This window comes from Pinus tabuliformis, chromosome 4_2, assembly GCF_031772625.1.
Source record: "Pinus tabuliformis cultivar Carrire ecotype Pingquan chromosome 4_2, CPIR1, whole genome shotgun sequence".
NCBI classification, from domain to species: domain Eukaryota; kingdom Viridiplantae; phylum Streptophyta; class Pinopsida; order Pinales; family Pinaceae; genus Pinus; species Pinus tabuliformis.
In genome coordinates this window covers 1,121,957,282-1,122,029,370 of record NC_142304.1, presented here as the reverse complement: position 1 = coordinate 1,122,029,370, position 72,089 = coordinate 1,121,957,282, and positions in this window count along the sequence as shown.

Sequence of the window (72,089 nt, the reverse complement as noted above, 5' to 3'; positions counted from 1 at the left end):
AAGCAGAACACACCTGAAGACAAAAGACAAAGAAAATGAAGAAAGTCAGTGAAGCAAAAGAAGAAGAAAGAAGACATAGGGTCGAGCTGACCAAAGGCAACGTCGAGCACCAGAGAGCTTGAGAGATTCAAGCCATCCCTGAGAGGATCTCTTAGGACTGAACACCACACTGGGTTCCTTCCATTAAAGACTAGAGAGGTCAAATAGCTGGTGAGGAAAAGAGTCTGTGCACTCTGTTACACAGTAATTTCTCACTGCCTTCCTGTCAGTCACCCTGCTGTGCCCAGAATTCACAATCGCTAAGTTCTTGCTCCCTGAACTGGTTAAAAACCCATTTTTCCAAAGTTTTGTTCATCAGCGCGTCTGTTCCTAAAATAACCGCGATGACAGGCGCCTTGTAGTGTATGCTGTGCGCTGCCAGCGCGGAAGAACATCACTTTTCCGCGATGGCCTACAGCGCGCCTTTCCCGTGTGCTTCCGCGCTGACATGACTGTCCCAGTTGTTGAGATGCGCCGACAGCGCGGCAGTATCCTCATAATCCGCGCTGATCCAGTTTGGGCGAATTTGTTCAAACAACCAGCCTTCCAGATCACTCCAGGCTTGGTTGTTAGCTTTGTGAATATCGACTTCCTCCTATGGCATGTTTGTTCGACCCTTTCCAACAACTCCCCTTGAAGATAAGCTCATCCTTCCACCTTTTTAGGAGACTCCTTCTCCTATATAAACTCTCACCATTTCCATGAGCAGCTAGTTAGACTTAGCTTGGAATAGCTTGGATTGTACAGAGCTTGTAGTGCTCAGATTGCTGCTATAGGTTTGGTGTGCTAGGTGTGGAAGTGATTGATTGCTTAGGGAAGGTTGTTTTGTGACATTTGTGTGAGTGAGAGAGTTGTTTGTCTTGGGAGAATCATCCTCAAAGGTGAATGCTTGAGATACATGCTGACTGGCCCCTCCTGAGAAGGTTACCGACATCAGAACATTTGGTTGTACTCTTCTCTATTCTGATTAATAATAGATGACTGCTATTATTGTTCCATTCTCATTTGTCTATGCAATGGTTAAATGTGAATTACATCTTTTCTGACTGATGTATGGTTGCTTTTACTAGATTTCACGCTTGCGTTTTCTTTCTATTCGTGTGTGCAGGTATCTATCCGTGGAGATCGCGGAGGATTGTGACCAGCTGAAGCGAAGGAACGAAGGCAACATCTCTTCGTCAAACGACAGCGCAGGAATCCAAGTAGGTGCTCTTTACCTCTTGTTTAATGGTAATTAGGAACATGCGTAGCAGAATTGTGTGATTGTTGCTAGACCCCTGCTGGGCTAGTAGGGATCGCCTCTATCCGTAGAGGGGATTTACCTCTCCAACAATTTGGCGACTCCACTTGGGATCAGCCTTTTTGTCTCTTGAGTCCACTTTTGTGTTTGGCTTTGATTGACCTCTTTTCGAGTTTTTGGGATTGTCTCTGTTGCTTATGAACTTTCTGGGTGTTTCTGGGAAGCATCTTTATTGTTAAAAAGCTCCTGCCTTTGGTTTTGGAAGTTTTTATTTTGGCTTTCCTTGTTTTTTGCTCTCAGCGCGTTTTAATTCCGAACAGTCGCGCTGACATCGCGACCCTGTTCTTTGGTTTTCTCTTCATCGCGCCTGTACGTCTAACAGTCGCGCTGACCTCGTTTTCAAGGGCAGCGCGCTTTATTCGTGTCCTTCCGCGCTGGCATCGCGCTCTCGCTTCTTTGTGGTTTTCGTCATCGCGTCTGTGTGTTTTATTTCCGCGCTGACCTCGTTTTTCTGAGACAGCGCGCTTTATCCCTGTTCTTCCGCGCTGACGTCGCAAAGTTGCTACAGGCCTCCCCCTGTCAGCGCAGAGTTGCTGAAGGCTACCCGCGCTGAGCCTGTAAAATTCATTTTTGACCAAATTGGCCTCCTGAACCTCTTGCTGAGACTTTCCCTTCTTCTCTCCACCTGTCTGGTGACTTGTTTTTCACTGTCTGAACTCTGAATTGCTTGATTGCGGAGCTTGGTTTCATAGGGTTTCGTTTTTGCTCGGTTCTTAAGTTTGCAAATACCTTCCCTTTTTGCTTTCGCTGCTTGGTTCGCGTTTCCATCATTACTTTTGCAATTGCTGGATTGTGTTGAGTCTCTAATTGACTGGTCGTGACTCTCGTCCGTCGGGTGTTCGCTTTTCTCTTTTGATTTCGCACTCTAGCCCTAGGACATCTAGAGGCCGTGTGTGTGTCAAGCCTACCGTAGGATTCTTGTTTGCTCGTTTGACCGATCGATTTCAGACTTGTCTTCGCATTTGTTCAGTGATTGTTGGAGTGTTTTGGATTGTGTTTCCGAGTGGTTTCTTTTCGCTCCCTCCTTGCTTGCAATCCTTGCTCGTCTTGCAGAGCTTAGATCACATAGCTCGTGCAGCACTTTGTTTTCCTTTGATTTGGAAACTTTGGTTGAGTGTTTCGGGAACTCTGTGTGCTTTCATTAAGTAGTTTGCTTGGTGTTCCGGTTCCTCCAAATTCCTTTAGGTGCTTTATGTCATTGAAAAGAAATCAAACTAGTAGCTTTGCTTTAAAAAATTGAAAAGGAAAAGAACATTTCGTTGATTTGCATTTTCAAAAGAAAAGTTTCCTTTCCTCGCTTTAGTTGCATTAAGCTGCTTGTTTGCTTGCACTTGTCTTGTTTGATCAAAAAATTTCTTGCCCTCTCGTAGCTAGAATTCATCGAACAAAACGAAATTCTTTGGCATATAGATTGCATCTAAGTAATTGTGAGCGAACATACGATAGAGCTTGAAATCGAAACTTAATCTCAAGATCAACTGTAAAATGAACCAAATGAATCTAAAAACGCATTGGAACTAAACGCAAATATCTAGAGGTCTAGGTTAGAGACGTGTTCCGGCGTCTTTAAACATAGTCACTGTTGTTTCACATTAGGTTGGGTGATTCCTCCTTCTGTGACTCGATAGTGGTCTAACACGGACTGCGCTCCCACGTACCGTCGCGTATATAGGGAGACCCCATTAGGCTTTTATCCTTTATCCATAGGAAGCCGAGTCGGCCGCCCTACGATTCGCAATGCAGTGAACACAGCATTCACGAAGATTGACCACCCGTACCCTAAAAAGTATTCTGTGGTTTTGCGAAAAGTTTGGCACACCCTCTACCTAGAGTTCCAGAGCAGTCACTTTTGATCCTTTTCGGACTCCCTAAACGAAAAGGTGCCTGTGAGCGTCTTGTCACTTCGTGCTCATTAAAAATTCGAAGGAGACTGGAGTCATCTTTTTGTCCTTTTCTCGACTCCTGAAACATGAAAAGGTCAAGTTTGGTTCTTATGTTTTAAAATTAATTTGGCCACGATAACATCACCCATTTTAGATCTTGTGTGCGATAGTTTTGAGTAGGGTTTTATCGTTAGTTTCCTTTAGGTTTTCTAAGGGGTCTGGTTATCCTGGCTGACCCATCAACTCCCGGTCTAAGTGATCAAGGTTCTCCATCCTCTGTTGCCCCAGAGGTACCAGTTGTAAGCGGTACTCTTCCCATTGTTCCGAGTATCCAGCCTATCAATGTACGTGCCCCAGGCGACGAAGATTACATAGAGGATTGGAATCCCATTTGGGAGCCCGATTATACCCCCCGTACCCCTCGTACCCCTCTCGGTATGTCGTCTCCAATGTCTTCTTCCCACATGGATGAGACAGCCTCCAGCACCGGTGAGATACCCGTGGTCACAGACATCGAGACCCCGATCCCGGCTTCCTCTCCCCTCCCTCCACGATATCAATCAGTGAGGGATAGGTATGCTGCTAGAACGACTTCTACAACTATATGGGATCCTAATCTTGTTGCCTCCACCGGGCCTTTTGTTTCGCAGCCCCTTAGTACACCCCTTACGATAGGGCTTAACACGCCCGTCACCTCAGTTCCCACTCAACCTACTGTCTGTGTAGCACGTTCGACTCCGGCCGTCAGTGCCGTACCGGTTTCCTCGTCTGAAAACCCTCAAGCTGGTTCCTTTGTTGGTGGCATTCCAGGATCAGGACCGTATGATGCTTTTGGGGAACCCATAACGGACCCGGATTACGAAGGTCCCTTCTTTTTCTATGATGAAAACGGTGAGTTCCTTGAGAGCATCTCAGGCCTCCCTCATCGCCCTTTCGAAGAAAACGAGGAACCCTTGAATGTCGCGTACGATCACGCTACTCATACGTTCATAGGGAGCCGGGATCCTCCCAGGCAGCCCATAGGACCACCCAATTCGGGCCAGCCATTCTACGTGCAAACCCCTCAGGGGCAACCACTATATGGCCCGCCTGACCCAGGACAATCTGGGGGCCCACAAGGTCAACCTTACCAGGAACAACCCATGGGCATTGGAGGTCCGCCATATCCATATCAAAATCAACCTACTGGACAACCAGAGCAACCGTCTTTTCAACAAGGCCAGCTCGGTTTCCAGCAAGGGTACCCCTCCGGACAAACTGGCTCAGTTTACAATCCTCCAAATCAACCAATGGTCCAGCAAGGGTATCCTCTTGGGCAGGGTGGACAACCCTATGTTCAACAGGGCCAACCTACCGCCCAGTCTGGTCAATTCCCTGGGCAGGGTGGACAACCCTATGTTCAACAGGGCCAACCTACCCCTCAAATCACTCATCCTTCTGGGCAAGGGGGGCAACCTGCTATACAGCAAGGCCAACCCTCTGCTCAGCCCATACACCAAGGAGGGCAGCCTGCCGTACAGCAAGCCCAGCCCTCTTCTCAATCTGGTCATGCTGGGGGGCAAACGGGCCAACCGTCTATACAGCCAAACCAACCCGTTGTCCACCCTCATCGTCAACCTGGTCAAGCTGGCCAACCTCGTCGTCAACCAGCTATCCAGCCAATTCGACCATCCGTTCCGCAAAGACAACCCTTGGTGGCACATGGACAACCTGGTGCCCAGCAGGGCTACCCTGCTGGCCAACCAGGTCCATCTCGAATCCGACCAAGTCAACCTTCGGGACATATGGCTCAACCCCAGCCGGTTCAAGGACATTACTCTGGGCCTCAAACTCAAACAGGTTATCAACCCTCCTACCAAACGCAGCCTGCCTATCAGGCTCCGTATGGGACCCAGCAGTCATCTGGCTACCAGCAGCCCCAGGGGCAAAATCAGTATGCTCCTTATCAAAACTATCAGCAACCACAGGTTACTCCCTATCAAAATTATCAATATGGTCAACCTGTTGGGCAAGCTGCTAATACATGGGGAACTGGGGGGCAGACACAGGGACAGCCGTCCGCATATGGCCAAAATCCATACGGACAAAACTCCTACGGACAAACTCCCTATGGACCAGGTCCATCGGGACAAAATTCCTACGCGCCAGGTCCTTTCGGGCCGGGCCCGTCCGGACAAAGTTCGTGGGGGCAACCCCAATCTGGGTGGAACCCTAATGTCGCCTCGAATCCGCAGCCACAGATGTCCTTCAACCCGCAGCTACCATTTTTGGCAACGTTGGAACTACCTGATGTGTCCAAGTTAACAAACGACCCTATTTTGCATAACCCATATTGGCCACCGGTTCCAACCAAAATACCAGGTGACTGTCCAAAGTTCGACGGCAAAGCCGGAGAGGATCCTCAGGCTCATGTAATGACTTATCACCTTTGGTGCTCATCTAATTCATGGCTTGATGATTCTATCCGACTTCGCCTCTTCCAGAGGACTCTCACCGGTTCTGCTGCTAAATGGTACATCGAACTCAATCGCGGCATGTTTTCAGATTTTAACTCGTTGGCTATGGCCTTTTTAACTCATTTTCAGTTACCCATTCGGTACGAGACTGGGACCCATCTGCTCACGTCTCTAAAACAGGATACAGCAACGCACATCTCCGATCATATACATGAATGGAGAAGGCGCCGTCGCTTGATTAAATTTTGGATTCCTGATCAACTCCTGACCGACTGGTTTACCACGTCCTTTGTCCCTAAAATTGCCAAGGATATCGCAATGGGGGCGTGTGTAACTGAGGAGCAAGCAATCGCGCGAGCTCAATACCTGGACTTAGTGTACTCTCAGTCAGGTACTTTGTATGAGTATTTGCCAGATGCCCCGAGGCCCGGACAACCCAAACCTCCACCAAAGCCTTCTCTTGATGGAGTCATCAGTTCCGTAAACTCATCATCTAAGAAATCGACCGCGAACTCTGGGAAGCAGAAACAAAGCACCTCTAATGAGAATGCTTCTCAGAGCCAATCTATTCCTGGGAATACCTCCGAGGTAAATGTCGTTCAGTCCACCACGGCAAACAAATCCTCGAAAGGCAAAAAGAAAGGAAAGGCCAAAGAAAAATCCGGACAGCCCAAGCAGAACCCTCCTAAACCTCCCTCCGTGGAAGGAGCCAAACGGAAGCCTAAGTATCCTTGTCTCATTTGCGAGGAGGATCACTATACCAAGGATTGCCCCAGGCGGTCTGAGGTTAGTCGGCTTTTGAAAGGTGCTCCAGGGTCCCCTGCCGTGCTTAAAGAACCTTTCCCATCCCAGCAGACGCATCAGGTGGCAGATCCCTCTCAATCCTCTTCCTCGTTCGGTTCTCAAGTGTTCATGGCTGGAACCATCCCCATCCATGTCACGACTCGAGCGAAAGATTATCCATCTTCAGCCGGGAAAGAGCCGGAGGTTCCCTCCAGCGCTCCTTCGTCCAGTTCTGGTCCCCTTCACATTGAACGGCCCAGCACCGAGACGATCCCCCGACCCCCTCCCAAAGGTGTACTCAGGAAGTCATCTTATAACCCCAATGCTCGTGCTGCCCAGCATTATAGCATTGTCGAGGACTTAGCTCAGGCTCCGTCTGCTATGTCCACATTAGAAGTCCTCCAGAGCTGCCCCTCCCAGAGGAAGTCCCTGCTATCAGCGATTGGTGGCATAGACCCGGCGGATTCGGATTTAATCTCTTTTGATCTCGAGGGTTTCACGCAGAGATTGCCTCACCAGGTGGCCTTCCTTATACAGGTTCTCATCAATGGCAAAACGATCCATCGTACAGTCATTGATGAAGGAGCCTCAACCTGCATCATGTCGGTTGCTTGCTGGAAGGCTATTGGCTCACCTGCTCTGAGCCAGTCTCCTACCACCCTAGAGGCTTTCGATGGAAGAGAATCTCGTCCATATGGTATTCTCCCACGTTTACCTATCTCTTTAGAAGGGAAAACGGTAGAAGTCGAGGTTGAAGTCGTTGACGCTAATCTCACTTACAACCTTCTCCTTGGACGAAGCTGGACATATGCCATGCAAGCCGTGGCTTCCTCCTTATTCCGTGTCGTTCGCTTTCCCCATCAAGGGAAAATCGTCACAGTGGACCAGCTGTCCTTTTTTGCTTCCTCTTCTGAAGGGAATGTACCATTCGTAGAGCATACCTCAAAATCGCTAGTGAGTGTGGGTGCTGGATTGTTTAAAGATCCCTCCCTGATGGGAGTCTTTCCCCTCCCACCTCCAAATCTCGCCTCCGTTAACATGATCACAGTACGTTCTGATCCATGGGTTCTCCCTCCCTTGAATCAGGAAGACTCTTGGGGCGAGATGATGCCGTTGAGCCCTGCCGAGCTCAACTACATCGAGATAGTCGCTGCATCGGCTTCACCTCCTGAACCTGCTTTTCCAAGCAGCGTTCCCGATTCATATGACCACTTCCCTTGGTTGGGAGAAGAGGCCACTTCGGATCCTCTGAAGGAATCATTTCCCTCCGACGAGGCTATCATTGAGACTATGTCTCCCGAGGAGCTCCCTTGGTCAGATCACCACCATCGCTCTTCGTTTCTCCCTCCTCATTCGGAAATGGCCACATGTCTCGAGCGGTTTGCTTCATGTGTCCCATCTATCCCTCTCCAAACGCCTGTTCAGCTATATCAAGTGTCTTCGGAAGGAAACATGGGTAACATTACGCAGACTTTGGCTATCGACATCTCTGTCAAAACAGGGGTCGTCGAGAATATTTACATTGGAGTCACATGCACTCCTGAGGAAATTCAACTTTATACCGATTTATTTCGTGAATTCCGTGATGTTTTCGCATGGTCTTATGAGGAAATGCCCGGCATTGACCCCAGTATCGTGGAGCACGAAATCCCTACCTATCCCGGCGCTAAGCCTGTTCGTCAGCGTTTACGCCCAGTGCACCCCCGAAAGGCTGCAGCCATCAAGGCCGAAGTTGAAAAACTCCTTCGAGCTGGTTTCATTTATGCCATTCCTCTCACGGAGTGGGTATCCAATATAGTCCCTGTAAATAAAAAACAGGGTACTATTCGGGTTTGTGTTGACTATCGCGATATCAATCGCGCCTGTCCAAAAGATAACTTTCCTACGCCTTTTATTGATCAGCTTATCGACGATTGCGCAGGAAGCGAAATTTATTCATTCATGGATGGCTTCTTTGGTTACGACCAGATCAACATAGCCCCCGCAGACTAGCACAAGACTACTTTCATTTGTCCTTGGGGCACCTTCGCTTACAAGAAGCTACCTTTCGGTCTTAAAAATGCCGGTGCCACTTTCCAGCGTGCGATGTCGTATGCTTTTCATGATATCCGACACATCGTACAGCCTTACCTGGATGACCTACCAGCTCATTCAGCTAAACGTAAAGACCATCCATCTCATTTACGCGAAATCTTTCTCCGTTGTCGACACTACCGTATTCGACTCAATCCGCATAAGTGTGTCTTCTGCGTAGAATCTGGCCGACTGCTCGGGTTTATCGTCTCCCGGGAGGGCATCCGTCTGGATCCCCTTAAGGTCGAGGCCATTTTGAATCTTCCTCCCCCTGCCTCTCTACAGCAGTTACAGAGCTTGCAGGGGAAAGCCAATTTTCTCAGACGATTCATCCCAAATTATGCCGAGGTGGCTAAGGGATTCACGCGATTATTGAAGCGAGACACGCCCTTTCGCTGGGACGCTATCGCTCAGCAATCTTTTGAGCGTCTTAAAGACCTCCTGGTCTCAGCTCCGCTCTTAAGACCTCCAAATTACCACCGTGACTTCACCCTTTATTTGGCCGCCGCCGATACCACCATCGGCATGGTTTTAGTGCAAGACGACGATGATGGCACCGAGCATGTTGTATACTATCTTAGCCGCAACCTTCTGGATACGGAAACTCGCTACGCATATGTCGAGAAGTTGGCATTGGCAGCTGTCTGTGCCGTCCAACGTTTCCGTCATTACATCCTGTTGCGCACAATGACCGTGATCTCTGATTGCAACCCCATGACCTATATTCTGTCACGTCAGTTGCTGGGGGGCAAATACTCGAAGTGGATCGTAATCCTCCAAGAGTTCGACTTGGAATTCACTGCAGCCAAGTCTAAGAAATCACTGGTCTTCGCTGAACTGCTCTGCTCCTTACCATCTCAGTCCGCACCATCTCGTTCAGAGGAGCATATTCCGGATGAAACGCTATTTCTCATCAGCACTCTCGACCCATGGTACGGGGACATTATCGTATATTTACAAACGTCTTCGTTTCGTCCCAACACATCGAAAGATGCTCGACGACGAATTCGCCACCAAGCTCAACCATATCGCATTTTGGGCGATACCCTGTACCGCCTCGGCGTCGATTCTATTCTTCGCCGATGCTTAACTCTCGAGGAGGCTGAGCGAGTCTTGAATGACTGCCACTCCGGCGCTTGTGGCGGTCACATGTCCGGATACGCTACCGCTCAGAAGATCCTCCGCGCTGGTTATTTCTGGCCTTCTATCTTCAAGGATTGCATCCTTGCTGTACGCGCATGTCACGAGTGCCAGGTTTACCACCGGAAGATGCGTGCACCTGTTGCACCACTGCACCCTGTCGTAACCGTAGGTCCATTTGCAAAATGGGGCATCGATTATACGTCCTGTAACCCTCGTTCGGCCGGGGGGCATGGGTACATTATCGTTGCTGTGGATTATTTCACCAAGTGGGCCGAAGCGATGCCTACATTAAACGAAGACGGTCATACAGCGGCGCAGTTTGTATTCAACCATATTATCACTCGTTTCGGAGTCCCTCAGGCTATTGTTACAGATCACGGAAAGCATTTCCGAAATCATATGATGACGGAATTAACGACCCAGCTAGGCTTGCGCCAAGATAGTTCGTCACCATACTATCCTCAATCGAACGGTCAAGTCGAAGCCGTGAACAAAGTTTTGATCACCATGCTTCAACGCACCGTCAATACACACAAGTCAAACTGGCATCTTATGCTTTTCCCAGCCTTGTGGGCCTACCGGACTTCTGTGAAGGATGCCACCGGTTTCACCCCGTTTCAACTGGTCTATGGACTGGAGGCTACCCTTCCCGTCGAATGCGAGATTCCTTCATTGAAATTAGCTGTCGAGTTGCTTCCCAACACCACTCCGGTGGAGGAACGGCTTCTTTACCTAGAACGGTTAGACGAGACTCGTCGTTTGGCTTCTCTGGCTATCGAAGCACAGAAGAAAAGAGTCAAGGCTCATTTCGACCAGAACATTCATCCTCGTTCCTTTGTTGAGGGAGACTTAGTACTGCTCTACGATCAAGCTAAGGATAAGCTGGGGGCAGGAAAACTCGAATCCATGTGGTTAGGCCCCTACATCGTAAAAAGAGTTTTACAAAAGGGCGCATATGAGTTGATTGACTATGAAGGAAATCCTCTTGACAAGCCCCGCAACGGGCTGTATCTGAAGAAATACTATGCATAGCTTCGCACATTCACTTTGTATATACGTGTGTTTTGTGTTTTTCATGCATGAGTTTCGTTTTGCTTTGGTATAAAGGCGTGTCTTACTCCTTATTATGCTTTCTCTTTCCTGCGCAGATGTCCAGTGCACCTTATGTTGGTTTCGCTGATGGTGCCTGCCGTAGCACTTGTCATTTGTCTTCGGCAGCGTGGGTGATCTACGATCCTCACGGAGAGTTGCTAGACCTTCAGGGTGTCTGCCTAGGTCGTACCACTAACAACGTTGCCGAGTACAGTGCTGTAATCGAATTACTTGCCGAAGCAGTTGATCTCGGCATCCGAGAACTAGTGGTGAACCTGGACTCCCAGCTGGTTGTCCATCAACTCAACGGGCGATATTCCATCAGAGACCAGCGCATATTAAGGTTGTACCTACGTGTAAGATTGTTGGAACGGAATTTTGATTACATTACTTATCAACACATTCCGAGACGATTAAATACGTTGACTGATGCATTGGCAAATCATGTATTAGATAGGCATTTGCGTAACAGATAAACATCATACAGGAAAGCATAGATAGCATAGTAAGACCATAAGCATGTGTAAATATATCATTTCAAGCATAGTTTGCATGTGTGTGCTTTTAAGCTTGCATTAAAAAATATAAAATCCATGGGTCATGTGTTGTGCAAATTCATACATAAGATCACAATTGTACTGAATAAACGCATAACTTAAATAACACATCATCACATGTAACAATGACCCATCCAAAAAAAACCGGTATGTATATATATATATATCGTGTGGCGCACTAAGGCGCTCAAAAATAGATGTGCATGTCCAAAAATCTCAATACATCTGAGTCATATGTCTCAAAATAACAGTGGAAGTAAAACCTAGACAACTAAGGAGCCGGATGATGCTCTCTGTAATATACAGCGGCTCGTGCCACCCGCCTCAGAAGGCGGTGCACCCTGGGTTGCACCCCCACTGTGTGGATCTGATGCTCTATGGGGACCTCCTCGACCCCCTGGTAGTCGGGCACTCCCTCCAGCAACCCCTCAAGGTTGCGAGCCACAGTCTCTGATGTGTCAACCCCTGGAGGGACTAAGGCCAAGACCCCAGCTCCCTGTCCTTCCCTCCGTGCCGTGGGAGCCAGGCCAATCGGTCTAGTAGGCCCCACATCTGCATACCATGACATTTGATTAAGACATGTACATAAAAAATCCAAAAACATTAAAAAAAAAAAATTCAAAAATCAAAGTGTTATACCTGCATCATCCCACTGTTCACCTGGGGGCAGTACCAAATCAGGGTCATTGCGGAAATCCATGCCCGCATATGGCCAATCCTGCACAAAAATCTCCTGCTGGTCCAGCCAGTCTCTGAAAAATGCTCCCCAACTATGTGGCCGGCCGCCACCCCCGCGTGGCATGATACGAGCCCACCGTGAGGCCCTCGTCTCCCGAGGATCCCTGGGAGCATCCACGGCCATCACCTGTAACCGCATAGCAGGCACTCGCTCTAGAATGAGCGGGATCAGGATCGACCCATAGCCAAACTGCTTCGTCTCCCCGCGACGACAGTTGCTCAGCTGCCTCTTCATGTTATTGGTCACTGCTGTGCACCAATCAAACACTGTAGGCTCAAGGCAATCAAGAGCTAGCATGAGATGAGTCTTTGAAGCCTCGTGGTTGGCCATACTACCTGCTGCCCGGGTCACCATGAACAGGATGGTGCGGAGCACTATGTTTCCCACCGTGGGGATCGAAACTTTCCCACTTCGCGTCTTCTCAGCCTCCGGACATACCCGAGTCATGAGAGCATCCAGAGTACCACCGCCAGGTCGCTGTCCCTCTATGATGGGCCTCGCACCTCGGCGTGACAGCCCAGTCAAAAAGAAAATATCCATATGGTCGAACTCGATATCATGACCTCGGATGGTGAATTTCCCATCCACCGGGTTCCATGCTCTGATCACGAGCTCAAGGAGGTCATGTTGAGCCCTTAGACGTGGCGTAAGGAAGAATTTCATAAAACCGCAAGCCCGCATGGCATTGCAGCAATTCACATCCCCCCAAGCGGCTATATCTTCCACATCGTGAACTCTTTCCTGCCATTGGAAAGCCATGATGTCCTGCACAAGCCATAAAAACAAGTTAGAAGTGCTGGCATAAAGATTTTCACGTTCAATTTTAAACAAAAAAAAATTTCCGCGCCAGCGCGGCTGTTTTAAAAACAGCCGCGCTGGCCATGGCAGCCCTTCGTTATTTTTCGAGGTCAGCGTGGAAGAACACGGGTTTTCCGCGCTGACCCGAAGTTGGCCACGTTTTGTTCTAATTCGGTCAGCGCGGACCCGTGGGGGATATCCGCGCTGACCGAGGGCGCATCCATGCACCAAGAATTTGCCCAATTGGGCAAATTCAACCGTTAAAATCCTATTAAAATTGACCAAAATGCAGGGCAAGGGAACGAGAACCTACCTGGAAGAAGCGGTTCGGAAAATGGTGTCTGTACGGGCTGGAAATCGCTCCGTCAACTTTCTGGCTCCTCCACGTCCTTCACGTTCCAAAATAGTAAAATGGTAAAAATGACTTATTACTCCCCCCTATTTATAGTAAAAACTCATTAAAATGCCATATTTTTGGGTTTTTACCATTTTTAACCATAACTCTAGCCCTGAATTTGTTAAATGCATGTTTTAATATGTTTTTTACACATATCGAATGGATTTATGCGGGTAGTGCTCTTGTGCAGGTTCAGGTAAAGCAACTTGGTCATGACGGTCCGCCGTTCATATGATCCCCAAATGTGTCGTCTCTAAGCTCTTTTCCGACGTTAAACAAGAGAAGATAGCCGAGCCTCCTTTCGGCTCGTTAAAAGGAATGAAAGGCGGTCGTTTTAAGCTCTTTTTTCGACCGTTGAACTAAAAAGATTGCCGGGTGTTTGTCGTTTCGCGCTCGATATCGGCTCTAAAACGACGTGTTTTCGACCGCTTTTTTACTTTTTCGGGTCGAAGGCACTATTCACGAAAAGTACTCCTCGGTCGTAATGGCCGGGCGGTTCTTTCGAGCATAGTTTTATACTTTTTCGGGCTCGAGAGACACAACTGTACGAAAAAGGACCCCCCTGGAGTCTCCTTTTCCGCATTCTTTTCAGACTCTCGAAACAAGAAAAGAGGCCGAGTTTTTCCTTTGTCAGGCTCGTTAAACACTCAATGACATCGGGTATTGTCGTAATGACACACATCAAGCATATGCTATCCCCGTCAAGCTTGTCATCCAAAAATAATCGGGGTACCTGCCAGAAATGGTGGGGAAAATGGAACTATGATTACAGTCGCGTCGGCAGTACGTCGCTCTTGAACATGGCACTCCGCTGTTTCGTGTCTGGGTGGGGTCATCTCATTTTGTTTTCACTAGCCTCCATGGGTTTGGGATATCCTGTTTGGCCTCTCATTTGCTCATTTGCCATCATCACCTTATCCTTTGCTCATTTGATGTCAAGTACTGCCAAACCCGTCATAGTGCCGCCACATGTTCAAGAGAAGTTGTCCTCTGCCACAATGCAACCTCGTTCGCTATCTCACACAAATTATTATACCTCTGTCTCGTGTCGATGATGTGGGAACCATTATGGCCCACCTTCGATCAAGGTCCCTTCCCGTCGACTCCAACTCATTATCCGGGAAAGTGACTTAGAGACTCCTTTCAGGTGCCTTGGAGCCTGCATGCCTCAATGGCAGGTTCTTCGTGTTCGACGCAAGGCTTGCATCATTGGCCTTCGATCGAATGATTCCGTGGGTGTTCGACTCCAGCTCATTGATTCGCACGCCACGGATTGTACCTATAGTACCTTGAGGACCATTGTCATTATTGGTGGTACCTCTCGCGTCTGTTAACAGTTTTCATCATTGACTGGTAATCAGACAATGTTCACGCATGTTCGACTTCAACTTATGTATTCACATGCTTGGACTTGTACTTTGTTCGGGTCGAGATGGAGCGCAAGACCCTGGATCCTTGTCTGTTATGGTCCAGGCTGCGATTTTGTGGATAATCATTACATGACTCATTGATGGATGGCTGCGCCCATACCTTATCAGTCTCTTGGTCTCCTTAACTGGGTGGCTGCGTCCATTCCACAGACCATTTTCGCATGTCTTTTGGATGGCTGCGCCCATGCCTAGACTGCATGTACTTGATTGTCAGGGTTTTTCGGTCCTTCTTGGTGGCGTTCCAGTTCGGCGTGTGTTGTAAAGCATTTCACTCCTCCCACTCTCTCAGTCTTCATGCTTTAGGGGGCATCTGTTACACAGTAATTTCTCACTGCCTTCCTGTCAGTCACCCTGCTGTGCCCAGAATTCACAATCGCTAAGTTCTTGCTCCCTGAACTGGTTAAAAACCCATTTTTCCAAAGTTTTGTTCATCAGCGCGTCTGTTCCTAAAATAACCGCGATGACAGGCGCCTTGTAGTGTATGCTGTGCGCTGCCAGCGCGGAAGAACATCACTTTTCCGCGATGGCCTACAGCGCGCCTTTCCCGTGTGCTTCCGCGCTGACATGACTGTCCCAGTTATTGAGATGCGCCGACAGCGCGGCAGTATCCTCATAATCCGCGCTGATCCAGTTTGGGCGAATTTGTTCAAACAACCAGCCTTCCAGATCACTCCAGGCTTGGTTGTTAGCTTTGTGAATATCGACTTCCTCCTATGGCATGTCTGTTCGACCCTTTCCAACAACTCCCCTTGAAGATAAGCTCATCCTTCCACCTTTTTAGGAGACTCCTTCTCCTATATAAACTCTCACCATTTCCATGAGCAGCTAGTTAGACTTAGCTTGGAATAGCTTGGATTGTACAGAGCTTGTAGTGCTCAGATTGCTACTATAGGTTTGGTGTGCTAGGTGTGGAAGTGATTGATTGCTTAGGGAAGGTTGTTTTGTGACATTTGTGTGAGAGAGAGAGTTGTTTGTCTTGGGAGAATCATCCTCAAAGGTGAATGCTTGAGATACATGCTGACTGGCCCCTCCTGAGAAGGTTACCGACGTCAGAACATTTGGTTGTACTCTTCTCTATTCTGATTAATAATAGATGACTGCTATTATTGTTCCATTCTCATTTGTCTATGCAATGGTTAAATGTGAATTACATCTTTTCTGACTGATGTATGGTTGCTTTTACTAGATTTCACGCTTGCGTTTGCTTTCTATTCGTGTGTGCAGGTATCTATCCGCGGAGATCGCGGAGGATTGTGACCAGCTGAAGCGAAGGAACGAAGGCAACATCTCTTCGTCAAACGACAGCACAAGAATCCAAGTAGGTGCTCTTTACCTCTTGTTTAATGGTAATTAGGAACATGCGTAGCAGCATTGTGTGATTGTTGCTAGACCCCTGCTGGGCTAGTAGGGATCGCCTCTATCCGTAGAGGGGATTTACCTCTCCAACACACTCTAGTGGCTTGGGGAATCCAAGAACCACCCTGCCAAGCAAATTTTGTTTCAGGAGACTCATATTGAGCTCCTTCATTGCAATTCTTTGCTTTAACACACAATAAAAGGCCACCACTAAGAGCTGGATCAGAGATGTAGCCCTAGAGGATAGGGTGAACTCCTTATTAAATTCTTGTGTTCTTATATTTGCTTATTGTATTTCTCTGCTATTTTCCATTTCAAGTGTCTGTGTATTTTCAATCTGATCGATCCGTTGCCCAAATAACATAGAAACAAACCAACACATGAGTCTGTAATACCTTCATTTAATAAATATTTAACTAATATCACTCATAGGGTGATTTTCAGATCACTAAAGCTTAGTGACCTACGCGAAAGTAGGAACAGAGGGTAAAAACTGACATCACAACCATCTCAAGGTGCGGAAACATTGTTCTCGCATCCCCCCATATTGCTTCGAGTGAGACTTCAATCCCCACTCCACAAGCTGATGCCAAAAGGGCTAGTAGTATAGGGATTTGTTTGGATAACTAACGTTGGCCTAGGTTAGGCCCCACAAAGCCAACAAATGGTTCTGTTGTCAGGACCAAAATCTGCATGAAAGATATGTGATGCCGTATCATTGGAATCCAAATAAGAAAGAGGTTGAAGACTAGTTGGATAGGAAGATCCATGAATTTGAGGCACAGGAGAACATAAATCCACGTGTGAAAAAGGAACAATGGCTGGACAGGTACATATATACAGAAATCCACGAGATCTTTTTCTGTTCCTTTCGAGTTGTGTTATACGAGTGGATCGTGGAGCTAGTGGATAGCCAAGGAGGGTGGATACTTGACGGTCCTATTTTCTGGACCTCGGAGTTAGTAAAAAGACTGGAAGCCTCTGAGGATAATATCGCCCGTGCTGTTGATCATTGGCTCGATCAGATCATAGGAAGATTTGTGACTGAATTTGTGATCGATACCTCGGTTAGTTATAGTGAGGCAGAGCGACATGTTTTCAAAGAGATAAGTACTTGAAGTCTTTAAATACCTGGATTAAGGTGTTATTGTGCAAAAATCGGGTTATGCAACTACCTTGATGTTCAGAGCTACACAAAGTGGAAATACTGACATAAATGAAGGAATAAATGGTCTTGGATATAGCCCACTAATATCACCATCATTAGGTGATGAAGAGGGAGTAGCATAGGCTTCTCCATGAAGTGCAGTTTAGTTAATAAGATAGGGATTATCACGATTGCCACCTGAACCTACACCAATTCCAACTTCACCACCATCACCTGCGACTTCACCAATACCACCACCACCTTCAACACAATTCAACATGACAAATTCAGTGAAGCTACCTGTTGTGGGGAAAAATGCTTATGTAGGACGATCCTATCCACCTAAGGTGTGACAGTGCCTTAGCAACAAACAGAAACAGCTATTCTAGTATTCTTCCTTTATGAATTGAGAATGAAGAGAGATGGATGGACTAACCGGTGTCTTCCGTTTGTCCCTCGATCCGGTTTCTCTTCTCTTTGAGAGTTCCCAGCTACTTTCCTTCTCGCTCGCCCAGCTTCAACAGGTCTCTGCAAGACCACAAGAAGAGAACACTACACAAAGACATAGATTCATATTCATAACTAGTTCAGGATTAGAAATAAACTAAACATACTAATGCAATCATACATCAAAGATACATGAGTATATAGGAGAAACCAAGATAGATTTATTGATGAATAACAAGGTTCAGGAAGAGATACGACCCAGAGGGCTCCAATCCAGCATCTCCTTCCCAGCAAATGAAATTCCTATCTTCACCTTCCTTCAAAGCATTAAGCACCCAATGATTCCAATCTCAAACCAACAGCAATTCTTTGCAATAACAAAATTCCAGCCTCTAGATATCATGGAGGAGAGATCCATATACAGATGTTTGGAGAGAGGATGAGTCAGCTTGAGATCTGACTAGTGTCCTCTCCCTCTGTCAGTTCTTGCTTCCACTTGGAGACTAAGAGCCTCTTACTCATCACTAGTCGAATTCCTTGAGGCAAGTGTCATTGGAGAAGATTCTGGAAGCTTCCAGGGTCTTTCCACCTCGTTGAATGAACTTTCCATTTGTCACTTCCCGCTCAGCGCACCCTGGTAGTGCTTCTACCTGCGTTGCAGTGCACCTAGCCAGTGTAATCTCTACATTTCAGCGCATACAGCTAGTGGAGCCTCTGAATTGATCCTGAATTGACTTGTTTTTGAGCAGTTTCTGGTGGAGAACTTCTGTGAATTGCTGTGGTTTGTTAGCCTTGTTCCTCTAGGGGTAGGAACAACATGTTTAAGGACTTTGGATCCCTTGGATTATGGACATTTCATGCTCAATGTTGTAAGGCACAAAAATGTCTATAACAGTTGCCCCCTAAAGTATGAGGCCGTTTATCGGGTGAAATGCTTTATTAGGAGGATCCGAAGTTCATTCAATGCTGGGAGGAGACTGTCGTACGGAAACAGTCGTTTGTGCGGACACAACTGACCTCCCTAGGAGTCTAAACTCTCTAGCGACAAACAAGACAAAATGGAGTGATCTTTCTCTAAATATATCTTTTAACACATGAAAACTACAAGTGTTTAGGCTTACCTTATTCCAAAACGCGGTTGTTGTAGTCCGTCCTTGCCGATCCGGATGAGCTCCTCCTTCAAGTCAATTCCTGCAACCACAAACAATCAAACAATTACCAAGCACTTGCATTTCATATAATAAAACATATATTTAACATGCAGACCAAGGAACACATGAAATAACTCATTAACACAAGCTATTGAGAAAAATAAACCAGTTTGTATTAATAACGAAACAAAGAAACTCTTACAACCTGGCCTTGGTGTTGTGCAAGTTCCTCCCAGGGTCCATCAAGGGTTTTCCTCTACTTTGACAAAGCTCACCCACTTCCAAGTAGAATCAAGCAAAGACAATCTCTCCTCACAAGGTTCTAAATGGGAGTCCTAATTCCTGCAGCATTTACCCAAAGAAAATGTATAGCTCCAACCTCTCCTCCCTCTGGCTCAATGTCTTTATTTATAGTGCTATAAAGAGGTTATTCAGGTCCACCATCAATGGGATAATCCCCCTCTTTGGGTGGGATAGCTCCCTTATTGATGGGATAAGTTCCCCCTTAATAGAGATACATGAACCAACTGGAGGCGCATCCAAATCATCAAACCGACCTCTAGAAAGTTCTAGAAGTAACCACAAGTAACTTTTTTAAGATGAAACTCGCGCATTTTGCCTTTTACAGAAGGACGCACCTGTCCCTTAACATACAGAGCGTCCAAGGACGCACCTTTTGTGAACATGGTCAGCGTCCCCGCAGGTAAGGCTAGAGAGAACCTGCGACCCCAGAGATAAACATATTTTTTACAAGACTTTCTCTCTTCTTTGAGTTTGAGATGGATAACAGAGGCATAAGACTTGCCTAAGAGGGTAGCATGACTGTTGATTTGAGCCATACTAACTGTAAGTGGTCATGGTGACATTTTTTAGTGTAACAGATTGCCCCCTAAAGTGCGAAGCTTGGAATAGAGTAGGGTTTTGTAATTCTAGGAAGGGTGAAGTGCTTTATCATTTCAAGGATTGTCTTGTGGATGGCCTGGTTGGAACCTGCAATTTTCAACACAAAATACATGGATAAGATTATATCATCATTGAGGTAGGCATTCCCATACTCAGATTCAAAACTTTAACTAATGGACTAACTACTCTGATACAGGAATGATCTTGCAGTACATCATTTTTATAGACTTTTGTAGACACAGTATGGACGCAGCCATCTGTTTATGATTAGTCTACATAGATAATGAATACAAAACTCCTCGCAGCCTGGATGGTAGAAACTAGATCCAGGGTCTTCACTTCTACTTCCCGAATTGGTACGATTCTAGCCATGTGATTAAATGATTCGATGTCGAACATGTTAGAAACCACTTGATTACCAGTCGATGATGTAAACTGTTAACAAGCGTGAGAGAAACCACCAGTAATGTCAATGGTTCTCAAAGTACCAAGCACAACCCGTGAAATGTGAATAGATGTTTTGATGTCGAACACTTCACGGAATCCTTTGATCGAAAGTCAATGATGTAAACTGACGTCAAAGGCGAGAAACCTGCCATTGATGCATGCAGACTTCAAGGTGTTGTCGATTCCTAAGTCATCTTTCTAGATAATGTGTCGATGTCGATAGAAAGCGACCCGTTGCAGGCAATCCCGCAACACGAAATCATTGTTCAAGTTGAAGAAATTTTGCTGTAAGGACTGACTCGAGGATGGTCAAATGGATGACAAGTATTTTGCAGATGAAAGTTTTTGCTTGCAGACCTCTTGAACACATAATGACACGACAGATGGCTTGGTGACGAATAACTCAAAGTTAATCCCCGAAACCCGGTTAAAGACTTTCAAAGTGGTTTGATCAACTGTGAGGTAAAAGATTTCCCAACCCAGGTGAATGAAAAGTGTCGTGTTCAAGAGTGGTAATAAAGTTTCTTTTGAGACAAAAGGTAACAAACAGGTTCATTCTTCTCTCTTTTTCCCCCACCATTTCTGGCAAGTACCTCTTTATTTTTAACAAGCTTGAGGAGGATAACATATTCTTGATTATAAGCTCATCCTTCGGACACAATTTGTCGTACGGAAACAGTCGTTTGTGCGGACACAACTGACCTCCCTAGGAGTCTAAACTCTCTAGCGACAAACAAGACAAAATGGAGTGATCTTTCTCTAAATATACCTTTTAAAACATGAAAACTACAAGTGTTTAGGCTTACCTTATTCCAAAACGCTGTTGTTGTAGTCCGTCCTTGCCGATCCGGATGAGCTCCTCCTTCACATCAATTCCTGCAACCACAAACAATCAAACAATTACCAAGCACTTGCATTTCATATAATAAAACATATATTCAACATGCAGACCAAGGAACACATGAAATAACTCATTAACACAAGCTATTGAGAAAAATAAACCAGTTTGTATTAATAACGAAACAAAGAAACTCTTACAACCTAGCCTTGGTGTTGTGCAAGTTCCTCCCAGGGTCCATCAAGGGTTTTCCTCTACTTTGACAAAGCTCACCCACTTCCAAGTAGAATCAAGCAAAGACAATCTCTCCTCACAAGGTTCTAAATGGGAGTCCTAATTCCTGCAGCATTTACCCAAAGAAAATGTATAGCTCCAACCTCTCCTCCCTCTGGCTCAATGTCTTTATTTATAGTGCTGTAAAGAGGTTATTCAGGTCCACCATCAATGGGATAATCCCCCTCTTTGGGTGGGATAGCTCCCTTATTGATGGGATAAGTTCCCCCTTAATAGAGATACATGAACCAACTGGAGGCGCATCCAAATCATCAAACCGACCTCTAGAAAGTTCTAGAAGTAACCACAAGTAACTTTTTTAAGATGAAACTCGCGCATTTTGCCTTTTACAGAAGGACGCACCTGTCCCTTAACATACAGAGCGTCCAAGGACGCAGCCTTTGTGAACATTGTGAGCGTCCCCGCAGGTAAGGCTTGAGAGAACCTGCGTCCCCAGAGATAAACACATTTTTTACAAGACTTTCTCTCTTTTTTGAGTTTGAGATGGATAGCAGAGGCATAAGACTTGCCTAAGAGGGTAGCATGACTGTTGATTGAGCCATACTAACTGTAAATAGTCATGGTGACATTTTTTAGTGTAACAGATTGCCCCCTAAAGTGCGAAGCCTGGAATAGATTAGGGTTTTGTAATTCTAGGAAGGGTGAAGCGCTTTATCATTTCAAGGATTGTCTTGTGGATGACCTGGTTGGAACCTGCAATTTTCAACACAAAATACATGTATAAGATTATATCATCACTGAGGTAGGCATTCCCATACTCAGATTCAAAACTTTAACTAATGGACTAACTACTCTGATACAGGAATGATCTTGCAGTACATCATTTTTATAAACTTTTGTAGACACAGTATGGACGCAGCCATCTGTTTATGGTTAGTCTACATAGATAATGAATACAAAACTCCTCGCAGCCTGGATGGTAGAAACTAGATCCAGGGTCTTCACTTCTACTTCCTGAATTGGTACGATTCTAGCCATGTGATTAAATGATTTGATGTCGAACATGGTAGAAACCACTTGATTACCAGTCGATGATGAAAACTGTTAACAAGCGTGAGAGAGACCACCAGTAATGTCAATGGTTCTCAAAGTACCAAGCACAACCCGTGAAATGTGAATAGATGTTTTGATGTCGAACACTTCACGGAATCCTTTGATCGAAAGTCAATGATGTAAACTGACGTCAAAGGCGAGAAACCTGCCATTGATGCATGCAGACTTCAAGGTACTGTCGATTCCTAAGTCATCTTTCTAGATAATGTGTCGATGTCGATAGAAAGCAACTCGTTGCAGGCAAGCCCACAACACGAAATCATTGCTCAAGTTGAAGAAATGTTTGCTGTAAGGACCGACTTCAGGGATGGTCAAATGGATGACAAGTATTTTGCAGATGAAAGTTTTGCTTGCAGACCTCTTGAACACATAACGACACGACAGATGGCTTGGTGACGAATAACTCAAAGTTAATCCCCGGAACCCGGTTAAATACTTTCAAAGTGGTTTGATCAACTGTGAGGTAAAAGATTTCCCAACCCAGGTGAATGAAAAAGTGTCGTGTTCAAGAGTGGTAATAAAGTTTCTTTTGAGACAAAAGGTAACAAACAGGTTCATTCTTCTCTCTTTTCCCCCACCATTTCTGGCAAGTACCTCTTTATTTTTAACAAGCTTGAGGAGGATAACATATGCTTGATTATAAGCTCATCCTTCGGACGAGTCCAACCTAGTTTAAATTCGAACCCTAGGAAGGAGTGGTTCGTTCCTGTTTGTAATTGAACAGGTCCTCTACTGTAAAATTTTAACGAGCCCAGTATAGGAGAAACTCGGCGTTTTTCAATTTTAGAGAGTCTGAAAAAACAAAAGGAGACTCCACGTTGAACTTTTTCGTAAATTTGTGTCCCCCAAGCCTGAAAAAGTATAAAATAATACCTGGGAGAACCGCTTGATCTTGCGACCAAGGAGTACTTTCATAATTAGTGCCACTGACCTGAAAAGTAAAAAGTGATCAAGGACACATCGTTTTATTTCCGTATCGAGTTTGAAACGACAAAAACCCGGCAATCTTTTCCTGATTTTACGGTCAGAAAAGAGCTATAAGGGGACCGTCTTTTAATTCCATTTTAACGAGTGTAAAAGAAACGCTCGGCAATCTTTTCATATTTTGAGAGTCTGAAAAGGGCTTAAAAGAGAACTCAAAGGTTTCACTTTTTCGTAAGTTTTAACGAGTTCGAAAAAGGGATAAAAATGTACTCATGGTTTTCACTTTTTCATAAGTTTTAATGAGTTCGAAAAAGGGATAAAAATGTACTCATATGACCGACTTTCAATTTAATTTACGAGTAGGAAAAGACGGAAAGAACTCGGCATTTTCATTTGTTTTACGAGAATGAAAAATGGCAAAATAATCTCGGTATTTTCATGAGTTTAACGAGTTTTGAAAATAACTAAAATTGACTCGAGATAGGTTTCATTTTTACAAAAGCTTGAAACAGATAAAAACTATGCTTCAAAGTAGTTTCATTTTTACACAAGCTTGAAACAGAGAGAAACTGTGCTTGATGCCCCCTAAGCGTAACTGCTAGAGTGCATGCCCCCCAGCTTCATTTCATTCAACCAGCTGGATGAAATGAAGGTTCATGAACGAGATCATTTGAAAGACTCGACCTAAAACTGAAATAACTAACCTAAAAATACAACTTAACATCTATGAGATCTAGTCAAACTCTCGACTCAAGTAGAGGAGGATTTGTTTCATTTTTTAACGAGCTTGACACAGGAAAAGAACTATGCTCGGATTCGGTTTCATGTTTGCGCAAGCTTGAAACGAAAAACTATGCTTGTTACAGTTCACATGCCCCCAGCATAATGACGCAAATCAAGGTACATGCCCCCCAAGCTTCATTGCATTCAATGAGGTGGATGGAATGAAGCTTTACTTTCAAGATCTTGGAAAGACTTGTGGGAGTTGTTTCATTTTTTAAACGAGCTTGACACAAGATAAGGAACTATGCTCGTAACTATTCTCTACAATCTACCTAACAAAAACTCTACTCTTAAAAACCTTGATTCATTTTTTAACGAGCTTGACACAAGACAAGGAACTATGCTCTTAAAACCTTGATTCATTTTTTAATGAGCTTGACACAAGACAAGGAACTATGCTCTAAAATCCTTGTTTCATTTTTTAACGAGCTTGACACAAGACAAAGAACTATGCTCATGACTACTCTCTACAATCTACCTACTTAACCTACCCTTGTTTCATTTTTTAACGAGCTTGACACAAGACAAGGAACTATGCTCAAAAAGTTCGCGTGCCCCCAGCATAATGATGCGAAATGAGGTACATGCCCCCCAGGCTTCATTGCATTCAACCGGCTGGATGAAATGAAGGTTTACTTTCAATATTTAACTTGAAAAGGGAGTTGTTTCATTTTTAAAGAGGTTGACACAAGAAAAGAACTATCCTCATACTTGATTCATTTTTTAACGAGGTTGACTCAGTAACAGGAACTATCCTCAAACCTGATTCATTTTTTAATGAGGTTGACTCAGTAACAGGAACTATCCTCAAACCTGATTCATTTTTTAATGAGGTTGACTCAGTAACAGGAACTGTCCTCATAGCTGATTCATTTTTTAACGAGGTTGACTCAGTGACAGGAACTGTCCTCAAAACCCTTGTTTCATTTTTTACAGTCTACCTACATAACCTAAAATCTACCTGATTCATTTTTTAATGAGGTTGACTCAGTAAAAGAACTATCCTCATTACAGCCTATTTCATTTTTTAACGAGGTTGATACAGGAAAAAACTATCCTCGTACACACTGATTCATTTTTTAACGAGGTTGACACAGTAAAAGGAACTTTCCTCGTTACAGCCTATTTCATTTTTTAACGAGGTTGATACAGGAAAAAACTATCCTCGTTACATTGATCATGGCTTCCAACTGGAAGAAAGACATGTCAATGGACACACCTTGATCATGGCTTCCAAAAGGTCTTCATCAGAAGGAAGAAAAGTTTTTTGGAAGAAACACACGTCAAGGGACTCAAAAGGGATAAGAACATCGTGTTCAAATAATCCCATAGAGTTTTCCATGTCAATTACCGGATCTAAATCAACAGTGAGAGGCTCACTTACATCGGTAACTGAAAACATGGGACCAGTTGCCACATAATTAACCCGTGGCAGGGTAGATACCACTTTAGAATCAGGAACATTTAGGGGTGTCATATTATTGGTAGTTGAGACAAGACTAGGGAACGAAAGCTGGTCTACAGTCACAATACTGCCATTGTGAGGGAAAGACATCACGCGAAAGAGTGTCGATACGACAGCTTTCATTGCATAAACATAGTCTCGTCCAAGGAGTAAATTGAAATCCAAGGGACCTCGAACTACCATAAGATCAATATAGACAGTTTTACCTTCCAAGGTAATAGAAAACTTAGGAAGAATCCCTAAAGGTTCACTGATGGTTCTGTTAAAAGCTTTCAGATTCTGCGTAATAGGCGCAAGCTGAGGGGAACCCAAAGCTTTCCAAATAGCTGAGGATAAAATACTAACAGAAGAACCTTCATCTACCTGAGTACGATGTATGTCCCTACCACCAGCCTTGACAATGATTTGGAAAGGGATGGAGGAAGGAAGACGAGGTTCTGTCAGTCTATTCCAATCAAAGGAAAAGACCTCAGTACTTGGAGGGGGTTCTGTAGAAACAGGTGAAATGCCCCCCGGCATAGAAGAATCCGATGTAACAAGAAGAATATCAGCGGTATGAAATTTACTCTCGAAAAGGAGAGTGTGATCGACCGAATGTGAAATTGAATCGACCACTTGATCAACTAATGGATCATCAACCTGAGTGACATGAGTTTCACTCTCCAATGGGAGAGTGTGATCGACTGTACTTGAATTTAGATCAATCACTCCGTCAGTTGACGGTAGGTTGGGAGAAAGTTTACGGTAACCAGTTGGAAATTCTTGCTGTGGAACAGTAAGGTTTTCCAACAAAGTTGAGGCTTCATCCATGTGAGGGCAAATGTGAGTTTGATGACTCCCTTTGCATAACTTACAAGGAAACCTAACTTTACCCATTTTCCCAGAAACCTGACTATCACTGGTTGATGGATCAACAGAAAGTTGATGAGGTTTTTCTGACCATACTTCCAAGACCTTTGGAATACTAGGACAATTGACAAGGAAGTGGTCACCCTTACAAAGCCTGCAAGGGTATTTAGGTTTACGGTGCATGTCGGAGTTTTCCTCAACACAAATAACACTTACAACCATGGTTGGTTGGTTGACTTCTTTCTTATCTTGCTTCTTTTTCTTCTTCTTCTTCTTCCCTTTCTTCTTCTTCTTAGCCTCCTGGTTACTAGCATCAAGGCTTTTACCAGGCGAAGAGGAAGAAATGGAGGAATAAAAATTAGGCGAAGAAGGTAAAGGGTCAATAGAAGGTTGGTGATGTTGAGATGGTGAACTCTGTTGAGGTGAAGCATCCGGTTGAGATGGAACAATTGGAGTACTTTGGGCCAACGAAGTTGAAAATAACCATATCGGTAAACCTATTGTAAATCCAGGTAATGACAAAGTAGCCATATAAGGAGGACCAACATTTCCAAAGTAAGGAAAAGTACTAGGATTCTCGTTTGGAGGGGTTCCTAGGTTGATAAATTCCGGAACATTTGCCATTATATTCAACTTCAGTGAATTTTATTAACAATTTAAAACTAAAATTAACAATTCACAATTCACACTTAACAACTAAAATTCACAATTCACACCTATGGTCTCTAAAAGTAAAAACAAACAAATTAACACGCGCTATCAAATCTAGGAGTCAAACCACACACAAACAGTAAGCTCTCCGGACCGAAAACACTAGTTGGTGATGAAGCCCTGTTGGAAATAATACTGAGAGGGGGGGTGAATCAGTATTATCTAGCAATTTAACAAATCTTCCTTATTTGATCTTTTGAATTATTCTTGCATATCAGTACCATAAAATAATGAGCATGAACAAAGAAAATAGACAGTCACACCAAAGAACACAAGATGTAAGGTGGAAACCCAATGTGGGAGAAAACCACCTGCTGCAATATGTCTCTATCTTCTTTCAATTTAGAAATTCTTTTACAATGATTTTGTACTGGTGCAGTCCTTTACCAGTACGCAGGCTGCAACCTGCAGAGAGCTACAACTCTCTCTCGTTTTCCAGTCTCTCCTGGAAGGGAGCTACAACCCCCTACTTCTTTTCATACAAGGACCACTTTTCATAAATTTTCAAACTGGATCCATAAGAATTAATTGATCATCAAGTGTAAGAGAATCACCCAATCAACTGTAGTAACCAGATCAACAATAATAGGACCAAAACCCAGAACACAACAATGATAAACAAGGATTTTAAGAGAAGGAAGCACCCTGCTCAACTGCCAGCCTGAGTCCGGACTCACCCTGTTCAACTGCTAGCCTGAGTCCCTGGACTCACCCTGCTCAACTGCTGACCTGAGTCCCTGGACGCACCCTGCTCAACTGCTAGCCTGCGTCCCGAACGCACTCTGCTCAACTGCTAGCCTGCGTCCCTCGCACTGAGTCTATTGAACTGCCTGCGTCCCGGCGCACCAGAACCCTTCCTGCACCTGCGTTCGGCGCACCTGAAACGCTTCGCTCCTGCGTCCCGGACGCACCTGAACCCTTACTGCACCTGCGTCCCTCTGGGCAAAGATGATTTCAAGACTTTAGAAGTAACCCAGACAATCAGATCTACAGATCCGAGCAAGAGCCGAAGAGATCTCGGTCCATCAGATTCGCCTTGTTTAGATCTAGACCAGATCTTACCCTCATAAGATGTTCAACCAAAAACATGATTAATCCAAATGAACTCCTTTGCTTTATATAGCCAAGCTCCTCCCCAAAACATGGAACAATACCACGAGCCGACACCATAGAAACACAAAACCGTCGGCTAGAAACCACACAAGAAACCCCCACGTGCTTTTCTTTGTCTTGAAATGTGTGCACTGGGTGGACGCACCCCCTGAACGGCTGGCCTGCGTCCCTGGACGCGGGATCTGCATGGTATACCTGCGGGGACGCACTTTCTGAACAGATTGCCTGCATCCTTCTGAAAAATAGAGAGCTGATCATCAAGAATAGTGATCTATCACCTGAATGGGTTGCCATCAAGGAAAACACCTGAATCATAATGCCAACAAGCCCAACATCGCCGAATTCAGTACAGAAGTGGTGGGTGGAACAGTTACCCCGGCAACCTGCTTAATGAATAGATCGGCACAAGTTCCTCCACTTTAACCGTCTCGAAGTGAAGTGAACCCCCCGGAAAATCCAAGTGAGTATAACCGACGTCTGCTCCAGGTACAGTGGGACCTTCCCTCCACCGTCACCTCGGTAGAACCCTAAAGATTATGGTCACTAAAGTTACCAATCACAACAATTACACCTGGGGGAACAGTCTAAACTTCGACAGCATGCAAGGGTAGAGTAACAAGCTCAATCCCCTTACCGGCTCCTTGACAGTAATCCAAGGTTTACCGATAAGTGACCCCTGGCTCCTCGACAATGGTTAATCCGAGGTTTACCGTTTGTAATACGTACTGTCTGGCATCGTTCCCAACGAGGGGGGAATGATCCCCTCACTGGTTCGGACACGAGCTCGTGCTTCTCCTTTAAGAGGAGCTTTCCCAGAGTGCAATTGAAACAATTGGATTTATTCTACTCAAGATAAACTATCTGTTTGGTTTTGTAGTCTTGGAGAGTTAAGTACTCACCTACTCCAAGACCCTAGCCTAAGCTATGTTGGTGTTTCAGAGCCCTAGAAATGTAAAAATTACTAGATGAATTTTAATTAAGCGCTGTGTTATTAAGGCTGTTATTACTCAAATGGGTAAATGGAGATGAAACCAATGGTGTTATGACCCGACTCAACTGAATGCAATCGAATATGATAATGTAATCCTTTCAATTCGATGAATCCTAACTAGAGTAAGGAGAGAGTTTCCATTCACTTCCAACAATGCAAAAAATTGATCATTAAGAGAAAATTTAACAAATTCTCTAATGCACTAATTCCATCAAGAAAAAACTAATGCAAATCAATTCCAAACCAATTTTATTTTTATTTTTGTGTAAATTCAAATCAAAGAAAGCTGATCTAAATCTACGATTGATTTTTCAGAATGTAAACTATGCAATTGTAATCTATGCACAATTCACATGAAAAGTATGCAAATGTAATCTATGCACATTTTTCATTCATATTTTGAAATTGAGAATTCTAATTGCGCAAATGTGATCTATGCAAAAGAATTCTCAAACACAAGACGATTCTAATGTGATCTAAGAACCAATCAAGTGCAAGTCGAGAAAATTGGGTGAGAGTTCCAAAGATCAAAACATAAAAACACTCAAAGGCGATTAACACTGAGAGAAATCTCCAAGTAATGACCAAAGGAAATCAAATTAAGAATTTCTCAAAAAAGAGACTCAAAACACCCAATTGATGAAAGCTAAAAGCAGGAATGCTAATGAAACAAGTTCAGGTGAAAATTTTTGACAGGGTACTAAAGGATCTGGGCAGAAAACACTAAGAAAAAACAAAATCTAAAAGCAATTAAAGCAAAAATGGAGTTTTCCTAAATTTTTACAGGAAGACGCAGGCAACCCGTTAGAACAGGCACGGGCCCGCTCTGTGCAAACGGCAATAGCGCGTCCAAAGACGCACTGTGCAGTACTCAGAGGGTGCGTCCTTCTGGAAAAGTTAAGAAAAACCAAATCTAACTAAATCTAAAGCTAAGCCACCCAAATACTAATTCTCACAGTCAAAAACCAGAAAATAAAAATGATTTTCTCAGAGCAAAGTTCACACAAAGGAAAAGACTTTCTCATTAATGGATTCCCCAGTAGAGTCGCCAATTTGTCGTGGCGGAAAAAGTCGTTTGTGCGGACACAACTGACCTCCCTAGGAGTCTAAACTCTCTAGCGACAAACAAGACAAAATGGAGTGATCTTTCTCTAAATATATCTTTTAACACATGAAAACTACAAGTGTTTAGGCTTACCTTATTCCAAAACGCGGTTGTTGTAGTTCGTCCTTGCCGATCCGGATGAGCTCCTCCTTCAAGTCAATTCCTGCAACCACAAACAATCAAACAATTACCAAGCACTTGCATTTCATATAATAAAACATATATTTAACATGCAGACCAAGGAACACATGAAATAACTCATTAACACAAGCTATTGAGAAAAATAAACCAGTTTGTATTAATAACGAAACAAAGAAACTCTTACAACCTGGCCTTGGTGTTGTGCAAGTTCCTCCCAGGGTCCATCAAGGGTTTTCCTCTACTTTGACAAAGCTCACCCACTTCCAAGTAGAATCAAGCAAAGACAATCTCTCCTCACAAGGTTCTAAATGGGAGTCCTAATTCCTGCAGCATTTACCCAAAGAAAATGTATAGCTCCAACCTCTCCTCCCTCTGGCTCAATGTCTTTATTTATAGTGCTGTAAAGAGGTTATTCAGGTCCACCATCAATGGGATAATCCCCCTCTTTGGGTGGGATAGCTCCCTTATTGATGGGATAAGTTCCCCCTTAATAGAGATACATGAACCAACTGGAGGCACATCCAAATCATCAAACCGGCCTCTAGAAAGTTCTAGAAGTAACCACAAGTAACTTTTTTAAGATGAAACTCGCGCATTTTTCCTTTTACAGAAGGACACACCTGTCCCTTAACATACAGAGCGTCCAAGGACGCACCTTTTGTGAACATGGTCAGCGTCCCCGCAGGTAAGGCTAGAGAGAACCTGCGACCCCAGAGATAAACATATTTTTTACAAGACTTTCTCTCTTCTTTGAGTTTGAGATGGATAACAGAGGCATAAGACTTGCCTAAGAGGGTAGCATGACTGTTGATTTGAGCCATACTAACTGTAAGTGGTCATGGTGACATTTTTTAGTGTAACAGAGACCTGTAATAAGATACAATACAATACATTATTTTCATACTGCTTTCATGATCTAGCTGAGGCGGGCATTCCCATGCTCAGCTTTATAAATTCATTTTTCCGTACATAGAACAGACAATCGTCTGGTGGTAGACTGATAATTTTGATGAAATTATCATCCTTTGGGTAGGATGATTATCTGCTGCAATGATGTACATGTCAATGTCTTTATCTTTCCTGAATATATATTGCAGCCCGGATGGATGAAACTAGATCCGGGGTCTTCAAACTCGTTCGATCTTCACTCTAAGTACAAGTCGATCCATGTGAGAAATGTTCTGAAGTTGAACATGGAAAGACATCGCTGGATTACCGGTCAATGAGGTAAACCGTTAACAAGCGCGAGAGGAATCACCGATAATGATAATGACCCTCAAGGTACTGCAGTACAATTCACGTGGTGTGAATAAAGGACTTGGCGTCGAACACCACGTAAAATCTTTTGGTCGAAGGTCACTGATGTATACCTGTCGCCGGAAGTGAGAAACTTGCCATTGAGGCATGCAAGCTTCAAAGTACTGAAGGGGTTGTTCCTAGATCAACTTCTTGGATAATGAGCTGATATCGACAAGAAGTGATCCGTCAAAGGAGGGCCTTAATGTATCCCACATCAGTGACACGGAACGGAGCAAATGATTTTGATGGAGGTGAAAACGATCTGATGACATACGATTCAGGGTGGCGGTCATGAAAGGATGAAGGATAATGTATGGCAGTGGATGGGACACGGTTGACTTCTCTGAACGACTTCTCTTGAACATATGGCGACACTTATGTGATGGATTGGTAGCATTTACCCCAAAAGGTGGATGGTATGGCGAGACCATGGTGATGTGACCAGTGAATGAAACAACCCAACCCGACTCAGGCACGGAGTGGAAGTGTCATGTTCAAGAGGGACTTGCTACCATCAAAGTTTTCTTGAATTTCTCCCAATTTTTCCCTAGTCATTGCTGACCAGTACCTCTTTATTTTTGTCAAGCTTGAGGAGGATAACATATGCTTGTTCTATAACTTGCCCTTCGGGCAAGCCCATCGCTATGTTTTAACGAGCCTAGCGATAGTGAAACTCGTTCTCGTCTAAAGACAAGTTTGTCGCTATTTAATGCTTTTAAAGAGTCTAACGACAAAGATAACTCGATCCTTTTCATTTTTAGAGAGTCTGAAAAGGTATGTAAAATCAACTCCGAAAGTCCTTTTTCATCATCTAATCCCTTAAGTCCGAAAAAGTATAAAACAATACAGAAGGGATGAGTTTTCGATAGTTTTAACGAGCCGAACAAAACAAGAGCTCGATATTTTTGTGCAATAATCCCTCAGGTCAAAAAAGATTAAAATCTAGAGGAGGGATAGCTCTTCCGGTCGCTTTATCGAGCTGGAAGGCCAAAACTCGGCAATCTTTTCATGTTTTACGAGTCAGATGAAAAGAGCTTAAAGAAGACTCGTCTTTTGAGGAACGAGTGATAAAACGGGTTAGCAGCTGATTCCTGGTACGGGTTGGAATTTTCCAATCACGGCAGTGTCACAAGGATGGCTAGTGAAATCACTCTTCACAGCTGTTCCTCAAAATGGGTAAACAATCATATGGAGGTGAACGATCGGCCAATGGAAAAGTGGAGGTGATGGGCAAACACGACCAAGGCTTTAATGGCTGATGATATTACATTCATGGTGGTCATTTACTGGAATAGTTCATTTTTTAACAAGCTTAAACGCGGAAAACACTGCTCGATCTTATGTTTATTTTTTAACGAGCATGAACTATGTGATAAAACTGCTCGGATCTTGCGTTTATTTTTTAACGAGCATGAACTGTGCGCTAAAACTGCTCGATAACATGGTCTAATTTTGATTTTTTACCATAACTAGCTTTGCCCTTTTCAAAGATAGTATTGTACCTTCAATTGCTGCATCAAACTAGTTAGAAATGAATAACATTGGCTTGAAAATGAGATTAAAACCCTAATATTTTGCTTTGAACTACGTAAAAATCAATTAAAAGGTGTTTTTACCTCTCATTTTACCATTTCATTTGAACTTGGTTTGTTGGAGCTTTGGAGGTGCCTCTTCCCCCTTGATTTTCACCAGCTGATTTCGGGAAATTCTGTGGACGATTCTCGGCGCCGTCTGGACTAGGTAGGAGCTAAACTCTAGCTCTTTCTTTTCATGTTTTCCTTTTTGCATTCTGTGCCTCTTTTCCTATTTTTCTTAGCCCCTGGGGTTTCATGAGCTCGTTTTCCTATCAACGCACCCTGTGCCTAGCGAAACCTGGCTGAATGTTAGCCAGTATGAAGGCAGTTTGACATTCAACGCAGGTGAACCCCTCCTGCAGGTGCGTTGGGCGAAAAAGAGGAACTTGTTGCACATTTTTTGATGAAAATTTTGCCTGTTTTGCACCAAAATCAGGATCTTACTCCTTCTCTTGTTTGTTTTGCAGGGATCTTTGAGCAAAATGACCCTTACATGGCAAGAACGAGAGCATGAAGAAGAGGACATGATTTCCCTAAATGATCCTGTCACGGTGAATGCGCTGCGGAACTGTGGCCTGCTGAAGTTCTTTCGTATCTCTAGCATGAGACAACAGATCTCTCTACTGCAGTATTTGCTCGACGCTTGGGATCCTATCAACCAAGTATTTCAGATTAGGGGAAAACCTATCCCCTTGACCGTAGTAGACATTTACTTCTTGACTGGCTTGTCGAGGTGGGGTGCCCCCATTTCTTTGTCAGGTTCGGCCCGAGGGAGTGACTCTGTGAGAGATTATGTCCGCCAGTATTGCAGGGAAGGATCTCAGCCGAGAAGAGACGACAAGATCATTATCCGTGAGATTGCTGACAGGTCCCTTAGGTCTATCTTGTATACTATTGGTAGGATGGCCGGTAGCGCGTCCCTTCACGTAGCCAACATATCCTATGTGCAGCATGCCTTGGAGTGTCTCCAACCGAAAATATTCAACTGGTGTGATGCAGTACTTCTTCAGATGAAAAGTCAGTTAACCAAGGTAAAGGACGGGAATCTGAAGAACTTTGGGTTTGGTTCTATTTTGACCGCCTTTGCTTTGGAGAAGATTCCACTGATGCAGCCACAGTACATTGCACTTGACTTGCCTTCTCCTATTGAACCACGCATGCAGAGATGGGTTGATCACATGTCTAGGCATGCCGGTAAATCTCAAATTTCTTTCACTGATACCTTCTTCAGGTGGTTCGAGCATCAGGAGATGGTCTATTCCGAGTATCCATATGTTGGCATGGACTTCCGGGGTGATCCGGATTTGGTACTGCCGGATGGCGAGCAGTGGGGCGCTATTGGTAAAATCTTCAACCATATCACTGTTTACTGTTTTCATTTATAATGTCCCTTTTCTTTACTCTATTGAGACTTTAATCAAACTCATGTGTGCATGCAGATGTTGGTCCTGTTCGTTCAGCAGTTCGCCCGAGAGCGCCAGCCGCTGCCCCAGCAGGGGAGACTGCTGGGAGGGTTATTCTTCGTGACCTTGATGTGGCCGAGACCCTTATAGCTATGCAGGAGCAGGTTGAGAGCCTTACTCTCGGCATTCCAGATGTGAGGATCGACGAGTTGCCCTTACAGTTGCAGCAGCATACTACTGGTGTGCCTAGACGATGGACTCGTCTCTTACGCATGATCGCACAGGCTGTGACGTGCTATCATGAGCATCACTAGACTAGGGTGGCCCCTAGCACTTTTGAGTTTTTTGCGTCATGTGACCGATTTTGTCTTGGTTACAGAACATTATATGTAAACCATAAACAGCTTATATATATATTTTGATTTTCGGGGTTTTATTCTAGTTGAGTTATGTGATCCACATGTACAATATTGATGATGTGTTTCTTTTTATAAATGTCGCAAATGTCTATCTAAGACATAGTTTGCTAATGAGTCGGTTAATGTGTTTAAGTTTCTGGAAATATGTTGGTATTGAATTAAATCAAAATGTCTTTCCAAAATCTTAACCCTTAGAAACATACGATAAATAGCTGGATTGCGGACGGAATATATACCATTGAGTTGTAGTATTACGAGTTGTGAGTCTAGCCTGACGATTAGTCGGCGTATACCATGGGTGATGGCATCAGAGAGTAGTTCTATCAACGCGCTATACTCAGCGATGTTATTCGTTGATTGCCGAATACATACACCTCTGAAACTTACTAACTCGCCGCTTGGATCAAAAATGGCCCAGGCTGCGGAGGACAGGTTCCACGAACTACGACTCGCTCCGTCGGCGTATCCCACACATGTCTCTAGAAGGTTTGACATCTGGAATAAATGTAAAAAGGTGGATTACTCGACCAAAACAAACACTTTAGCGAAAACAAAATACAACAAAAGCATACATGTTACTATTTAAACATAGTAATGCTTGAGGTACAACCCATTACGGGGTTGCGCCAGTGGAATTTCGTCATAATCCATTAACTCGTAGGCTCCTTTTGATAACACTCGTTTAACAATATAGGGGCCCATCCATAAAGAATTAAATTTACCCGCTCCCAATTTATCGGATTCTTGGTCGTAAAGCAAGACCAAGTCACCTCCTGAGAAGACACAGGGTTTGACATTTTTGTCGAACTACGCCTTGACTCGTTTCTTATGGGCTTTGTTAGCCAAAGCGGCGTCACGATGGGTTTCATCCAATTGGATTAATTCCAAGAAACGGGCCTCTTCTTCTGAAGTTTTTGGGAGGAGATCAATTGCGAGTTTAAGAGACGAGATTTCACACTGGATTGGTAGGATTGCTTCCAGGCCATACACCAGTTGGAAAGGTGTGAATCCAGTCGCATTCCTTATCGATGTTCGGTAGGCCCACAAAGCTGAGTACAGGATTAGGTGCCATCTTCTTTTGTGAATCCCAATCATCCTTTGTAGCATGCGCTTCAGGACTTTGTTGATTGCTTCAACTTGCCCGTTAGCTTGCAGATAATATGGGGTACAGCTGTCGTGAGACAACCCTAGTTTGGCAGCTAATTCGACCATCATGTGATTGTGAAAATGCGATCCATGATCTGTAACTATGGCTTGTGGTACGCCGAATCTGGCGACTACATGATTGAAAAAGAAAAGGGCAACTTTTTCACCAGTGTTATCTAATGTAGGCATCGCCTTGGCCCATTTGGTAAAATAGTCAACGATGACTATAATATACCCATGCCCCCCGGTCGAGGTGGGGTTACATGTCATGAAATCGATGCCCCATTTGGCGAAAGGCCCAACAGCAACTATTGGCTATAAAGGTGCGGGTGGTTTTCTGGTTTTGCTATCAAAAATTTGACAAGCATGGCAACTTCTGACTGCGGTTATGCAATATTTGGACATGGCTGGCCAGAAGTATCCTGCTCGTAAGATCTTTTGTGCTATATCATATCTAGATTGATGCCCCCCACACGCGCCTGAATGACACTCATTCAGGGCTTTTTCGGCCTCCTCATGGGTGAGGCACTTTCTCAGAACTGGATCGATACCACGACGGTAAAGCGTATCACCGACGATCATGTAGTCTTTTGCTTGGTATCGTATACGTTTCTGTTCTGAGTGAGAGGTGTTAGGCTTGAACTTTTGGGTTTGGAGATAAATTATTATATCTCCATACCACTCATTGCTTGTAGATATCAGAAACAAATTTTCGTCCACGATTGATTCTTCGGATGTTTCATCGTTGGACGACGATGGGAGGTCGCATAATAATTCTACGAAAACTAGAGCTTTCTTTGATTTGGATTTTACAAATTCCAGATCAAACTCTTGAAGGATTTCTATCCATTTTGAATATTTTCCCCCCAGCAACTGTCGCGACAATATATAAGTCATGGGGTTGCAATCAGACAAAATGGTAGTTTTCCGAAAGAGGACATAGTGTCGAAACCTTTGTATCGCTTGAACAGCTGCAAGCGCTAGTTTTTCAACATAAGAATATTTACTTTCTGTATCATTTAAGTTTCTACTTAAATAATATATAGGGTGTTCGATTCCATCGACTTCTTGAACTAAAACCATTGCAATGGTCATATCCGCTGCAGCCAGATACAGGTTAAAATCTCTTTGATAGTCTGGGGCATACATTAATGATGCTTTTACTAGAGAATCTTTCAGAGCGTCAAAGGAAGCTTGCGCCACCTGATCCCAGACAAAAGGTACATCCTTTTTCAAAAGACGAGTATAACCTTTAGCAAGTTCTGTGTAATTTGGAATGAACCTCCTCAGAAAGTTTGCTTTCCCTTGGAGTTTCTGAATCTGAAGCAAATTTGAAGGTGGAGGCAAATTTATGATTGCCTGAACCTTACAGGGGTCGAGACGAATCCTGTCCTTGGAGACTACAAAGCCAAGCAAACGACCAGAGCTGACGCAAAATACACATTTGTGTGGATTGAGTCGTATCTTGTAGTGTCGGCAACGTAGAAATATCGCTCTTAAATGCTGCAGATGATCAGTCCGCTTTCGCGAATGAGCCGGAAGGTCGTCGAGGTTTGGTTGAACGATGTTCTTGATGTCATGGAAGGCATAATTCATTGCCCTCTGAAACGTCGCCCCAGCGTTCTTTAAACCAAAGGGTAATTTTCGATATGCGAATGTGCCCCACGGACAAATGAAAGCAGTCTTTGACTGGCCCTGTGGGCAGATATTTATTTGATTATACCCGGAGAATCCATCCATAAATGAAAAGATTTCACATCCGGCGCATTCATCAATTATCTGGTCGATGAAGGGTGTAGGGTAGTTGTCTTTTGGACAAGCTTGATTTACATCCCTATAATCGACGCACACTCTAATTGTTCCTTGTTTTTTCATAACAGGGACAATATTCGATACCCAATCTGTTAGAGGAACCGGGTAGATGAAACCAGCATGGAGAAGTTTTTCAACTTCTGCCTTAATGGCAGCGACTTTCTTGGGGTGCACCTCCCGAAGCCATTGTCTTACTGGTTTGACATCAGGATACATCTTAATCTTGTGTTCAACAATACTCGAGTCGATACCTGGCATTTCATCATATGACCAAGCAAAGACATCTCTGAATTCGCGAAAAAGAGCATTATATATTTCCAGTTCTATAGGAGAACAACATTTTCCAACATAAATATTCTCTACAACATCTGCTTTGGTCGAGATATTTATGGCTATATTCTCTTCAATATTGGATAGGTTTCGCTCGGAATCCACCGTATTTACAGTATTTGATAGGAATTCAAAGACTGAAGGGTGATAAAGGTCGTCTTGAGTATCTTCTTCACAATTCGGAAGAAGGGAACGATGGTGGCTATCATTCCATGGTGCCCCCTCAATCAACATTGATTGCAGAATTCCTTCGTCGGTTCCATGCACTCGCGACCAAGGATCTAAAGGGGTACCATATTCTCTAGACCTATCTACCCAAACGCTTGATGAGCGTTGATTTGGGTTCGCCTCCCATGCCAAAAACATTGATTGCTACAAAATTTCTATTGGTCTCGGGGGCAAAACCATTGCATGATCCATGTCGATATCGTCTTCTGAGATTTTCGTGGAAGATATCATATTGCAGGCTCCTACCAATGCTACTTCTCCTATATAGATTGGAGGTGGAAGTGCGAAAGTTCCCATTAACGTGGGGTCTTTCAGTAGGCCTACTCCAATATCTTGAAGCGAATGGTTGCTACCATGGATCATAGGAATGCTTCAGGTAACTTGTGAACCATTAGGGAGGAAGTTTTGTTGGTCGACGATTGTAATCCCCCCTTGAAAGGGGAATGCAATCTTTCTAAAATAGGTCGACACAACAGCTGCCATGGCGTAGATCCATGGTCTTCCTAGTAGGATGTTGTAATCAAGATTCCCATCGATGACTTCAACATCTATTTCTACTGTTTTTCCCCCTAGTTCAACCTTCAAGTTATTTAGGATACCATATGGGGTATATGTCCTTCCGTCTAATGCTTTTAATGTTGTCGAAGATCGCGACAAGGTTGGAGATCCTAAAGTGTTCCAGCAACTCATCGACGTAATACATGTAGATGCCCCCTCATCAATAATTGTTCGGTGAACAGTTTTGTTGAGGGTTTTCACTTGGATAAGGAAAGCTAGTTGAGCTGGTAACTGAGGATCGTATCCTTTGTGGTCAAAGGATACAAGATTGGAATCCTTAGGATCAACCCCACCAATGGCTGATAACAAAGCCTGCCTTTGGGATGGGAAATTTTGTAGTACTTCAAGAGTCGACATAGCGGATGGCGATTGGGCCAAATCTTCCACTATGTTATAATGCTGCGCTACTCTGGCGCGAGGATTAAATGTCAACTTGTGTACTACTCCCTTTGTCGGTTTTATTGTTAATTCAGGAATGGTGGGTGGTACAACTTCTGTCGAAGTTGTTGTTGAACTGCTTCGTTGATCTTTTTCCTTGCCGTTCGACAGCCGTGGATTCCCGTAATATTTGTTCCTTATCGAAATCAAAGCATCATTTTGTTGCTTGGAAATCGAGAACATAAGCACTTGTGACGGGGAAGCATTTCCACTATCAACCAGATTTTGTCCTGGATTTGGAAACGGATCAGTTAATATAGCTGAGGTTTGCAAACTCTTGAAGAATTTCTTCAGCTCGGCTTTGTATGGGCACTCCCTTGTCCAGTGATCCTCATCGCATATACTGCATGGATATTTCCTATTTCCAGGAGGGTTTGAAGAAGTTTTTTCAGGAGATGACTCACCCTGTTTCTTCTTCTTCCCTTTGTTTTGCTTCTTCTTGCTTCCTGGTTGTTTGGTTTCTTTGCCCTTATCTGCTGATACGACATTTACTTCCGAAGCAAGAATTTCGTCTTTTGCATTTTGATCCGAAATCTTACGGGCCTTCTTGGAGTTGGCCTTTGTTGATTTCGCGTTTGTCATGCCAATCACGCCATCACTGGCATGAGAGTCATTGTTCGATTTAGGAGGAGGAGGAATTGAGAATTCCGGTCTAGGGGCGTCAGGTATTTTGTCATAGAGCGTGCCAGACTGAGTATAGACTAAGTCTAGATACTGCGCACGAGCGATAACTTGCTCTTCCGTTACGACTCCCCCCTTTGCCACATCTTCCGTTATAGCAGGAAGTAACGACTTGATAAACCATTCAGCTAATAATTGATCGGGAACGTACATTTTTACCATCCTACGACGACGTCGCCACTCATGTATATGATCAGATATGTGAGTGGCCGTCGTCTGTTTGAAGTTGGTTAAGATTTCCGTTCTCGTTTCATACCTTATCGGTAATTGAAAATGGGTTAAGAAAGTCGTGGCTAAGGTGCTGAAATTGTCAAACGAAGCTCTAGGCAATTCAATATACCATTTTGCCGTTGGACCCGTTAACGTCCTCTGAAAAAGGCGAAGCCTTATCGAATCATCGTTCAGGGTGTTTGATGAACACCATAGATGAAATGTCATCACGTGATTCGACTGGTCCTCACCTGGATTTCCATTAAATTTAGGAATGTCTGAAGGAAGTTTGTGAGGAATCGCTGGCCACCAAGGGGCGTAAGCAATTGGATCGTTTGTTAACCGGTGTAAATCGGGTAACTCTAAAGTTGCCACGAATGGTAACTGTTGATTCAGGTTAGGTGAAGCATACCCAGGATATGATGGGATCACCTGAGCAGTTGGCCTTTGCATACCAGCATAATGTAATTGATGTTGGTATGACTGATACGGTTGGTGGACATGACCACCGTAAAGTTGTTGATTTTGACCGTTTTGAATGTACGGTTGTCCACTGTTCGCAAAGATCTGCTGCTCAGAACCTTGGTATACTTGTTGGAATTGTGGTTGTTGGTATTGCACCAACCATGGTTGCGAAGCCATGTTTTGTTGCGCTATACTAACCGTTGGACCAAGGTGTGGGGTAATTGTACCTGTTTGGACCTGTGTCACCCCACCAGTAGGCGATTGTGGTTGAGTCACAGGGTCAAGGGGCTGTTGCATTGCAACCTGAGAAATCTGAGGTTGACATACAACAGGCAACGCTTGAACTTGCGACACTGTCACAATAGCCGGTGTGGTCGGGATGTTCGACATAGGTACACATTGTTGCATAGAATACACAACCCTTGGTTGTTGAGGTAGTATAGGTACCCAACCACTTGATGTAATTCCAGTATAACCTGAATACTGTTGTGAACTCCCGTATGGATATCCTCCCGAAGGGCGTAATGAAATGGCATATTGCCCCCCATACGGTGGCAATCCGGAATTCAAGGGGATTGTTTGTCCTTGGGGACTGGATTGCCCAAATTGACCTCCAAATGGATCAATCTGGCGAGTTTCAACATAAGAGTTGCCAGATATTATTCTGGAGGAACAAACTGGAATGGACCACACTGTCAAAATAGTCCCTGGGTGGACTCCTTCTAGCGGTTGTGAGCTAGTCGGGACAGATGGCATGCCGGCAAACATTGTCGGAGTGACGACAGGGAGTTCTGCTATCGCTGTGTCATTTGACACAGTCCTAGATGTTGACATTTGTTCTGACATTTTGAGTCTATCCAAGAGATTACCTAGCGATTCTACAGGAACTTCCACTGGTGGTAGACTAACTTCTGATGTTAAAGGAAATAGAGTGACCCCGACTCCAAAATGTGTTGGAGTACTTGCTTGCAGATCTTCTACAATTTCCTCTATCGCAATCAAACCAGGTGGAAGGGGAAGACCGTCAGGTCCGTAAAAGATTTCTAGTGCCGAAGAAGGGGTTGAATCAACAGCGACAGATGTTTGAAGAACAAGGCTCTCCGAACCGGTTATAGATGGAACTGGTTCAGTAACACAAATGTTTGTTCTCAGACTAGGATCAGTATCACTGTCCCTCTGTGGCTGTTGAACTTATTCTATAGAGGCAGGGTTTCCAAAAATGTTTGGAGTAATCGGAATCTCAGATGTCGTTGGAACACTTGTTCTAACTTTGATAGGAGATTTCGAACCGGTTAAACGAGTTCGCTTTGTCCGTACTGTTTTCGATTCCGGAGACAAAGACGGTTGACTCGTAAGCCTTCGCGAATGACGAGGTTTCAATTGACTTTCTTCCACGATTGCAGATTACTCGATCAACCAAAATACAAAAGGGGAAAGTGTGTTTCCGAATTAAATGAATTTTTTAGACGCTTTAGACACAACTTGCTTTTTCAATTTTAAAGAGTCGAGAAAAAGCTAAAGATGACTCTAGTCTCCTTCGATGTTTTAACGAGCCCGAAGTGACAAATGCTCGGATGGAATTTTTCCGTTATAGAGTCTGAAAAAGGCCAAAAGGAACTGCTCTGGAGTTCTAGGTAGAGGGTGTGCCAAACTTTTCGCAAAACCGCAGAATACTTTTTAAGGTACGGGCGGTCAATCTTCCTGAATGTTGTGTTCAGTGCATTGCGATCAGTAGGGCGGCTGACACGGCTTCCTAAGGATAAAGGTTTTATGCCTATAGGGGTCTCCCAATATATACTCGACGGTACGTGGGAGCACAATCCGTATTGGCGCTATCGTTCCTCAGGAGGAATCACCCACCATCAGCGAGATCGACAGTCACCAGGCTTTACGACGCCGAAACACGTCTCTAGCCTAGACCTCTATGTTGTGCGTTAAGTTACAAAGTGTTGTTAGGTTCATTCAATTTATTTTAGGTTGATCTTTCTTAGAAGTTTGCCTTTTTGGATACCACGAGATGTATGATACAATTCCTAAATGCAGTCTAAAGATGATAAGCAAGCTTTTATATCTTTTCAACAATGAAAATCCTCGCTACAAAGAGAAAAGAAAGACACCATCTTTTCTCAAAGAGAAATCAGCACACTCTAATGCACTTTTCCTAAATCAAGCATGCAAACTATCAAGATGCAAATGCACAATGCAGGTGTTTGTTTTCTGCTCTCTTAATATTGATGCCTAAAAAGAAAGCTTTTTGTACAACTTTGAATTTGCTTTTAAATGACAAATACAAACAAGTTTACTTTTTCGAAATCAGAAAGGGTAGAAGAGATTACAACACTTAACGATTTTCGAAATGAATACTTGTTTTGACACTCAAAAGAGACAAACTCAAACCAAAAGCAAAAATGAATGTATAACCAACTGTAAACAACCAATGAACTCTCTCCTAATATCACAATCAACAGATCTGAATCAAGGGCTACAAGATGACTATTTCACTCTTGCAAAGGAAAATTGTAAATGACGCAACAAACACATATAAACACTCACAGTATTTTGTACAAAAGCAGAGAAAAGGAGTTATCAGACAGGTACCTATGCTGGTTACAGGATGCAAAAATCAGAGATCAAAACAAGGCAAAACAGAGCAGAGAACCCCAGCTGCACAAGGCCTAACTGGATCAACGCACCCTCAACACAGAGGTTTTGACATTCAGCGTAGGTAGCCTTCACGGGACCTGCGTTGAAATGCAGAACCTCTTCACAGAGTCTGCACTGAAGGAGAAACGAGAGTTCCTCACTGGGTTCTGGGTCACAGTTTGGTATTTAATCTACAGTTTCAGGCCAAATCAAAGCAACAAGCAAGGTAAAATCAAAGGGATGCTTTGAGGGAGGACTAATATCTATCACAAAGGATCATCAAATCATTTGTGAGTCCATTGTTCAGATCATAGACAAATCCAGTGAGTGGATCAAAGCAGCAGCTGTCTACTTTGCATCTGAAAATAGTAGATGCAGTTCGATTGCTGCTCTTGAGTCTATGAAACAAACAATGATAGAGACACAAATAAAATGACTAAACAGATCTCCCCAGTGGAGTCGCCAATTTGTTGTGGGGAAAAATGCCTATGTAGGACGATCCTATCCACCTAAGGTGTGACAGTGCCTTAGCAACAAACAGAAACAGTTATTCTAGTATTCTTCCTTTATGAATTAAGAATGAAGAGAGATGGATGGACTAACCGGTGTCTTCCGTTTGTCCCTCGATCTGGTTTATCTTCTCTTTGAGAGTTCCCAGCTACTTGCCTTCTCGCTCGCCCAGCTTCAACAGGTCTCTGCAAGATCACAAGAAGAGAACACTACACAAAGACATAGATTCATATTCATAACTAGTTCAGGATTAGAAATAAACTAAACATACTAATGCAATCATACATCAAAGATACATGAGTATATAGGAGAAACCAAGATAGCTTTATTGATGAATAACAAGGTTTAGGAAGAGATACGACCTAGAGGGCTACAATCCAGCATCTCCTTCCCAGCAAATGAAATTCCTATCTTCACCTTCCTTCAAAGCATTAAGCACCCAATGATTACAATCTCAAACCAACAACAATTCTTTGCAATAACAAAATTCCAGCCTCTAGATCTCATGGAGGAGAGATCCATATATAGATGTTTGGAGAGAGGATGAGTCAGCTTGAGATCTGACTAGTGTCCTCTCCCTCTGTTAGTTCTTTCTTCCAAGGCAAGTGTCATTGGAGAAGATTCTGGAAGCTTCCAGGGTCTTTCCACCTCGTTGAATGAACTTGCCATTTGTCACTTCCCACTCAGCACACCCTGGTAGTGCTTCTACCTGCGTTGCAGTGCACCTAGCCAGTGTAATCTCTGCGTTTCAGCGCAGACATCTAGTGGAGCCTCTGAATTGATCCTGAATTGACTTGTTTTTGAGCAGTTTCTCGTGGAGAACTTCTGTGAATTGTTGTGGTTTGTTAGCCTTGATCCTCTAGGGGAAGGAACAACATGTTTAAGGACTTTGGATCCCTTGTATTATGGACATTTCATGCTCAATGCTGTAAGGCACAAAAATGTCTATAACACTACCTTTGTTTAAAGGCTTGGGAAATTAGGACCCGAACCAGTTTTGGTTCGTCGTGAAATCTATATGGGAAGCTTAGGGCATCATAGATGATCGCATGAAAAAGGAAACATTGGTTAGCACTTTGCAGGATCATGCGCTAACTTGGTATATCAAGTACTCTAATGATAACCCAAACTTTGGGTTGGCAGAGATCCGGACCACACTAAATAAAGAGTTTAGTAGGCCTAAATATGAGGCACAGTCGATTGTCGGGTTCAAGGAAATCACGATGAAACCAAGTCAGACACCTTGGGAATTGGATCAGAGATTGAAGTGTAAAATCTGTGAAGCCAATATGAACTAAGTACATGGTCAACACCACGAATGGTTCATCACTTCACTGCTACCTCACCTAAGGGTTGCGTTGTCACAATAAAAGATTATGACTCAGGAAGAGCCCTTGGAGATTGCCATAAGACTGCATGAAACACCGATGCAAGACTCGGATCTAGGGGTTCAGCAGATCCATGCACAGTTGCAAAATCTTTGCCTTGAAATGAAAAGTTTGATGTAGGACATAACAGTTCAACCAGAGGTACACGAAGACATATGGTGCCTAAAATGTAGGGATTAGGGGGACAAATATTGTTTCCCGGTCTTTGCAAACTATATTGTAGGAGGAGGATCGATGCATTTAAGGCCAGAGGCCTAAGAAAGACCGATCATGGGGCCTGCATTGTGGTGCGCTATATGTCATGTAGCAGGGAAACATACGATGGATAACTGTCATCTGTTGCAGAAGTTTGTACAAACACCGCAACAACTGTTCTACAACTTTTGCAGGTCGGTAGGGCATGATGAGCATAACTACCGATGTTATGAATTGATGATGGATAGAACACCCGCCTATAGGGTTCAGGCAGAAACGCAACCCCCTCACCAAAGTGTTGGGATGGTACGAATAGGCTTTCAGGGGCGCGGACGAGGCTGAGGTGGAGGAGGGCCTGGCAAAGGTCGGGGACAACTAATCTTCTACAACTATGGAGGACCAGGACACTATTTCCATGAATGCACTAACCCGACGCATCCGTCATGCAAATATTGTACTCAGTTTGATCATGAGACAGAAGATTGTCCTATGCTGATAGCAAGGATGTGTGAGATAGGGGTGCTACAAACTCAACCGACTTAGAACGTGCAGATGATGAGGTCTGAGCCTCACGAGGAGGATCCAAATGTAAATATAGTGCTCCGAAGTGGAATTGCAGCTGGCGATGATAAGGGAAAACAACCTGAAGACAATGCATGGGTTTGCAAAGCTCTGGTGAAGGAGGCTGCATTTGATTTGGAGCGAGCACGTGAAACGTTCATGGAAGAAAAGAAGAGCTTTATTGAGGTCTCTACCTTAGGGAACAAGGATAATATTGATCAGGAAATGGACCCTTCTATGCTTACAACCTTTCTAGAGATGTGCATGAAGCTGATGCACGACAGCAAGGCAATCAAGGGGTTACGAGAGCTTATAAATAGATGCACCGAAACACTTTGGGTGAACCACACGTGGTACAGAAGTTTGGTAAGCATAAATCAAGGATAGGACGAGAGATGAGATTGGCCGTGAGGATAGGACATTATGAAATGGATTAGGTTATTTTGGATCTAGGTTCAGACACGAACATTTTACCAAAGCATACTTGGGAGCAGATGGGGAGACCCACACTGCAGTGGTCTTCGATTCAGTTAAGGATGGAAAATAAACAAAATATCATCCCCATGGGATGGTTGCAAGGAGTGATTGTATATATTGAAGGCACGAGCACATTTGCTGACTTTGAAGTGATAGAAATTGTGGATGACAAAAACCTCTACCATGTGCTCCTTGGCATTGATTGGGCTACTGGCATGAATGAGGTAATGAACCTAAAGAAGAGAAAGATTATATTTGAGAAGAAATCACTCCACGTAATAGTACCCCTAGATCATGCTGAAGGATTGTGCTATACTGAGCTTGTCCACGATTACAAAAGTGATGACGATTTGGATTGCATATATAAGATAACAGTGTGAGACCAAGATTGGATGAATCTGACAACGGATGGATGAATTACATGGTATCGTGAAATTTCTTGCGCCTCAGACTCTGATGAAGAATTGGAGTTCTAGCAGAATCATCTAAATGAAGTAACCACGTTGAGTTGTAACATGATGACTCGGGCACTACGTTGTGTATCATCAAAGGTAAGAGATCTACCCACTTACGATGGCCTGAATGATGTAGATGTATTTTTGGATGCGTTTTAGAGGGAGGTACTAGAAAAGCAACACTTCCACGCTTTGGACTGTGCACTGCATGCTACGCCTGCAAGATGGCAGGGTACACACAGGGCTAGTTTTGATGCTTGGCACGAGCGTAGGAGGATGATGAGAACACACTTTGGGAATCTGAAGCTACGAATGATGAAAAAATATGATGGGAAGTATGATCTGCACGCATACTTATCCAAATGGGCTAAGGCTTATGGAGCGAAGTCCCAACCTAAATGGGTGCACTTGTTCTATCACACCTTGGATGTCATCTCGATGAACTGGTAGTTGGAAACAGAGCTCTACCATGGTACAGGTGAATAGGATATTATGTGTGAAGGATTCATAATGACGTTCAGATTCAAATATGGGTTTGACTGTATTGATGAAGGACTACAAGAATTTAAAGCAACAATCTTTAGGATACCATAGGATCCTTTGGATCTGATCCAACCTGATTGGACTACTCAGTTGAGCCATGCATTGGAATGCTATAACGTGACTGCTGACGAAGAAGATGAGGATCCATGAAAGATAAATATCCCTGAAACCGAGGGTCACTGCGATGTCGAGGGATCATAGATTGAGAACCCTGATATAATCGCACCACTGAAAATGAAACAGGTAAATATTGGTACGGAGGTAGAGCCCAAATTCACGAAGATTGGAGATAAGGTTGGTGAATTGCTCCGCGAATACCAGGATTTGTTACCTACCAAGTTGTTGTACTACAAAACAACCCCCCCATTTATAAATGACAACACTTAGGATTAGAAGTATAAATGGGGACCGTTTTAAATTTTCATGCTTAGGATAATAAAACCCTAACTCTAAGAAAATTCCTAGAAAAAAATTGCAAAACTAAGGATGAAATCCATATCGCAATCGTATTTCGCAACTTTTCTGCATGACCATGTTAAAAACCATTACAAAAGTGTGATATGCGATAAGGCCTCCCACTGCGATAACATCACCTGGTCATTTTGAAAATCGCATTTCGTACTTCACATAGTTCACAAAAACTTGACCATGCCATTAGAATAACCACAAATGACTTGCAAAATGCGATATTGCGATCTTGCAATCGCATTTCACTTAAAATATTTTGTAATGCTATACTGTATCCTTTTTAAGACTGTGATGCTCGATTAATTCTGGAAAAATGTGTGGAATAAGTATATTTTAAATTCTAAAAAAAAAATTGACAGGTTATTAAATATTTAGTGACCCAAGGAAGGATAATCATTTTCCTAGTTATGGGTAGTTGTAGTCAAGAATCTTATTAAAACCTTTGTCATGATCTAAATTCATTTCACAGAATTTTTCAATCTTAATTGATAGATATCTTCTGTGCTCATATATCTTGTCTATCTTAGGAAAGTGACAAAAGACATGTCCCTTAGAAAGGTGATGCAGAAACAGGGCAAACAAACCATTGTTGAATCTGAGTTTATAGAGATGGCTCCTATCTTTGCTAATACAGTTTGTGACGTTGCCATAGGCGCAACAGCATGGGAATTAATCTACTATAGGTTGGAGGATGAGTGTCCTAAAATCACTGTTACGAGAGCAATAGCTAATTCGAAAAGGCTTTCAGAACTCCAATGTAAAGATGCTTCCTGTTCACTCCTTCATAAGATAGAAGCAAGGGCTAAAATCCTCCCCTATAAAGATATGATCAAGTGGGTGATTGAAAAACTTATAATCGAAGATATGTAGTTCAAGAATTCAAAGATGGAGCTCATTGGGTCGTTTAGAGAAGAGGATCTAAAGAAAATGTACCACATACCTGATCTCCAGGATATCTACGACAATACATTTGTGTCTAACTTTGCAAAGAAGAATCTAGACCCCTTCAAGCTAATTCAAGGTTGGAGGGTGCTGGACGACAAATTCAAGTATGAAAAATCGGGTATGTATGTTATAGCATCTTTGGAAAACCCCTACAACTATGCAGTAGCCATGTTATGTAGATTGTATGGGCTACCCAATAATACTAATTTTTCAAATGAATGGATTCCTCTGATTGATTCTTGTGTTAATTCCCATATCATGAATTGGAATTCCATCCTATCCGACAACTTAGCCACCACCATTACCGAATATTGAGAGAAGAAAACCTCCTTCTCAGATAACCTCCCTCCCTTTTATTTTTGTGCCTACCTTATGGATGTTATCTGTTTTTGCACAAAATTTCCAACCATGGGTTGGAAATGGACCTTACAAGATCCTTACCCAATCCATCTCAGTCATAAACAAATATGGGAGTCACATTACATAACCCACTTCTATAAGATATTCCATGCTATTGTGTTGCCCCTACACTAAATGATTTTCAATAAAAAAGACCCTAGGTTCTCCCAAGAAGCTACAATAGACCTGCTTATTGTTGGCAAATATTTTATTGAAGAATGGTTCACCTATATTAGGGTTTTTGGTAGCACGGCTGATCCACACATCCTTCCTCTATATGTTTATGATAAGTTATTAGCGAGAGATATTTCCTACCAAACTGTTGGAAAGGGTCTGGGTAAAGTTCTAAAGGATGGAAAGAAGTCATTATGGCCCATTTTCCCTGTCAAATGTGGTTCTTTCTTTAGCCAATTTTTTTCATGACACTACGAAATCAACACATATGGAAGCCCTCAAGCTTCATACATTTCCCAAGAGGCAATTTGATCGAAATAAGGTAGCATACAATGTCACTACTTGAGTTTAACTCAAGACATAAAATCATGATGATAATTATTTTGGGGATTTGTTACAGTCAGTCATATCCTTCGAACAAGTGTTCGAAAGGGCAAAATCAAATATGAAACCTAGAGATTTTCAAAGTTTTCAGGAATTCAGAGAGGAGAGGCTCTGGGTGATCCCAATGCATCTATTAAAACCCGAGGATAAGACTACTCCAAGCATCACTATTAATAGTGGAGGCCCTAGCTCTCAAATAGACTCTTAGGTAAACACTGAGAAGACACTAGACACAGGGAAGTCCCAAGATGCTGACAACACAACTGAGTCCAGCAGAAAGTCAGCTAAGAAGCAAGTGATGAGCACCCCAACTATAGAAATCAGTTCAGAAACCAAAGACTGTAGTTTGGAGCAGGAGTGGGATCATTCTAATAAAATATTGCAAGGCACTCCCAAAGCCTCAAACACGCAAGAAATAGAGGAATTCAAAACCCCTCCACATGTTTAAAAGGATACAAAGCCCAATTCTACCAACTACACCGATGGAAGAACAAGCAACAACGTCCCAACATACTAAAATCATCCCCACTCTACCCACATTGGAGATTGTTCTCAGAGTGATTGAAATACCTCCACTTGATGTGTTCTATAGCCCTCTCCACATGGTTGTAGTTAGAAGGCAGAGGAAAAGGAGAAGGGTAGAATCACCTAAACCCACCTGGGAACGAGCACATGGACGTGGTCTGGAATGAAATTCCTTTCAGTATGGCTGAGAACTTGACTAGATTATCACAATTCATGGGAGTATACGCATCGGCCACTATGGACAAGGCTACTGATGTCTTTACTCTGCTAAGGGAGAAAGAGGAGAGATTTTTACAGCTCGAATGAGAACTCGATGTAGAGAAAGAAAGTGAAAACAAACAGGAAGTGGATCAACTAAAGAAATTGTAGCAAGACATGGAGATCTTGAAAATGAACCATGACGCCAATATATCAGCCAAAAACATGCAACTCCAGGAAATGAAACAATCCATGGAAAGATAAAAGGATGTTCCCACTACTAAGGAGTTCATCAAAGAAGCCTTGTAAGTAAATTCCCTTTTCATGAGACACCAAGAGTATTTTAGCCAAAATATGTCACATATTACTCCCTATCTAACTACTAGTGACCAACTGACAGACAAGGTAATCGACTAGAGAACGTAGTTTAATGATTTAAACACCAGAATCTTTGAGTTCATTGAGTGGCAGGAAACATAAGAAGGAAAAAAGGCCAATCTAGCCAAGATTGAAGAAACTCATAAGGATATTCTCTTTACAGATTGGGATGCCAAAATCAAACAGGTTGAACTAGCAATCACAAGGGAAGTGGGAGTATCAAAGAATATTGTCAAAGTAGTGAACCACATCTTGTTCACCACCAATCTCATCAAGGAAGGCAATACAAAATAAAAGCCTTATTTAACTTATCTATGTAAATACTGGTAAGAGAAGGCGGGGATTCAAAGAGAGGCAATTGCGAAACTCACTAGGACCAATTAGGAGTCGTGTTGGCAGTATCTGGTTAAGCCACATAGCCATATTATGAATCTCAATTGTTCCCTTCACACAACTCAAAGGATGTTGCCACCGCTCATTGATATGACCTTTACCAGACAGATCAAGACTCATTTCAGCCCACCTCCTCAAATTCATATGATGATCGATATTTGTGACTTAAAGGACAAGCTGGCAGACAACAAGTCATCCTCTTAGTTTCATTTATTTAGGATCTGTTTATTTTTGGAGTTAGTTACCTAGTTAGGGGGAAGGTTGTTTGAAACCTCCTCAAATTTTGTATAATCTCTTTTTTCACTTTTAGTTAGAATAGTATTTATACCCTTCTCATGCATTTAGAGAAGGGTCTAGAATTTTATCAAAAACATTTGCAAAGAATGCACTATTGTAAGTTTGTGATTTCTTTGGTGAAATAATGGAACATGATCGTTTCTTTTAGATATCATACTACTTTCCTTTGTTGATGCACTTTTCTATTCTTGGGAGAAAATTTTCTTTGAAGAAAGAAGCTGGTTTATGTCATTTGTCAAATGAGTAGGACTTCACACATATGATACTATTATCGCATATGATTGATTCTATTTACATTTCATTAGTGGAAAAAATTTACTTTCATGGATTATATATGAGATTTATTATTTATGTTAAGCATTAATTTCACTTTTGTATGATGCCTAGCTGAAGTTGTGATTTTCATATATAACTCATCATGTATGTGATATATTTTATAAATTCCTTTGACTAACTGTTATAGACATTTTTGGGCCCTACAACCCCAAGCAGGAAATGTCTATAAACCAAGGGCTCCTAAGTCCCTAAAAGTGTTGTTCTAACCCCTAAAGGAACAAGGTCAACAGATTACAGCTTCTCCCAGAAGTTCTCCATGAAAAGCTACTCAAAATTGGTCAAAACAGGTTCATTGCAGCTGCTCCACTGGCTAGGTGCGTTGCATCTCACCCAAATACACTATGAGGGTGCATTGCATTTCAAAAGTCCCTTCTGTGGGGTGTGATGGGTGAGAAATGACAAATGGCAGTGTCATTCCGCGAGGTGGAGAGGCAATGGAAGCTTCCAGAATCTTCTCCTGTGACACTTGCCTCACTGAATTCGACCAAGGATGAGTAAGAGGCCCTCAGTCTCCAAGTGGAAGCAAGAACTGTCAGAGATATGACACTAATCAAATCACAAGCTGACTCATCCCCCTTATAGATATCTATATATGGATCCCTCATCCTAGAGATCCAGAGGCGGGAATTTTGCATATTGTAAGGAATTGCTGTTGGTTTCTGGAGACAAACATCAGATTGTTGGGTGATCTAAGCTTTGTTTGAGGTGAAGAGGGGCTTCTTTGCTGGGAGGTTGATGCTAGTTCGGAACAACTGGTTGTAACTCCTCCTCGATCTTTTCTTGTTTATCAATAAAAGGTGTTTGAGTTTTTCTCCATGCTTTTGTATCATTGATGCTTGTTACATTTGTATGGTCAATTTACATCTGATTCTAGATTGTTTATGAATATAGATCCATGTCTTTGTATAGTGCTATGCTTCTGTGATCTTATAGGTACTTTGTGAAGCTAGGCGTGCAAGGGAGCAGATAGATGGAGACTATCAAAGAAGAGAGGGATCGAATCAAAGGATTAGCGCAAGATAGAGGTTACTCTTTCTATTCCTCTCTATCTATAATTCATAAATGAAAAACATAAGTAGCTTTTCTCTGTTTGTTTCTAAGGCAACTGTCACACCTTAGTGGGATAGAGCAGTTCTAAATAGACACTTTTCCCTATAACAAAATGGCGACTCCGCTGGGGAAATAATTAGTTTGTTTGTTTATCATTCTTTGTTGTTTGTTTCATAAAATTACAAGTAGTATTCGAACTGCATTTGCCATAACAAATGCAAAGTAGATAACTACTGCTTCAATCCATCCACTGGATATGTTTATGATTTAAACAACTGATTCACAGACTATTTGATTGCCCTTGTGATAGCTCTTAGATCCTCCTTAGATCTACCCCTGATTGTTTCATTAATGATTGCTTTTTACTCGGCCAAAAACCAAGAACTGAACTGTAAACTGTGACCCGGGACCCGAACAGAGTCTTGTTTCTGGCCCAACGCAGGTATTGTTCAGAGATTCTAAATTTCAACGCACTTCCTGAGTGGACAACCTGTGCTGCATTTCAGATTCTTTGTGTTACAGGCGCGCTGATTAGACTAGCTCTATGCAGTTGTGGCTTCTGTGGATCATCCTTTCCAGTTCTATTCCTGAATTTTGCTGCCTGTGATCAGTATATGACTGTTTGAAACTCCTTTTCCTTGCTGTTATTTCACCTCCTTTGTACAAAAGAACTGTAGATGTTTATGTGTGTTTGTTGAGTCATTTATAGTTTTCCTTTGCAAAAGTAGCATAGTCGTACTGTCGTCCTTTGATTTGAATCTGTCGCAAGTGTCGATTTTGATCGTAGGAGAAAGTTTGATTGCTGTTGATGGTCGATTATCCTATTACTATTGCTTTTGGTCTGACTTTGTAATTTTCTAGTGTCAAAAACAAGTATTCATTTCAAAATCGTAAGGTGTCGTAATCGTCTCTATTTTTGATTTCGAAAAGAAGCTTGTTTATGTTTGTCGCTTGAAAAGAAATTCAGATTTGTACATCAACTTTCTTTTTATCATCCATATACTAAGAAAGTCGGAAACAAATGTTGGAAATAATACTGAGAGGGGGGGTGAATCAGTATTATCAAGTTCTTTTAACAAATCTTCATTATTTATACTTTGAATTATTTTTGCATATCAGTACCATAAAATAATGAGCATGAACAAGAAAGACAGATAGTCACACCAAAGAACACAAGATGTAAGGTGGAAACCCAATGTGGGTGAAACCCACCTGCTGCAATATGTCTCTATCTTCTTTCAAATTAGAAACTCCTTTTACAATGGTTTTGTACTGGTGTAGTCCTTTACCAGTACGCAGGCTGCAACCTACAGAGAGCTACAACTCTCTCTCTCGTTTTCCAGTATCTCCTAGAAGGGAGCTACAACCCCCTACTTCTTTTCATAAATTTTCAAACTGAATCCATAAACATCAAATGATCATCAAGTACATGTAAATTACACAGTCAACTGCAGTAACCAGATCAACAGTAACAGAACTAAACCCAGAACACCTTATCAACAGAAAAATTCAGTCAACAGAAGATCTTAAGACAGATACGCAGTTTTTCTTTCTCTGGCCTGTGTCGCTATGCACTTCACCTTCTGCTTCCCTGCGTATACCCGCAGAGAGCCTTCTGCTGCACAGCGTACCCACGCACTGCTTCTTCAATCGCGCTGCGTATTGTTACAGTAGGTACGCACTCAGAGACACTATCGTGCCACGTACTGTTACAGCAAGTACGCACCCAGAGACACTATCGCGCCGCGTACCTTTACTGTGCGTAAGCACCTGAACCTCTGTCTCACTGTGTACCCACGCAGTTCTCCTTCTTCTGCTCTGCGTACCCACGCAGTGCCCCTTCTTCTGCTCTGCGTACCCACGCAACTCTCCTGTTTCGCCTCTGCGTACCCACGCACTTGCACCGTTAATCACCTGTGTACTTCTGATTAGGGCCGAATTGGCAGTTCACTAGTGTGCCACAGTTAGTCAGATGTCTAGATCTGATCATGCGCTCGAGAGATCACCCTTCTCAGATTCGCTTTCAACTTCACTTTCATATAGATCAAGCTTTTAAGCAATAACCCAATATTTCAGATCTTAAGATATTCAATTTGAAAAAGATACTTAGCCAAGTGATCTCCTTTGCTTTATATAGGCAAGCTCCTCCTAAAATCATGGATTAATACCATAGATAACCAATACCAGGGGCCCAAAAACATGGGGCTCAATAATAATAATAATATAAATCAATACCACGGGCCAAAACCATAGAATCAAGAGCGGCGGGCTAAATACCACGGGCCAAACATAGGAAACCCCACGTGAGCGCGCTTCTCTGCCTTGAAGTAAGTGAAACTGGGGGTACGCACTTTCTGAATGGGTGTCCTGCGTGTCTGGCCGTGGTCCCTTCACGGTGTACCTGCGTGTACACATTTGCTGAACTGTTCTCCTGCGTACTTCTTGATTTTCAACATTTTGAGAGCCTGATCAGAGCATTGCCACTTGAGGGTGTTGCCATCAAGTACAACATCTGTAACATAGAGCCATACCAGAATCATAATGCCAACAATCTCCCCCTTTGGACTTGATGGCAACCTCAAAATCTTCAGCTTCATTCTCCCCCTTTGACATCAAGGGCAAAGGGTTATGCTCCCCCTGAACCAGATCTGCAAAGAAGAACCATAATCCACCAAACACCATAAGTGACCATGAAAGAGATAGAGACATATTGCAGCTATAATCAGATCCACATTCATGATGTCCTTCTGTACATCCTTCATAATGCCAACAATGCATTATATGCTCCCCCTGAACCTGTGCCATTCAATCTTCAACCAATCTGCAACCCATCACATGTAACTATCAGAAGAGATTCAACAAGATGATGCATCAACAACCCCCAGCTTTTGCCTAAGGTATTCAAAAGTCTCCCTGGGCAATGGTTTGGTGAGTATATCAGGAACTTGTTCCTTAGAAGGAACATACTCCAACTTGACCTTCTGTTCAAGCACTTGTTCTCGGAGAAAATGATATTTGATTGGTATGTGCTTGGTCTTTAAATGCATGACTGGGTTCTTTGAAATGCTGATTGCACTTGTGTTATCACATAAGATGGAGATAGGTAGTGTACAAGTGATTTGAAAGTCCTGCAAAGTCTTCATCATCCAAAGGAGTTGAGTGCAACAAGATGCAACAGCACCATATTCTGCTTCAGCTGTAGACCAGGCAATCGAACTCTGTTTCTTGCTGAACCAAGATACCAATCTGGAGCCCATAAAGAACGCACCACCACTTGTGCTCTTTCTGTCATCCACGCTTCCTACCCAATCTGCATCTGTATAAGCATGAAGTGTGAGATCTGTATCTCTAGGATACCATAAGCCATAATTTTGAGTCCCTTGAAGATATTTGAAAATTCTCTTCACTGCCTGAAGATGAGTCTCCTTCGGATTTGCCTGAAATCTTCCAACTATTCCAACTGCATGCATGATGTCTGGTCGGGTACCTGTCAGATATAGTAAACTTCCAATCATAGATCTGTAGGTTGGTTGATGCACTGCTGTAGATTCATCATTTGCACTGAGGCTACATCCTGTGACCATGGGTGTACATACTAGTTTTGCATCTTCCATGCCATATTTCTTCAAAATCTGTTTGAGATACTTGGTTTGAGACAAAAAGATCCCTCCTTCTTTTTGTTGGATTTGCAAACCAAGAAAATATGTCAGTTCTCCCAGCAAGGACATTTCAAATTCTTTCTACATCACCAAGGCAAAGCTTTGACTCAAGGCTTCTTCATTGTTGCCAAAGATAATGTCATCTACATACACAACAAGTATTAGCAATTTGTCATTTTCAACTTTTATATAAAGATTGCTATCTGCTGATCCTTTTGAAAAACCTTGTTGATGAAGATATTTGTCCAAACGATAGTACCAAGCCCTGGGAGCTTGTTTGAGTCCATAGAGAGCCTTTTTCAATCTGCATACAAGATTTGGATCATTTCCAAGAATGAACCCATCTGGCTGCTCAATGTATACTTCTTCTTCCAAGTCTCCATTCAGAAAGGCTGATTTCATGTCCATTTGAAATACTTTAAAGTTTTGAAATCTTGAGAGAGCAAGGAACATTCAGATGGCCTCAAGTCTTGCAACAGGAGCAAAGGTTTCTTCAAAATCTATTCCTTCTTGCTGCGCATACCCTTTACAAACAAGTCTGGCCTTGTTTCTAATTACTTCTCCATTTTCATTCAATTTATTTTTGAAGACCCATTTTGTCCCTATAACATTCTTATCTTTTGGTCTAGGAACCAACTCCCAAGTGTTATTCTTTTCGATCTGCTCAAGTTCTTCATCCATTGCTTTGACCCAACATTCATATTTGCATGCCTCTTTCACATTTTGTGGTTCAGTGGAAGAGAGTAATGCCAAATAGCTTGAAGCTTCTGCAATTGTTCTTCTTGTTTGTACACCTTCTTCTTTCTGCCCCACAATCTGAGATTCTGGATGATTCTTCTGAACATATCTGGATGGAGTCTTCTCTTCTATTCTTGTATTCTCCTCTGGTTCTTCTTGAGGTTCTTCTTCTTCATCATTCTGTCTTTGAGGGTAGCCTTCATCTTCTTCGATGTCTTCATGATGTACTTGCTTAGGAATGTATCCCTTCTCATCAACTACTACATCAATGCTGTCAACAATTCTGCCAAGTCTTTTATTGTAGCACTTGTATGCTTTGTTATGTGGAGAATAACCAAGAAGAATGCCTTCATCTGCTCTAGGTTCAAGTTTTCCAAGTTGTTCATCAGTATTCTTGATATAACATTTGCTCCCAAAGATTTTGAAGTGCTTTACCGAAGGAGTCTCACCACACCAGAGCTCATGAGGGGTTTGAGTGCTGTTCACTCGAACATTTGTTTTGTTGAGAATAACAACCACAGCATGTGCAGCTTCACCCCAAAAAGTTGCGAGAGTTCCCGACTCATCAAGCATAGCACGAGCCATTTGTTGGACTGTTCTGTTCATTCTTTCCACAACTCCATTTTGCTGAGGAGTTCTAGCTGTAGAGAATTCTCTTCTTATCCCATGTTCTTCACAGAAATAGAAAAATTCATTTGAGGTAAACTCCCCACCTCTGTCGGATCTGAGGCACATAATTTTGTGTCCTGATTCATTTTCAACCAAGGCTTTGAAGGATTTGAATTTTTCGAATGCTTCATCTTTGTGCTTCATAAGTCCTAACTAGACAAACTTGGAGAAATCATCAATGAATAATATCAAGTATTCTTCTCCTCGAGGTGTTCTTTTCCTGAATGGACCACATGTATCTGTATGTACTAGCTCAAGAGGCATGCTAGCTGATCCTTCCTTCTCTGGAAAGTTATTTTTGGTTTGCTTTCCAAACTGACATGATTTGCATATGGTGTTGTCTGGAATTTTGATATCTGGAAGATCGCAAACTACCTGATATTTGCATGCTTTCCTTATTTGTGAAAAGCTTAGATGCCCCAACCTTCGATGCCATAACCAGTGCTCATCATCCTTGCTCAGATAGCATTGTTGTTGTCCTTCTTCAAATATGTATATATTAGTTGGAGTTCTTTTACCTTTGATCATTGTTTTACCTGTATCAAGATCACGAACAAGACATCCATTTGATCTAAATATCACCTCGGTCCTTTGATCACACATATGGCTGACACTTAGAAGATTATGCTTCAATCCATCAATATACAAAACATTTCCAGCCTTGACCTTTTCTTTTAACTGAGCAATGCCTTTTCCTTTTATGGTTGCAGGAGTATCATTTCCAAAAGAAACTTTCTTTCCTTTTTCTAGAGCAGAATATGACTCAAGTTTTTCTTTATCACCTATCATATGCTTCGAACATCCACTGTCAATGTACCATAGATTTTCCTGTCCTTCTGCATAAAATGCTATCCCACATCTTTCTGTTTGTGATTCCTTTATTTTCCATGTTTTGGTGCTTGAGGCTTGCTCCTTTGTCTGCTGAAACCTTCTCCTGCATTCAGAATATTTATGACCAAATTTATTGCAAATAGAACAGTCAACTTCATTTTCAAGAGCCGAAAAGTTGTTATAGGTCCTTTTTGTAATCCTGGTCATACTTCTTTGTTTTTGAGCTTCTCTAGTCATGATTGTTTTATATGTAACACATTGGGCTGCTTTGTGACCAAAGTTATGGCAAGAGAAACATTATCCATTGAAGAAACTTCTGCGGTTATCAAATCTACCGGCCAAATGATTGTAATTTCTATTGTCATCCATTCTTGAACCAAATTGAGAAGATTTTACCTGTGGCTGGTTGTAGCTTTTGTTCATCCTTAAGACGGATTGCCCCTGATAGTCTCTGTTTGCAATTCATCCCTGCTTTACCTGATGGTCTCCATTGTGCTTTTGCTCATTCCTTCTAGCTGCATCAAGATAACTTTTTGAGGTAGATGCTTGAGAAGTTTCTCCATTATAGCCTAGACCTGTCTTGTTTAGTGGAGAACGTTGTACATTGATAATCTCATCCAAAGTTTCAGATCCTTTGACAAACTTAAGATTAATAGCTTTTGTTTTCTCAATCTCTTTTCTAAGACCAACCATTTCACCTTCTAATTTTTCAAGATGTTTTTCCTTTTCATCAATTTGAAATTGTAGAGTATCAATGATCATATTCTTTTCTTCTATACATCTCTTGAGTTTAGTAATTTCTTCATAAAGGCTATCCACATCTATAGCATCCATATAATCATCGTCTTCAAACGCCATTAATATTTTATAGTCATTACCTCGTTCATCTTCATCACTATTTGATAGACCATCACGATCTTCATGAGTGTAGTAGCTTTTCTTATTTGCACTCTGTTTCTTGCTCCATCTAGCAGGTTCCTTTCCTTTATCCTTATAAGGGAATTTTGCAGCATAATGACCTACTCTTCCACAAGAAAAGCATTTAAAAGGTAACTTACCTCTGAACCTTCCAGAACCCCTTTGAAGATTTCTGAAAAAATTTGATTCTTCTTCTTCTTCTTCTGGCACGTGACTTGCTTCATAATAATCTCCTTTGCTTGAAGCCTTGAAGGCAGCTTCTCTTCTGTCTGATGGACCTCCCTTTCTCATTTCATAAGCAGTTAGAATTCTGTGTAGCTGAGACATAGTAAGAATTCGTAGATTTTCCTTTTCTTCTATTACAAACACTTTAGATTCAAACTTGGGCGACAATGATCTTAGAACTTTTTCAACCACAATAGCCTCTTTTATTTCTTCACCCAAGTTTTTCATGCCGTTAACAATCTCATCTACCCGAAGAAAATAGTTAGCCACACTTTCATCATTATACATCCTGAGATTCTCATACTGAATCCTGAGAGATTGAAGTTTAGCATGCTTTACCTGTTCATCTCCTTCGTAGCTCAAGACAATCTTGTCCCATATTTATTTTGCGGATTTATATTGCATAACCTTTACGAATTCTATTTGAGATAAGCATCCCAGCAAAGTATTGACTGCTTTAGCATTTGTTTCATATTTCTTCTTTTCGGCCGCATCTGTAGGAGTAGCTGAAGGAAAAGTGTAGCCTGTATCTACGATATCCCAAACTTCTGTACCAAGAGATTGAAGATAGGAAGTAAATCTTACCTTCCAATAATTGAAGTTTGTCCCATCAAAAATTGGTGGCATAATTGATGCTTCCCTCTCGCAGTTGCTCATGATGAATTATCTTCCTTCAAGCGATCAAGCTTCTCCGAAGGACCTGCTCTGATACCAATTGTTGGAAATAATACTGAGAGGGGGGCTGAATCAGTATTATCAAGTTCTTTTAACAAATCTTCCTTATTTATACTTTGAATTATTTTTGCATATCAGTACCATAAAATAATGAGCATGAACAAGAAAGACAGATAGTCACACCAAAGAACACAAGATGTAAGGTGGAAACCCAATGTGGGTGAAAACCACCTGCTGCAATATGTCTCTATCTTCTTTCAAATTAGAAACTCCTTTTAAAATGGTTTTGTACTGGTGCAGTCCTTTACTAGTACGCAGGCTGCAACCTGCAGAGAGCTACAACTCTCTCTCTAGTTTTCCAGTCTCTCCTCAAAGGGAGCTACAACCCCCTACTTCTTTTCATAAGTTTTCAAACTGAATCCATAAACATCAAATGATCATCAAGTACATGTAAATTACACAGTCAACTGTAGTAACCAGATCAACAGTAACAGAACTAAACCCAGAACACCTTATCAACAGAAAAATTCAGTCAACAGAAGATCTTAAGACAAATACGCAGTTTTTCTTTCTCTGGCCTATGTCGCTACGCACTTCACCTTCTGCTTCCTTGCGTATACCCGCAGAGAGCCTTCTGCTGCACCGCGTACCCACACAATTCTTCTTCAATCGCGCTGCGTACTGTTATAGTAGGTACGCACTCAAAGACACTATCGCGCCGCGTACTGTTACAGCAAGTACGCACCCAGAGACACTATCGCGCCGCGTACCTTTACTGTGCGTATGCACCTGAACCTCTGTCTCACTGCGTACCCATGCAGTTCTCCTTCTTCTGCTCTACGTACCCACGCAGTGCCCCTTCTTCTGCTCTGCGTACCCACGCAACTCTCCTGTTTCGCCTCTGCATACCCACGCACTTGCACTGTTAATCACCTGCGTACTTCTGATTAGGGCTGAATTGGCAGTTCACTAGTGTGCCACAGTTAGTCAGATGTCCAGATCTGATCATGTGCTTGAGAGATCACCCTTCTCAGATTCGCTTTCAACTTCATTTTCATATAGATCAAGCTTTTAATCAATAACCCAATATTTCAGATCTTAAGATATTCAATTTTCAAAAGATACTTAGCCAAGTGATCTCCTTTGCTTTATATAGGCAAGCTCCTCCTAAAATCATGGATTAATACCATAGATAACCAATACCAGGGGCCCAAAAACATGGGGCTCAATAATAACAATAATTTAAATCAATACCACGGGCCAAAACCATAGAATCAAGAGCGGCGGGCTAAATACCACGGGCCAAACATAGGAAACCCCACGTGAGCGCACTTCTCTGCCTTGAAGTAAGTGAAACTGGGGGTACGCACTTTTTGAACAGGTGTCCTGCGTGTCTGGCCACGGTCCCTTCACGGTGTACCTGCATGTACGCATCTGCTGAACTGTTCTCCTGCGTACTTCTTGATTTTCAACATTTTGAGAGCCTGATCAGAGCATTGCCACTTGAGGGTGTTGCCATCAAGTACAACATCTGTAACATAGAGCCATACGAGAATCATAATGCCAACAACAAATACATGCATGTGCATTTGCATATAGACAGTCTGTTTGGATTGATTTAGGAAAGTGCATTTACAGTGTGCTCTTTGCTCTTTGTGAAAAGATTCTATCTTTCCTTTCCCTAGTAGCTAGGATTTTCATTGCACAAAAGAGATAAAAAGTTGTTTATCATCTTTAGATTGCATTTTAGAAATTACATCTACATCTCATGGTGAACCCGAAAGGAAAACTTCATAAGCAATATCAACTTAAAATAAATTCAATGAATCTAACAACGCTTTGGAACTTAATGCACAACATTTAGAGGTTTAGGCTAGAGACGTATTCCGGCGTCGTAAAGCCTGGTAACTGTTGTTCTCACTGATGGTTGGGTGATTCCTCCACTTTGAGACGATAAGTGCCAGTACATACTTGTGCTCCCACGTATCGTCGAGTATATTTTGGGAGACCCCTATAGGCTTAAATCCTTTATCCATGGGAAGCCGTGTCTGCCGCCCTATCGATCGCAATGCACTGAACACAACATTCGGGAAGATTGATTTCCGTACCGTAAAAAGTATTCTGCAGTTTTGCGATTGGTTTGGTACTCCCTCTACCTAGACTTCCAGAGTAGTCCCTTTCGTTCCTTTTCAGACTCCTTAACGGAAAAGGTCCATCTGAGCACTTGTCACCTCAGGCTCATTAAAAATCGAAGGAGACTAAAGTCATCTTTTGTTTTTTCTCGACTCTTAAAAACTGAAAAAACAAGTTGTGTCAAAGCATCTAAAATTTATTTTAAACGGGATACTCATTACCCGTTTCCTACGTTGATCTTGGGTTGAGAAAATGGAATCCACCAACCAAGGAATTCCCCTTGGAGGAAATCCTAGTCCCTTCTCCTCTTGGGGAGATGTTGGTGCACCCCATATGGCCACATTGTCACTTCTAGGACTGACAATTGGTTTTCCTGTATGGCTCTTCTCAACCTCTGTTGTTCAGAACACCACAATTCCTGAACAATCGAATCAGCAATTAGATGAGTCCAGAGTTACCCACCGACCTTCTACTTCCTCTAATTATTCCTCTCCTCCTTCCTCTTCACTTGATGATGCTGGAAAAGCCAAAAGTCAAGTACCTAAGGAGAAGAAGGAAAAGAAGAAGAAAGAGAAGAAGAAGAAGGAGCCAAAAGCGAATGGGGGCAAACGAGTGTCGTCTAACGAAAATCCACACACTGCACCAACCAGGCCTAAATTGCCATGTGTCATTTGCAAAGGAGACCACTATCACAGAGATTGTCCTTGCATCCCTCGGATCTTAAGGGACTGGTCTCCTCGTTTGCACAACCCGGTGTTGTCAACCTCTGATGATCATGTTGAAAACACACCGTCAACTAGCGAAAGTGAAGCCCAGGATAAAAAGGAAAATATAAATTTCCTTGTAAACTGTGTGAAGGCGATCATGCCGTCCATCGTTGTCCCTTCTTAGACAAAGCTAAAAGAGTTTTGGATGATCGTCTGGTTTCACCGTTACGACTTCCTCCTGGATATAAAAAACCCTTGCCGAGTCCGTCATTAGTTGAAAATCCGGCTGGCCCGTCCAAGTGGTCGGCCGAAGCACCTATCATTGAGGATAAACCATCTGAATCCATGCCAGACAAAAGTCAAAAGGTCGAGGCGGCAGTTGACCCGGTCTTGCCTTCAGAGGTTCCATCTTCAGATGATACAGTCACTGAAGAGAACAAGGATGACACCATCCAAATCCTTTTCATAAGCACAGACTCCAACGAACATGGGGGCAATTTACCCGTTCCTTTACCACAGGAAGGAAGTCCGTCGGAGTCGTACCCGGCCGTCTATTCGGTCCCACCTCCAAGCAACCTTGTTGTCTCCTTCGACTAGAATCAACTAGGCAGACCCCGTTTACTAGCCAGTATACCATTCCGGATTATTGTTCAAATATATAGAATGGTTATGGCTGGTACCATCATAGATGAAGGGGCTTCTGTGAGTATCCTTTCCTCAACTGCTTGGAAAGTGCTTGGTTCGCCATCGCTTTTACCTGAGATGAGAAATATAACAGGCTTTGATAAAGGAACCAGTCGACCGTTAGGGATCCTTCCCGATGTGCCCATAACATTGAGAGGGAAAACCGTTCACATGAACGTAATGGTAGTTCAAGGACCCCTAGATTACAATATACTCCTTGGACGAGACTATATTTATTGCATGAGAGCCATTGTCTCATCACTCTTTAGAGTGATGTGTTTTCCACATGAAGGAAGAGTGGTCAAGCTCATAGACCAACTTTCATTTCCCGGATCACGCATAGCAAATAGTCATATACCATCCCTGAATGGTCTTTTCATGCAAGAAATGTCTCAATCTCCAGTCCTTCCTCCCGATGAGCACGATTGATTCAGAGGGATATGACTGAAACCCAGGGGGAATGCACCCTGGTCTGCTTCGGCAGGAAAACTTCGGGTATAGGGTAAGTTTCTGGGAGAGAATATGACCTCCGTACTCTCGTCCGTGATTGGAAGAGTGATTTGGACTGGAACAAGATTCTCTTGTCAAAGTTATGTGAGTTGGTGAGCACCGCCGCTCACCTTTGTTTATCTTGGTAGACATCGCCGAAGAAGTGTTTTGTTTACGCCGTAAATAGAACAATCTTTGGTAACCTGTAAGAGGTAGGCCTCTCTCGGTAAAACAAATGTTTTAACGGAATAAAGAAGGCGTAACCTTGAAACTCTGTTTTATACCTGGGGGCACGAAAACCTTTTGGAGTGCAAGCAAAGAGTGGTCATTTATCTGTTTTTTGGATTGGTCGTTTCCTAACTTGCATAAAGAAAGGATGTGGGGAAAAACATAAGACATGAGAAAATGTTTCCACCCGCGTTTAAGCTCGTTAAAAATGAACTATTCCCCAGTAAATAACTATCGTGAATGTAGTACTTTAGCCATTAAAGCCTTGGTCGTGTTTGCACCATCACCTCCACTTTTTCATTTGCATCATTCGCCTTCATTTGTCATTGTTTACCCATTTTGAGGAATAGCTGCGAAGAGTGATTTCACTAGCCATCCTTGTGACACTGCCATGACTGGAAAATTCCAAACCTTACCTGGAATCAGCTGCTACCCGTTTTATCACTCGTTCCTCAAAAGACGAGTCTCCTTTAAGCTCTTTTCAACTGACTCGTAAAATATGAAAAGATTGCTGAGCCATTGGCCTCTCCAGCTCGTTAAAGGGACAGGAGGTGATATCCCTCCTCTAGATTTTAATCTTTTTGGACCTGAGGGATTATTACACAAAAAGATCGAGTGCTTGTTTTGTTCGGCTCGTTAAAAGTATCGAAAATCCATCCCTTCTGTATTATTTTATACTTTTTTGGACTTAAGGGATTAGATGACGAAAAAGTAATTTTGGAGTTATCTTTACGTTCCTTTTTAGACTCTCTAAAATTGAAAAGGACTGAGTTATCTTTGTCATTAAACTCGTTAAAAAGATTAATAGCGACAAACTTGTCTTTAGACGAGAACGAGTTTCACTATCACTAGGCTCGTTAAAACATAGTGATGGGTTTACCCGAAGGGAAAATTATAGAACAAGCATATGTTATCCTCCTCAAGCTTGACAAAAATAAAGAGGTACTGGTCAGCAATGACTAGGGAAAAATTAGGAAGAAAACTCAAAGAAACTTTGTTGGTCGCAAGTCGCTCTTGAACATGACACTTCCACTCCGTGTCAGAGTCGGGTTGGGTTGTTTCATTCACCGGTCACATCACCATGGTCACGCCATACCATCCACATTTGGGGTTAATACTACCAATCCATCACATCAGTGTTGCCGATATGTTCAAGAGAAGTCATTCAGTGAATTCACCTGTGTCTCACCCACTACCACACATTATACTCCATTCTTTCATGACCGCCACCCTGAACCTTATATCACCAGATCGTTTTCACCTCCATTAAAATCATTTGCTCCATTCCGTGTCATTGATGTGGGATTAATCAAGGCCCTCCTGTGACGGATCACTTCTTGTCGACATCAGCTCATTATCCAAGAAGTTGTTCTAGGAACACCCCATTCAGTACTTTGAAGCTTGCATGCCTCAACGGCAAGTTTCTCACTTCCGGCGACAGGTTTACATCAATGGCCTTCGACCGAAAGATTTTGCGTGGTGTTCGACGCCAACTCTTTTATTCACACCACATGAATTATACTGCAGTACCTTGAGGGTCATTATCATTATCGGTGATTCCTCTCGTGCTTGTTAACAGTTTACATCATTGACTGGTAATCAAGCGATGTCTTTCCATGCTCGACATCAGGACATTTCTCACATGGATCGACTTGTACTTTGAGTGAAGATCGGACAAGATTGAAGACCCCGGATCTAGTTTCATCCATCCGGGCTGCGATATATATTCAGGGAAATAAAGACATTAAATGTACATCATGGCAGCACAGATAATCATCCTATCAAAAGGATGATGGTTCTATCAGAATCATCAGTCTACACTCAGACGGTTGTGTGTCCTATGTACATGAAAATGAATTTATAAAGCTGAGAATGGAATGCCCGCCTTAGCTAGATCATGAAAACAGTATGAAGATAATGTATTGTATTGTATCTTATTACAGGTCTCCTCCCAGCATTGAAAGAACTTCGGATCCTCATAATAAAACATTTCACCCGACACCAAAAGGTTAACGGCCTCATACTTTAGGGGGCAACTGTTATAGACATTTTTGGGCCCTACAACCCCAAGCAGGAAATGTCTATAAACCAAGGGCTCCTAAGTCCCTAAAAGTTTTGTTCTAACCCCTAAAGGAACAAGGTCAACAGATTACAGCTTCTCCCAGAAGTTCTCCATGAAAAACTACTCAAAATTGGTCAAAACAGGATCATTGCAGCTGCTCCACTGGCTAGGTGCGTTGCATCTCACCCAAATACACTGTGAGGGTGCGTTGCATTTCAAAAGTCCCTTCCGTGGGGTGCGATGGGCGAGAAATGACAAATGGCAGTGTCATTCCGCGAGGTGGAGAGGCAATGCAAGCTTCCAAAATCTTCTCTTGTGACACTTGCCTCACTGAATTCGACCAAGGATGAGTAAGAGGCCCTCAGTCTCCAAGTGGAAGCAAGAACTGTCAGAGAGAAGACACTAATCAAATCACAAGCTGACTCATCCCCCTTATAGATATCTATATATGGATCCCTCATCCCAGAGATCCAGAGGCGGGAATTTTGCATATTGTAAGGAATTGCTGTTGGTTTCTGGAGACAAACATCAGATTGTTGGGTGATCTAAGCTTTGTTTGAGGTGAAGAGGGGCTTCTTTGCTGGGAGGTTGATGCTGGGTCGGAACAACTGGTTGTAACTCCTCCTGGATCTTTTCTTGTTTATCAATAAAAGCTATTTGAGTTTTCCTCCATGCTTTTGTATCATTGATGCTTGTTACATTTGTATGGTCAATTTACATATGATCCTAGATTGTTTATGAATATAGATCCATGTCTTTGTATAGTGCTATGCTTCTGTGATATTACAGGTACTTTGTGAAGCTGGGTGTGCAAGGGAGCAGGTAGCTGGAGACTATCAAAGAAGAGAGGGATCAAATCAAAGGATTAGAGCAATACAGAGGTTACTCTTTCTATTCCTCTCTATCTATAATTCATAAAGGAAAAACATAAGTAGCTTTTCTCTGTTTGTTTCTAAGGCAGCTGTCACACCTTAGTGGGATAGAGCAGTTCTAAATAGACACTTTTCCCTATAACACTAACTATTTAGTCAAAGGAATTATCTTTTACATTATCATCTCTATTTAGTTGTGTTCAATCTTTATTATCACATGCTAAATAGATATCTCTGCAGATTGCATATCACACAAGAGCACCCGGGTTTATATTAGAATAAGTTAGTTATAGGAATTGCATTTTAGAATAGATCGTTTAGATTATCATTATTCTATTGCAAGGCATTCATAAACCACCCACTCACATATTAAAACCCACACTAAGAAACTAGTCCCATTATCCCCAGTTGGAGCCACCACTTTAAACGAAAAAGGAGTTGTCTTAAGGCCTGGACTGGGTGGTTATCCCCATTGTTTCGGCAACAGAATTTTGAGGCACAACATTTTGGTGCTATAAGGAGGGAATTCAACTATTAATCATAGATGAGGCTAAGAATCATTTGAAAATCATTCATAAGAGTCAACACCACTCCACCATCTCTACACCTTCTCAAACTCGTTCAAAATCTCCTGATTAGAAGTCTGAAGTGGTAGAAACATCTCCCTCATCTCCTGAAGTAGTAAGGTGACAACCTTCCCAAAAATACACTCCTGAGTCTCCTAAATTTCATTCTTTGATACAACAATTGGAACAGATATCCATTTCTGGAGGGAAGCCCCAAAGACCCGAAGTATCTGAAGAGAGTGTTACCTCCTTATTAAGCAAATTGGCGTATTGACTAGACTGCAAAGTGAAATACTTGGGGTTACCCCTTTTGAGTTCCCCATTCCTCCACGATGTAAGAAAGTCACTTCATCAACATCTGAATCAAAAACTAGTGAGATCACATCACCTTTCCATCCATTTACTCCTCCATCCACTTCTATCCAATCCATGACTTCTCAAGCACCCACTTTCCAATTAGTACCACAATTATCTATACTAATCCAATAGTAAGTTCTTTACCATCTATACCTACTTCTACACTGAACTTCCAAATTTCCTAGTCCCCAACTCAAGTTATGGCCAACCAACCTTGGACAAATCTTGGTGTTGCTTTAGTTGCAAATCCAAATGTACTCCCAGCAAACCCAGAAAAATGGTTGCCTAAGTATAATCCTGACGATGCTCTCCCGCCCGAAGAACATCTAAATAATTTTATGCTAGCCATGAATCTCAATGGGGTTTCACATGAAGATGTTGTAATTAGACTGTTTCCATATACTTTCCAAGGATCTGTTGGGTCTTGGTACTTTTCCCTCCCAGTAGGTTCAATTAGAGACTGGGATACTTTTCAAGAAGTATTTCTTGCAAAATTTGGTGATGATAGGACCATAGCATCCTTGATAAATGATCTTTTTTAACTTAAAAGTTAAGCCAAATGAAAAGATCAAAGATTTCAACTCCATATTTAAAAAATTGCTAAAAGAAATCCTAACTACCTCTAAACCTGTTGTAGATGTACAAATAGAATGGTATATATCATCTTTGCCTTCTAATATTGCAATTTTTGTAGATAGAGCCAATAAGGCTACCCTTGTAGAAAACATGAAAGAAGACTTGTTTGTAGAAACAAGAATCATAGCTTTGGAAAAGAGATCACAAACAGAGGATAGGAAGACAAAAAACGTGACATTTAAGGACGATTCAAAGAAGGCTTCAAAAGACCCTTTTAATCTTGAAGGTCTTCATAAAGTGTTAAAGACAATATCCAAAGAAATGGTTGAAATTAAAAAACAAGTTGTAGAGTCCTCTGCTCCTAATAAACCTTTTCGATCATTCAAAAGGAACCCTTATTCTACATCACAACCCCCAAACACCATTTCAAATGCTGAATCTAACCAAGAGGCAGAAGAAGACTCGCCACACGAAGAGGAAGCCGAAATTGAAGAAGAGATTGAACTAAACATGATGTGGGATTTTATTCTCCCAACTAAAGAAGAGGCACAAGAAATGCGAGTGACTACAAGAAGAAAAAATTCTCTTGACATGTCTATCACGAATCACATGCAGAAAGTTGCTACTCCTACATAGGAGAAAACAATTGCTAAGAAATCTAAGACTAGCCAAACCAATCATATCCCTACAGATTCCCCAAATGCCTCAAAAACATTGGTAATATCTGATTCGGTTGAATACAATATAGTGGACGACATGAAAAAGACTAGAGCTAACATCTCGTTGAATGAGCTCACTAAACTCAAACAACAACAGAAGATTTTATTAAGAGAATTGAAAGCAGTGCCAGTATCTCCTCTACCATCTACTATAGTTACTCAAGCTACATACAATATGGGAATACCTCCCTCATCCTCAAACAAGGTAGATCCTTCAGATCTAGTTCTGATTGGTGATATGTCTATCTCTCATGTTCCTCCGTTTCTGCTCACTTATGAAATTTTCAACAAGAACGTTCACCACTGCCTTATTGATTTAGGAGCCTCTTCAAATATATTGCCAAGGGCTATGTGTACAAAATTGAACATTACACCTCAAAAATTGCAGTACACTTAGTTTAGCTAGATAGGAAAAAAGTTGAATTCCTTGGAGAAATAACCTCAGTTTCAATTAGGATTTCCTCTAATCCAAAATTTTCCTAAATAATTGATACTTTGGTAGCCGATATCCTTGAATTTTATGGTTTAATTATTAGTAGAGACTAGTCTAAAAATCTCCACGGTTATTTTGCACCCGATTGGTCTCACATGTGGTTGCCACACAATGGTAAGCCTAATCAAATCAAAGTAGACTAAGATAAATTCCTGAAATATACGGCTACCGACCTCAAGGGAAGAAACAAACCTATTGCTTTCACTAATAATATCATTGGAAATTACTCGGCCGAGTCCTCTTTAGGATCCTTTAATGCTCAGAGGTCTCCTTTTCTAGATAACAATGTAGTCTCTCAAATTGAATTTTTTTCACAAATGGATACATCTAAATGTCTAAATTTAGTAGATAAGTTTTTTAATATCTCTTTGTTCTGGAATCTCTATCTTGACAGTTCTAAATCGGAGGATGGCATAGGTGCAGGATGCATTTTGATCGATCCGCAAGGAGAGAAAACCATGTTGGCCTACAGACTTGAATTCTGGTGCACTAACAATGTTGATGAATATGAAGCACTAATCCAAGGATTGTATAAATCCATCAGTCAAATACCTACAAGTCTACGGTGATTCATATATAATTGTGAAACAGGTGAGAAATACAATTCATTGTGTCTCTAGGCATCTTAAACACTATCAATCTTTAGCTCAAAAATTGACTTCTCATTTTTCTTCTTTCAACATATCTTCAGTCCCTAGATTAAAAAAAGCAAGTGATGACTTACTTGCAAATGTGGCATCCAGGCTTATACCTTTAGAATATTTTAGTCCAGAAAGATTTTCAATAGAATTAATATTTAGGCCATAAATCCCCGACAATGTAACAAATTGGAGAGTATTCAACAACAATACGGATATAGTTAATTTCCTTACATCAAAGGGATGATATGAAGAACAAATGATAGATGAACATGAGCATTATCTAGAAATCAATCTTAAACATGACCATAACCCGATCCCAAAGTCTGTGGTTAAAATGGAAGATCTTTATGATCTAAAGGATAGATTTAAGAAAAGTACTAACTACAAAACCCAAAGTTCTACTTTGAGATTTGAAGTAGTAAACCTAGGGTGAAACGAAAAACCTCAAAATGTCAACCTAGTTCTAGGCCTATCATCTGAAGAAAGAATATCATTCATCAGGTTGTTGAAAACATATAAAGGCATTTTTTCTTGGGATTATGCAGATCCCAAAAATT